A 72,089-nucleotide genomic window follows, 5' to 3' on the forward strand; every position below is an offset into this window, starting at 1 on the left:
TAAACACAGTCATCAGTCCAAATTCAAACACGAAACAAAAGCCAAAAAGACACTTGACAATTTCACAGAAAACAAACCAGAGAAACAAGACCAAGACAAAGCATCCTATAAGCAATTTCCACAGGTGCCTGGTACCTTCAGTACCTGGCCCAAACTGCAGCTTCACCTTAGATGCTTCTGGGATACCAAAACTAAAACAGAACACAAACAACAGACACCAACACGTCCAGAAAACCATAGTCAGGTCACAAAGAAGAAAAACAATTCCAACAGTCAAACAAGTAACAGACAGACGCGCCGCGAGGCTTCGGTACCAAACTGAAACCAAAAATTCAGACGGAGTCACCGAGGGTCTTGGATCCTCTACTCCAATAAAATTCAGACGGAGTCATCGAGGGTCCGGATCCCTCCGAAAATGGACGGAGGCGCCACGGATCCGGACCTCCCTCTCCTCCAACCATCCTTGGAACGTCTTCCAGGGCTGCGGGGGAGAAGTCTGAGCTCGTCAGCTCCTTCTCTGGCCCACCCAGATAGTCCCCAGATCTGAGCCTATTGATCAATTGTTCACAGGACAAGATGGGACAGACAAGACAAACGCCAGCCAGCTTACCTCCCGGTGGGTGGTCGATGATCTCTGGGCAGAGGATCTCCGAATCCCGGACGAGCCTCCAAATGAAAGATCTCCCGAGAGGACCTTTCCCTCAGGAGGAGCCCCAAGCGCCCAATGACCGAGCCGAGGCCACTCGGATGCAATCAGCAAGAGGGTTTATTGGAAAACACAGGTACCTGCGGGCACACAGTCTCTTCAGAGGACTAGCGCGCCCAGCAGCTCCAGCATGGGGCTTTTATAGGGTTTGGGGAAGCAGAAGCGGGTGTACAGAAGCAGATGCATAGTTACGGGGATTGGTGGATTCAAACGAGACACATAGACATGTTCACATATGATTGGCTATTTCACATGATGAGGTAATAAGGTAAAGCTACACACATTGGCAGGTTCATGCTCTCTCATCGCTCTCACATTTGTTCTTACATTAGGTCTGTCATTTACTCTCTCATTCACTTCCTCATGCTCTCTCTCATTTACTCTTCACATGTTCTGTAGCCTTTCTCTTGCCCCACTCCTTTATTAATAATCCAAAAGCGGGTAGGAAAAAGACATTTCTAATCATTGCCAAATCAAATGCAAAGAATGACTACATCTCACCAAGAACTAAGAATTACACTGTTCTCCAAAGTTTCAGGCTTCCCCTGTACCCAGGCCTGTGGCCAATATAATGATAATAATTGTAAACTTATCGTTATTTAAACTTTAACTCTTTACTTTTATACTTCAGAGACCAAAGCTCCGAGGTCAGCTACCTGCACTTTCCTGTGAAGCTCTAATGATAAACGACATAGGCAAAACTGCCAGGCAGCGGCCAGAAAGAATCAAGGTAACTCTTAGCTCAGTAATTCAGCTAGCTTTCTGTTCCTTGCACACAATGACTCTCATAAGAGTTCCAGTAGCTTGACTTAGTTTACTAGTATATTATTTTATATATTCTATACTTCCATATCCAGGAACCAGTCTGAAATATTATGGAAAATTTATATCCTAACTTCAATAACTTTTCCCTTTCTTAGGGTCCCAATGTTGTCTCTAATTTTCTCTTATTTTCTTCAAGCTATCTTTGCAAGTCAAACCTTATTCTGGAACTACAATTGTGCAGTTATTACATTTTTTCCAAGATGAGAATACACAGTATGCAACTGGGCCTCTAGGGCTATGCTGTGCTGTGCCCCTATGCATCAATTTCCAATTTTCTAAAATCATAACATCAAGGAACATCTAGTTTCACAGAATTCACCAGAGCAGAAGGAGAAAGAAGTAGGAAAGTCAGATATAATACAATAATTGTGCACATCAAGGCCTACTGATAGGCAGTCACACACAAATGAAATCTATACAGCCCTTGTCCAGTGATAAGGTTAGGGAAATGGAAACAACCAGTTTTTACAAAGAGCTACTGTGGGCTACTGAGATGTCTCCATCCCGGACTACTGTAGGCAGCCTCTTATTTCACATGGTGGGCCCCTGGTGGGATGTGTCTCCTGATACTCAGGGTTCCAGAAGCCACCCTACTTTACAAGGAGCTGCTGCAGGCTTCTGAGATGTCTCCATCCCGGCCTACTGCTGGCAGTCCCTGTCATTGTATGTTGTCCCCAGCATTAGCCAAAGCAATCAGACAAAAAGAGGAGGTCAAAGGGATACAGATTGGAGAGGAAGAAGAAAATTATCACTATTGAGGACGATAGGACAGTATAATTGAGACACACAAAAAGTTACACCAGAGAAATCCTAAGACTGATAAACAACTTCGGCAATGTGCCTGGGTATAAAATTAACTCAAACAATCAGTAGCCTTCCTCTACTCAAAAGATAAACAAGTTCAGAAAGAAATTCGGGAAATGACACCATTCATAGTAGTCCCAAATAACATAAAAATACCTCAGTGTGAATTTATCAAACAAGTGAAAGATGTGTGTGAAAAGAACTTCATGTATATGAAGAAAGAAATTGAAGAAGATATCAGAAAATGGAAAGATCTCCCATGCTCGTGGGTTGACAGGATGAAGAGGGTAAAAAATGTCCATTTTTCCCAAAGTGACCTACAGATTCAGTGCAATCCCCATCAAAATTCCAATACAATTCTTCATAGGTTTAGAAGGAATAATTTGCAAATTCATCTGGAATAACAAAAAACCCAGGATAGCTAAAAGTATCCTCAACAATAAAAGGACTTCAGGGGGAATCACTATCCCAGAACTCAAGCAGTATTAGAGAGCACTTGTGGAAAACTGTATGGTATTGGTACAGAGAAAGGAAGATAGACCAGTGGAATAGAACTGCAGACCCAGAAATGAACCCACAAACCTACTGTCACTTGATTTTTGACAAAGGAGACAAAATCATCCCGTGGAAAAAAAGATAGCATTTTCAGCAAATGGTGCTGGTTCCACTGGAGGTCAGCATATGGAGGAGTACAAATCATCCTCTTCTTATTGCCCTGTAGAAAGCTTAAGTCCAGGTGGATCAAGAACCTCTACATCAAACCAGATACACTCAAACTAATAGAAGCAAAAGTGGGGAAGCATCTTGAACACAAGGACACTGGAAAAATTTCCTGAACAAAACACGAATGGCTTATGCTCTAAGATCAAGAGTAGTCAAATGGGACCTCATAAAGGTACAAAGCTTCTGTAAGACAAAGGACACTGTGGTTAGGACAAAACACCAATCAACAGATTGGGAAAAGACCTGTACTAATCCTACAACTGATAGAGGGCTAATATCCAAAATATACAAAGAACTCATGACGTTGCATTGTAGGGATACTAATAATCCTATTAAAAATTGCGGTTCAGAGCTGAACAAGAATTAACAGCTGAGGAATATGGAGTGGCTGAGAAGCACCAAAAGAAATGTTCAACATCTTTAGTTATAAAGGAAATACAAATCAAAACAACCCTGAGATTCCACCTCACACCAGTCTGAATGGCTAAGACAAAACACTCAGGCGACAGAAGACGCTTGCACGGATGTGAGAAAGAGGAACACTCCTCCATTGTTGGTGAGATTGCAGACTGGTACAACCATTCTGGATATCAGTCTGGAGGTTCCTCAGAAAATTTGACATTGCACTAACTGACGACCCAGCTATACCTCTCTTGCACATATACCCAAAAGCTGCTCCAACATACAACAAGGCACATGCTCCACCATGTTCTTAGCAGCTGTATTTATAATAGTCAGATATGAAAAGATCCCAGATGCCCTTCAACAGAGGAATGGAAACAGAAAGTGTGGTTCATCTACACAATGGAGTACTACAGAGGTATCAAAAGCAATGACTTCATGAAATTCATAGGCAAAGAGAATGAACTAATACATATCCTCCTGAGTGAGTAAACCCAGTCACAGAAACACACACATGGTATGCACTCATTGATAAGTGGATATTAGCCCAAATGCTCAAATTCCTCAAGATTCACAGACCAAATGAAATCCAGTGAGGATGACCAAAATGCTGATGCTTCACTCCTTCCTTTAAAGGAGAAGAAGAATCCCTACTGAAGGGATAGGGAGGCAAAGTTTAGAACAGAGCCTGGAGGAATGGCCATTCAGAGTCTACCCCACGAGTGGCCTATACATATACAGCCTTCAAACTAGATAAGGTGGATGGAGCTAAGAGGTGCAGGCTGACAGGAACTGGATATAGATGTCTCCTGAGAGGCACAGCCAGATCATGTCAAATATCTGGTGAATGCTAGCAGCAAACCATTGAACTGAGAACTGGACATCAGTTGGAGGAATTACAGAAAGATTGAAAGAGTTGAAGGGACTTGCAACCCCATAAGAACAACCATGCCTGCCAAGCAGAGTTCCCAGAGACTAAACCTCTACCCAAACACTATACAGGGACTGTGCCATGGCCCCATCTGCATGTGTATCAGAGGATGGTCTTCTTGGACACAAATGGAATGAGCAGCCCTTGGTCCTGCCTAGGCTGGGAAAGTGGATGGATGGTGAAGGGAATACCTTTATAGAAGAGGGGGAGGGCAATGGTATTCGGACTTATTTCTGGAAAACAAGGAAGGAATAACATTTGAATTCGAAATGAAAAATATCCAATTAAAATTCAACAACAACAAAATGGTGTTTAGAGCTTCAAATAACAAAAGCCACAATAAGGAAACAGAGAATTGTATGCCTCTGGTTTTCTTCAAATATGCTCAGGGCCCTATGCTCAGGGCCCGGGTCGGTACTGGGCTCAGGCTGGACCAAGCAGGTTCCTGCCGCTGACTGCTCCTCTATTCCTGTTTCCAGAGGCATCATGCAGATTAATATTGTGCCAGAGATGTGGGCAGAGCTGGGCAGAAGTGGCTTTGTTTCCTGTGGTCTCAGGATTATCTGCATTCCTGGGAGTTCAGCACTCTCCGCCATGGAATTTGGGTGCAGGATTCCCGATTGCTTTAAACTCCCTTATACCAGGTTTATATGTCCTGGGAGATGTTACAGAAAAATTAATGTTTATCCCATTAATTTGTTCAACACTCTCATCCACAGAGTATAATTTAGAGGTAACTATATATTTGACAGCAAGCATACACAGTGGGTAATATATGTATGATGAAGTTGAAATTCACAGAGTTGGAAACACAGTGAACTGTGTAATTGCCCTTGAATCTCAGTCTGACTGGGAAGTGATTTGATGCCCAGTGCCCATGAGAATTCAGAGATCCATCCCTCCCTGATCGCTGTGGGACTTCAGATGTTGACACTAATGATCAATAAAGAAGGTTCTTAAGAGTGAAGAGTTTGAAATTACTCCTTTATTCACCAGAATACATCCAATTTACTTGATAGTAACCAGATGCAGGTATTCAATATATACAGTCTATATCCTTATCAAAATAGAAAAGCAAATGAACAAAACAACAACAGATTAATAACAAATCTTCAAATGAATAGAAGGAAAACCAAATAACCAAATTAACCAAAACCGAAGCAAACTTTAAATAGAGGAATTGCACTAAGCATTCTTTTGCTGCTCCTTTTGCAGAATTGGCTTATAGCCTGTGGCTTGCCTTGGAGACATAGTAGACAAGCAGTTACTGATGGTAATAATATTTTCAAGAGAAGTGGAAGTAGGTCTGTTTTGTTGGAGTGGGGGTATTAAGGCAAAAGCCTACCAATACTGAGTATAAATGATATTACAGACTTTGTTTCATAGTCTTTCCAATGTTGTAAACTGATCTCCATGAAACTCTTCTGGATGACCCATCAGGACAAGTACAAATTTTCACGTGCACAGTCTTTCTGGATGACCAGCAGCTCTTGATTGATGTGCATCAGCACTTCTCTTGGTCCCTCTAAAAGTGCACACTTGCTGGAGAGAGCTGGGGTGAAAGTATGGCCTATTCAGTCCAAAGAAGTTAAACTAAAGGAGGAAAATGCAGTCCACAATTGCTATGGACATTACAGGTGAGATGCAATAGTGGTGTATTTGCTGTGCACACTTAGTTCTCCTCCTGTAGCACTTCTCTCCAAGGGAGATCTTGTCCTGGTCTGTGTCATGTTCGAGTTTCTGCTGGAGAATTTCAGACCTAGCAGAGCAAGGGAATAAAGGTTTAGTGAGTGGTTGTCAATTCAGCTCTCCCTCTTACATCAGCTCTATTCAGTTGGACAATCACCTGAGGTCAGTCCCTGCATCCCCAAGTGTCATAGAGTACCTGGGCTTGGATAAATATCTCAGCTTTTCAAACTGCTAGAATTTGAATTGTGGACTATGCACTGTACTGGAATTAAGAGAAAAATGAGCATATTTTGTCACTGGTCCAGGTTTATTATATTGAATAATAACATTGTAGCTGGGTCTGAATCTGAGTTCAAGAATGGCATGAGCAACCTAGAATACCATGTGGATTCCTTCTGGAGAACATGCACAGAATTGTGGTGAAAGTTCTGATTATGTTAGCACTGAAGGAACCTGCCTAGGTTCAATTTGTAACCACTGAATCTGCAAATACACAGAGAAGCCATCACACTTCAAATTCATGCTCACCGCACAGATCCTGTAATCACTGAGAATGTGCTCCATGCAAATCCTCACAGCATACACAAGGAACAGTAAAGTTTATGGTGATGGAGATACATAACAGCACCCCAGTAAGACTATGGTTATTGTAATGCAATTTGTGAGACAACAGAAGAGAAAATATCCTCAGATCTTATCATAGAGTTAACAGGAAGAAAGAAGTACAAAATACAAAGAAATCCTGAGGATTATACATATTGTGTCATGGACAAAATTGACATAAACTGTACCAGAACAATACTCTGGGTAGTTCTTTAGGTGACTGATGGGGAAAACCTTGTCAGTGGTCAGCCATCCAAAAAGGATAGTTATATAGAGACAGGAAATCCAATTGGCTTCTTCCAGTCTGTGTTTCTACCTGATCTCAAAAATATCAGAATGCTTCTACAATGTTCCTCCCAAGCCACTTTCCTGGGTGATCGGTTCTTTCTGCTTCAGAATGTCCTGCATTCTTTCCTCTAATACTTCCTTATCCTGGTCATCAGATGAGTGTACTGTCAATGGAAGCATGCATGCATGTGTGCACACACAAACAGACACACAGACACACAGACACACTAATACAAACTCGTAAACACACAAGCCATTTGTGCTTACACAATATAAACATAGTACATTGCAGTGTTTACTTTCCCTTTTAATGCTTAAAACAATGATTCCCCAGGATACTCTGCAGGCCTAAAAACAAATGTTGAGTGGGATATGTACATAGTGGTCATAGCCTACAGACAGCTCAGTCAGTGATGTGGTGTCCTCCAATAAGCCGACATAGAATCCGTGTTCTTTCCCTATTACCAATCTGGCTTAGCAAGTTCCCAAGCCTGAGTAGAGCAGTATTGTTTCCCAGCAAAGGATCATATGTTGGTGGTGGACTAGACTCCTGTTCTTGTTCACTGTTTCAGACTGTCCCCATAGTGTGCAGCTTCTTCTAATAGGAGCTCTCTTTAGCATACCCTGAGTGACTTCATGCCCAAAGCTATGACCCCAGAATCTTATGAAATCTCCATAACCAGGATCCATATGAACAATGTTTCTACCTATAATGTGATTGTGTCACAGATATTTGGAGTAAATATAGAAATGCTTACATGGATTATCTCACACTGAGTCATAACCCATTGAAGGGCTCCAACCTCTCATACAGTTTCCCTCCTTGGACCACTACAACCCAGATGTGCTCTAGTTGCTCTAGTTGGACACCTATTCTTTTCTCTGGGATCTCTGGGTCAACTAACACTTCTGTTCCACTTAAAGAACATGGCTTCTCACAGGCCTTTCTGATCGTCCACTAACAGACCCGTCTGAATTTCATCATTTCTCCTGACTCCATTGAGGCTGAAATTAACTGAGAGAAAATGATGTTGATTGACAACACTTGCAGAATGCTACACAGATAACATAGGGGAGTGCTTTAGATTATCTGTGCACCTAAAGGGGCTCCTGAAACTGCCCTGTTCTTGCACCCCAGCATAGCTATGGGACTTTTGCTGGATGACGATACAATTCCAAGCAATTCAAATTCTCAATGAATAAAATCCAAGCCAAATTCCCAGGGGAAGCTGTAGTGTGCCAAGATAGCTGGAAAGAAGTGGTAGCAGGCAATGTGGAAAGCAACCTTGGAGAAGACACAGTGAGTGACACAACATTCCAGTGGGCTTTCACAATTCACAAAGAACAGAAAAGGATCATAAATCAATGGATTTTATAAAGAAGCCCCCCTTACCTCCATGTACTCCATTCCTTTGATGTGATCCAAAGGATTTCAATGCAGATGAGTCATTTTTCCCTAATCACTTGAAAATCTAACTTTAGAAGTGTTTTGGGTTCTTTTGCTGTACAGAGCTAGGTGGAGATTCCAAGTGCTTGGGGTTCTATATTTGATATTCATGGAGGCAAAGTGAACACTTAGATTCTTTTTCTCATGAAACATGGCAATAGAGACTCACCTGTGCAATTATGCACAGGGAAACACACACACACACACACATACACACACACACACACACACACACACACACACACACACACACACATACAAAAGAACCCATACTAGAAGCACTTGAAAAATCATCCAGAATTAAACCCACAACATGAGCATAAAGATGCTGAGCCACAGCTGGTACACACACACACACACACACACACACACACACACACACACACACACACATACACACACATACGCAAAAGAACCCATACTAGAAACACTTCAAAAATCATACAGAATTAAATCCACAACATGAGCATAAACATGCTGAGCTACAGCTGGTACACACACACAGGCACACACACACACAGAGTCACATGTACACACACTCACTAATACACACTCACACACACACACAAACACACACATACTCTATCACACACACATACAGACACACACACAAACAAGCACAAACAGACACACACACAAACAAGCACAAACAGACACACACACACACACACACACACACACACACACACACACACACACCCCAAAAATCGCAAGTCGGCAGAAAACAATGAAAATCCCATCATACTGGAGGAACAACATAATATAGACTATTCAAAGCAAGTATTTTAAGAGAGGATCACTACTCAGCCACTTTTCCCGAGAGGAACAAAAAGGCCTAGATAGCACTCTTCTTGATGAGAATGGGGGTAGATAACTCTGTTCTTGAAGTCTCAAATCTCTCATGCCAATTGTCAGGTTTTGAGAACACCTTTCCACATCCCTGCTTTTCCAAGCATCTACAGAGTATAAGGTCAAGATATGAACTCTCCAGCAACACTCGAACAAAACAGGACTGACATGCTGCTACTCATTCTCTGTCAGGTACCCATGATTTAGGAAGCATGAAGAGATGGTCTTGATATACAGGGAAAATGGTGGAGAAAGAACGAATCCACCAAAAGATGACAATGACAACCATTTCTTTGGCATTTCCACCAGGCTCTCCTCCTTCTAAACTATTTAGTTCCTGGAATCTCACAGGACCCCTGCAAAGAAAATGGGCTCTGGGCTTTTGCTTCATCCCTCAAAGCCCTGCTCTAGTCTAAAGAGGGGCACCCACATAGCACCCTCCACACATATGGCATGTAGTGCTGTGATGTGTGATCAACCCATCTCCCTTAATAAACTGCAGATTCTCGAAGAGCAGGAGCATTTGCTTTCCAAACACGCAGTTTCCTGAAGAGGGGCTATCTCCACAGAAAGCCATGTAAACCATCACATAAATGAACACTTGGATGAGACCTAGGTCAGGACATAGATCCGTCAATAAACAGTTACATTGGTTGACTATGTTTATGGTAAGACATGAGGACAGCCTGACCCTGAGTCCTAACCCTACCTGCTGTTGCTTGGCACTGGGGTCACAGATGATCATTCCGGCCTCTTCACAGAGCCTCTTTGCCTCCACAGAGGATGCTGGCAGTTCAGTCTGCTCCACCAGCAGTTTTCTCTTCTCATTCAGCAAAATCTGTATATTGTTCTTCAATTGAGTTTGTTCACGCAGGAACTGGGAGTGCCTGATGCTGAACCACAAACAAAAAATGGTAAATCCCAGCCAGCTTCTATTTGCCTGTCACTCTTGCAAGTACAATCATCCCTTTAAGGGTCCTCTTCCCCAGAAGTCCCCAGACTAGAGCCACACTATACAAGTTAGCACCAATTAGAGGAGGTCAAATCCAGAGGACACATTCCCTGTGAATGAAAGTACTTCTGAAAATCCTGACACTAAGACGGTTTATATAAATCAAGGTAGAAGAAATGGTCCATAAGGGAGCTCATATGTCCATAGTATGCTGAAATCATCTGCAAGTAGAGGTCAAATCCCCTCTGAGGGAGGATAGAAGACCCAATAGCTATATAGTCTTTCCATGTGTTTCTCATGGATCACAGGTCTTTAAACCTCCTGTTAGAGTCCTAGAGATTCAGAGTTGATTGATATTCCCATCATGGTGCAAACCTTTTCTATCTAGAGGATCCTTATTGGGGAAAATAACAATTGGAGGGTCTTCTACACCCTTCACATGTAGGACAACTGAGTCCAAGAGCTACAAATCTAAGACCCTTGCCAGGAGGCAGGCTTCTTGTTAAGAGTCAGACACCATGGAACCAGAGCCCTGACTTTTGTTCAAAGTCATACAGGACAGAAGCATTCCCTGCCTAGTGCTGGGTTCTCATCTCTGTCAGCGACTTACCGGTAGGAACTGTTCACTTGTATGAGCTCCTTGTACCTCTCCATGGCATCACTTATTGAGTTGGTCATCATTTGCATAGCCATCATTCTCATCTCATGTTCGGACTGAAGTACTGGCAATTCGACATCCAGCCTGGGTTAGGTCATGGCCAAAGGAACAAATAACGTTTTGAACTCACGATTTCAGAATTAGGAGAAATGTAAATAAAAATATATAATAAAAATTTCAAATTCAAGGAATGGTGGAAGGGAAGAAATTGGCAAATTCAAAAACCAGACCAAAACCCAACAGTGTGACTCAATCCACAGAAAATATTTCCATGTAAATAAGCAAATTTTGTTTTGAAATAAGGACTCCTTAAAAGCCTGGGGAGATATGGTTCTGCAAAGACTTACTATATAGGAGTGGGCAGAGCCTGAGACCTGCCTGTTTGGAATAACAACTGTCAAGAATTTATTCCCACAGTGACCCTTTCTAGGTCACAATAAACCATCACTGGATAGTTAAAAAAATAAAAAACTAACGATCAAAGCAGGTAAAAAAAATTAGGTGAAATCAGACTGTTCTCTCAATTACTTAAACCCAGTATATAACACATACTTGCTCCTTTGAAGTAGTTGTACTGATTAAACTTATTATCCTGGGCACAGGAGAACTGAGCCACGGTACCAATTGGAGGGACCTGACCTTCAAGAGCTGGCCAGGTGAGCATGATGGAATTGACTAGTTCAGGAAGAAGATTGCTCCAGTCTGTGCCACAGCTTTGGGCCCAGCGAAAGCTGTGATGACATTTCTCTTGTTTTGAAAGCAGGTATACTCAATCCTTGGTTTCTATTGTTACATGAATTCTCAGAGTGCATAACTAAGTTTGACAGGGAAGAGGATTTATAGCACCTCCTACCCTCAGGAGAGTCCTGGGTGCCACCAAGGTATACAGAAGGAGCAAAGTGCTCTGTTGATCAGTGTGGGCCTCCACGTACTCATCACTTTCATGACCTGCAGTTGTTGATCAAACAAATCCTCAGACCCCATCAAAGGTCCCAGACGTCCTGATCCTGAGTAAAACACCACATATACTTCCACATACATACATACCAACCCATATCCAAACACATTTAGAATGCCAACTACATCCATGGAGGTGCCATAGAATCAGTGTATAATGAACAAATCCAGAGGAAAGAGTGATGCCGTGCAGGCATTTCATTCACACACACAGTTGCAGCAAGTGTGACCAGGTCCTTCCAGCTGCTGACAGAACCAATGCCTCTCCAACCACCTCAGGCTAAACTACAAAAAAGGTTAACCCTAAACACACAGCACCTAGCTTATCTCACAAGGTAATGCCTGCCAAGGCTCCTTAAAATCCAGCATGAGAGGTGAAACTCTCTCGTGCTATGAGGAAATCTCGGGTTAGCAGAAAGAGAGCACAAGACAGTGAACAGGTTACTGGGCATAATGACTACCTGTGGTCCCACTCATCATAGATATAAAGGTCCAGGATTTGAGAAAGTTCATCCCTCTCAAATTGACACTTCTTGATTTGAAATTTGAGCTCCTCCAGTTCCTTTAGAAGCTCCTCTTGCTTACTGATGACACTTTGGGATGATGCCTTCCTACCAAAACCTATAGAAAGATAAACCCAAGTGAATTTGTATATTTGATGGACCACAGGCAGAAAAGATCCTTCTGAATCCCAAGAGGAGGTTGAGGAAGGGAAAATGGTAGAGACTGGGTGAATCCCTAAAAGAGCAGAAAAGCTTTCTTAAAGGTGGATTTTTAAGCTATGTCCCTCTTCCCAACCTCTAATGCCATACACGTGCCACACTCACTATTACTGGACCCCTCACCCTGAAAAGTATAACCTGACTGATACATAAACATCTGGGACAATGTTATCTCATATCAGATGTGGTGCAGTCAATCCTGGAGTTCATAATGCTTAGCACCATCAAGCTCTAACCAAGTGTGGTCCAGCCCAAAGTGTTTAAGAACTCAATTCAAGACTAGGGGTGCATCCTTCCTTGTTCTTGCCATCAGAGACTTATGTAACCTACAGTAATCTAGAGGATGAAGTGCTTAAACTCCCAACCATGGATAGTCACATTGTTAATCTCACAGTGCCTCCTCCTGCCATTCATTGACACTCACATTTAAAAAGCTTCAAGAAAAGACACTGAAGGCACCATTTTCTGGCTTTCTCTCAAATTAAAGATTAGGAAATCTTGACTCTTGGTTTGCCTTTGAGAAATCCCAAGGCTCCTGCTTGTAAGGCCTAGTCTTAGAAGGCACATCTCAAACCTACCTCCTTGAGGATATTCCCCAACTCTGCCTAGGACTCACCAAGCCTTCCCCAGCATGATTTCCTCCTTCTTGTTTCACTAGAGAGGGGGTCAGCTTCCCTCTGACCTGGTGGGGTCTCTCCTTGATCTCCCCTTTCCTTCTGAAATAGCCTGAGCAGCTGGCGAAACATGCCTGCTTGTGAACCCAAAGGGAACTGAAGGAATATCTCAAAGGCAGTTGGTGTCACCACAACACTGGTGACATCACAGAAGATTCTAGGGATCTCTTAGATACAAAAGATTGTCCAGTGAAGGGCTTACTGATGAAGACAATAGAAAGTTCTATGGCCTACCTACTAACCAACTCTCTCCAAAGTGATGAATTTCTGTGGAGACCCTTTCCTCCAGTCTCTCATGTGTCACTGGGAATACCATTTGGCAACCTCTATTTCAAAGCTAGATGTTTCTCTCTGCTTCATAAAAAGTCAACAATGCTTTTGCTGGGGAGAGTTGCTTACAACCCTCAATTGGAGAACAGATTTTTCTTAGCACCCAAATCTCTAGGGGCCAAGGGGGAGGCAGTTTTTTCTTAAAAGTAAATCTACTACCTGAGAAAATGCATGTGACACACATTTCGATTCCTAAGCTTTTCCCTTTTTCTGGAGGCCAATGTGTTTCTTCTATACCTCTGAATATATGAAACCGAGAAATAGTTGATTAGTGTGCAGTCCTTGACAGCTGACATTGTTTCCAATTACATAGCCATGTATTTCACAAAATCAATGGTATATAATCCTATTTTTTTTGCAATAAAAACTCCTTTTTCTTGGGAACATAGGGACCAACTACAGGGCATATATAAAATAATAAATTTCTCTCCCTTTTATATATAAAGTAGGGCATCCTCCCTTTCTCAAATATAACAAGACAATTAAATTGGATATCAGTGAGCAAATGTCAACTTGGAGCTTGTGTTACTACATTGTAACCACATAGCCATCACTTCTCCAATATCATTCTTCCTGAATAGGCAAATCTAGGCATGAGAATATTGGGGGCTGCACCATGATCCTTTACTCCTACCAAACATAAGAATCAGGAGGATGGGAAGGGAGTGGAATGGCCTCAGTTCAGGTTGAACCTCAATTTTAATGGGTCCATAAGTTGAGGAGGGAGTCCATTTGGCATTGTGATATATGGATTCTGTCTTCTTATCCTTGGTGCTATAATTCCACCTGAATGTGTGCTATAATGCCACCCCACCTCACAGATGTAAGAGTGAAAATCATGTTTGACCTTTCTGGGAAGAGCTCTGCCTTTTACTACCATCTAGAGTTATACAACATCACTTTACAAAGCTCAGAAGAGAGGGGTGCAGATGTGCACCCCTTAGAAGTTGAGGATCTTTTCTTCTAATTAAGGCACTAGTTTTTTCTATGTAATTTTTCCCTTGCTCTTTTACTAATGGTGGCTGACTTCTTTCCTGGCCTGAGGTAAACTGGAGTCCAATCTTTTGGATTACTGAACATTCTATTTTTGAGATGACAGGCCCACCAAGGGTCCTACTGCATACAGAAGGTATGAATAAGTCTCATGGGCTGGAGTAAGTTAAAAACGTCTGTGACAACAAAGAACTGATTAAGAAAAGAAGAGACCAGCTGCTCATCAAGATCACAGTTGTATGATAGTAAGAAAATGTGAATAGGCATCAGGTGAAAAGATAAATTAATTAGGAGGTCATAGACCTAGAAGGGTTATCCTTTGCTCTCAGTGGAGCTGCCATTCTTTCTGCCATTCCTCACCCTCTACCACAGGACCAGAGACTTCCCCAAACAACTGGCTGGCCTTGCCAAAGACATGGCAGGGCTTCTCCCTGTAGAATAGGACACGTAGAGTCCTTGAGGACTCACCAAGAGATCTCCTCCACACAGGTTCCTTGTTGTCAAAGGGAAATGTTCCTGCAGAATCCTGCCATGGCAGCAGGAATTTCAACCTGGCTGCTCTTGGTCCAGCTCACTGGATGCAGGCCTGAGGCCCAGGGGTATCTGGGGAAAGAAGCAGTAGGCACTACCTCACAGCTCTCTTTGTTGGATGCAACTGCTAGGACTGTGATGGGATTTTTGTTTCTTTGTGTGTTTATTAGAAATACCTACAAAGCTGATTAAAGTTGTAACATGCCTTCATACCCAGCGTGCAGAATGTTTTTAAATCGTTGTTGTTCCTGTTTTATGTTTGGATTTTGTTTTTTAATCCCCTCAGGAAATTTGCCTGTGCTTAGAATGTTAAGCATGTGCTCGGGAGGGATCGATTATTCAAGTTAGGCAAAGCTTTTGTTCTCACCATCCACTCCACAGATGATGCCATTACTTACTTTGAAATAAGAAAACAGTTATAGAGAAGTAAATTAATCTGTAAGCTATCACAGAAGAAACACATCATGATTGTGGAATGGCACCCCAGTATTTTGTATTTCCTAAGTTATTTTTATTTTAAACTTTTATATTGGACTTTTTGGGAACATTTCATTTTTTTTAAATCCTTAAAGGTATCTTTTATTCCTCTCCTGACATTTACAAGGTGGAATTTCACCTGTAATTGTTAGTCCAGATAGTTTGGTCAATGGCTTAGATATCACCCTGGCCTAGTTTCCTTGGCATAAGCTGTGTTAGAAGCAGACTCAAAGGTTCAGGACTCAACAAATAATGAATTCCACTACATCTGGATCCCTAGCCTCACAGCCAGGAAGGGACTGTATTTCCATTCACTATTTAAAAAAAAGATGCAGTTCATTAACATGTAAAAAATTTCTCACGTATATTAAAGTGTTTACCATGGTCATACAGTTTTTCAAATACCTGGCATTCATCTTTTTCCAAATCCTAAAATTTCTTTCTTATTCACATTTTCTTTTTTTGATTATCTAAGTATTATTATCATTTTTTAAAATTTTAGTTTTTTTAATAGATATATATTTTTTATTCAAACTTTATTCTCTTTCCCAGCTTTTGGTCCATAAGCCCCCCTGCCGTGCCCTCTCCCATATCTATGGTCCCCCAATCCATGCCACTTAGAAACCCCTTCCTGGACATTCCCCTGCACTGAGGGTCCCACCTTGTTAAGAACAAGGGCTTCCCCTTCCACAGGGGCCCCAACAAGGCTATTCTCTCCTACATATGCAGTTGGACCCCTGGGTCAGTCCATATATAGTCTTTAGCTAGTGGTTTATTTGGTTGGCATGACTGTTCTTATGGGGTTGCAAGTCCTTCAGCTCTTTGAATCCTTCTTTTAATTCCCATAAAGGGTGTCGTGTTCTCAGTTCAGTAGTTTACTGCTAGCACTGACGTCTTTATTTGACATGCTCTGGATGTGTCTCTCAGGGGAGATGTATATCCGGTCCCTTTCAGTAAGCACTTTTTAGCTTCATCAATCTTACCTATTTTTGGTGGTTGTATATATATGGGCCACATGTGCGCAGGCTCTGAATGGCTGTTCCTTCAGTCTCTGCTTTAGATTTAGCCTCCATATCCCCTCCTATGGATATTTTTATTCCCCATTTTAAGAAGGAGTGGGAGCATCTGCACTTTGGTCATCCTTCTTCTTGAGCTTCCTGAGATCTGTTGCATCTTCGGTAATTCAAGGTTTTGGTCAATATCCACCTATCAATGAGTGCATACTGTCAATGAGGGGTGCTGAGAATCTGGAAGAGAATGGGGGACAAGAGACGTGACGAAGGACTCCAAGACAAGAGTCTGATCAAGGCGACAATTTTATTTTTCCCCAAGGCTGAATTTGTACCATAAAATGGGTAACAGAGAGAGGAGAGAAGTAAGAAACATTTACCCACGCCAAGGACACAATATTCATGTGGTCAGGGATTCGGCTGATGTTGACAGGTTGTCAGAAAGGTCGTAGGTTTTTCATATCTATTAGTCAACAGGATGTTGGTTTTTCAGAAAGGTTACAGGTCATGACATTGGGTATCTTAACGTCACACGTTATCATATGATTATTCATCTTGACCACCACATTTTTATTAGTCTTCTGCAGCTGGCTGGGGATTTTCCATGAACCCAGTCATACTTAATGCTAACCATAATAATAACATCAATAATGGAGGGCTTCAAGGCCATCACTCCCAACAGCATACCAAGTGTGTTTTTCTGTGATTGGATTACCTCACTGTGGATGAGATTTTCTATTTCTTTCCATTTGCCTATGAATTGAACGTAGTCATTGTTTTTGATAGCTGAGTGGTACTCCATTGTGTAGATGTACCACATTTTTCAAATCCATTCCTCTGTTGAAAGGCATCTGGGTTCATTCCAGCTTCTGGCTATTATGAATAAGGCTGTTATGAACATATTGGAGCATGTGTGTTTGTTGTATGTTGGAGAATCTTTTGGGTATATGCCCAGGACAGTTATAGCTCGGTCCTCAGGTAGTGGAATATTCTATTTTCTGAGGAACCTTCAGACTGATTTCCAGAGTGCTTGAACCAGTTTGCCATCCCACCAACAATGGAGAAGTGTTCCTCTTTCTCCACATTCTTGCCAGCATCTGTTGTCACCTGAGTTTTTGATCTTAGCCATCCTGACTGGTGTGAGGTGGATTCTTAGGCTTGTTTTGATTGGCATTTCCGTGATGACTAAGGATGGTGAGCATTTCTTTAGGTGCTTTTCAGCTGTTCGATATTCCTCAGCTGAGTATGTTTTCTTTAGCTCTGAACCCCATTTATTAACAGGGGTGTTTGGCCCACCGTATTCTAAATTCTTGTGTTTTGTGTATACTTTGGATATTTCCTCCATCAGAAGCAGGATTGGTAAAGATTCTTTCCCAATCTGTTGGTTGCCTTTTTGTCCGAATGACACTCTCCTTTGCCTTACAGAAGCTTTTCAGTTTTATGAGGTCCCATTTGTCGATTCTTGATCTTAAAGCATAAGCCATTGGTATTTTGTTCAGGAAATTTTCCTTAGTGCTCATGTTTTCGAGACTCTTCCCTACTTTTTTTCTATTAATTTTAGTGTATCTGGTTTGATGTGGAGGCCCTTGATCCACTTGGACTTAAGCTTTGTACAGGGTAATAAGAATGGGTCAACTTGCATGCTTCTACATGTTGACCTCAGGTGAACCAGCAACATTTGTTAAAAATACTATCTTTCTTCCATTGGATGTTTTAACTCCTTTGTCAAAGATCAAATGATCATAGGTGTGTGGGTTCTTTTCTGTGTCTTCAATTATGTTCCACTGATCTGCCTGTCTGTATGCCAATACCATACAAACTATTGCTCTGTAATACTGCTTGAGGTCAGAGATGGTGATTCCCCCAGTTCTTTTATTGTTGAGTATAGTTTTTGCTATCCTGAGTTTTATGTTATACCAAATGACGGCAAATTACCATATTCATCCTGCCAATCTCTGAGCATGGGAGATCTTTCCATCTTCTGAGATCTTCAATTTCTTCAGAGATTTGAAGTTCTTGTCATACAGATTTTTTACTTGCTTGGTTCTAGTAACAGCAAGTTATTTTATAGTATTTGGGACTATTCTGAAGGGTGTCATTTCCCTCATTTCTCTCTTAGCCTGTTTACCCTTTGAGTAGAGGAAGGCTACTGAATTGTTTGAGTTAATTTTATACTCGGACATTTTGCTGAAGTTGTTGATCAGGTTAAGTAGTTCTCTGGTAGAATTTTGGTGGTGCTTATGTATACTATCTTATCATCTTCAAATATTAGTGTTTTGATTTCATCCCTTCTAATTTTTACCCTTTGACCTACTTTCATTGTTTGATTTCTATGGCTAGGAATTTAAGTACCATATTGAAAAAGTAGGGAAAGAGTGGGCAGCCTTGTCTAGTCCCTGATTTTAGTGGGATTCCTTCAATTTTCTCAGTTTCGTTTGATATTAGCTACTGGTTGGATGTATTTTGCATTTTCCTATATTTAGATATGGGCCTTTAATTCCTGATCTTTCCAGGAATTTATTAATAAAATGGTACTGAATTTTGTCAAATGATTTCTCAGCATCTAATGAAATGATCATGTGGGTTTTTTTCCTTTCAGTTTGTTTATATGGTAAATTTCGTTGATGGATTTCTGTATATTAAACCATCCCTACATCCTTGCCATGAGGCCTACTTGATCATGATGGATGATTGGTTGGATCTGTTCTTGGATTCAGTTTGCAAGAATTTTATTGAGCATTTTTGCATCAATATTCATAAAGGAAATTGGTCTGAATTTCTCTATCTTTGTTGTATCTTTGTATGGTTCAGGTATAAGAGTAATTGTGGCTTCATGGAAGGAATTTGGTAGTGCTCTGTCTGTTTGAATTTTGCGGAGTATTTTGGACAGTATTGGTATGAACTCTTCTATGAAGGTCTGATAGAATTCTGCACTAAATCCATCTGGTCCTGGGCTCTTTTTGGATGGGAGATGTTTAATAACAGTTTCTATTTCTTTATGAGTTATGGGGTTGTTTAGATGGTTCATTTGTTCCTGATTTAACTGTGGTACCTGGTATCTGTATAGAAAATTGTCCATTTCCTCCACATTTTCCAGTTTTGTTGAATATATGTTTTGTAGTAGGATCTGATGATCTTTTTAATTTCTTCAGATTTTGTTGTTATGTCTCCCTTTTATTTCTGATTTTATTAATTTGTATACACTCTCTGTGACCTCTGGTTATTATGGCTAAGTGTTTATTTATCTTGTTGATTTTCACAAAGAACCAGCTCCTGGGTTTGCTGATTCTTTTGATTCTCGGTTTTGTTTCTTCTTGTTTGATTTCAGCCCTGAGTTTGATTATATCCTGCCTTCTACTCAATTTTTTTTCTAGAGCTTTTAGGTGTGCTGTCAAGCTGCTGACATATGCTCTCTCCTGTTTCTTTTTGCAGACACTCAGAGCTGTGAGTTTTCCTCTTAGCGTTGCTTTTATTGTGTCCTATAAGATTGGGTATGTTGTACCTTCATTTTCATTAAATTCTAAGAAATCTTTAATTTCTTTCTTATGTCTCCAATGACCAAGCTGTCATTGACTTCAACTTCCATGTATATGTGGGCTTTCTGTACTTTTTGTTGTTATTGATCAGCAGCCTTCGTGCGTGGTTTTTTGAAAGGATGCATGGGATTATTTCTATCTTCCTGTACCTGTTGAGGCCTGTTTTGTGACCGATTATATGGTCAATTTTGGAGAAGGTACCATGAGATGCTGAGAAGAAGGTATATCCTTTGGTTTTAGGGTGGAATGTTCTATAAATATATGTTAAATCCATTTGTTTCATAACTTCTCTTAGTCTTTCTATGTCTCTGTTTAATTTCTGTTTCCCTGATCTGTCCACTGATGAAAGTGGGGTGTTTAAATCTCCTACTATTATTGTTTGGTGCAATGTATGATTTTTTGAGCTTTAGAAAGGTTTCTCATTGTTTAGGGACACAACTGCTATATACTTGACAAATATAGCAATAACCCAGAACATCCGCAAGAAGCCTGTGACCGTTGGCCACATGAGGATGACTGTCTTTCAAAATTCATCATGATTTTTGATAAGATCTTCCACATAATTGGTGGCTTGGCTTCCCACAAACATGTTCCATTTGTCTAGAATCTCCTCCTTGGACAGTATCTCATGCTTGATTTGTCTGACTCATACACCAGATGCTGGGCCTCAGCCTGTGCATGGTCATAGTCCTGAGGGAGGATCCAGTGGTGAATCTCATCCTAGTCCAGCTTCCCATCCTTGTTCAGATCTGGCAAATCATTGAACTGCTCCCCAGACAAAACCCAGTCTGTCTCAGGGCAATTGTCCTCATGGGAAAAAGATGTCCACAATGTACTCATCCTGGTCCACAAAACCATCCCCGTTCTTGTCGATATCCTCCAGGGTTTCCAGAACTACAATCTCCTCATATGTTCTAAATCCTCTTAGTGTAGAAAAGCAATGAACCCGACCTGAGTAGCTGTCAGGTCACCGTCAAGGCCTTAAACCTCCTCTCATCTCGTGGAGGCATCTTTTTAAAGTTGTGATGATCAGAGCTATCTTGGAATTCAGCAAGGTTAACCAGGTAGTAGCCATAGGTGGCCTGCTTGTATTCTTCCCAGGAGATCTTTTCGTTTATGTCCCTGTCATAATCCTTCCAGAGTTTAGCCACATTATGGTAGATGTATCTTTTCTGTACATGTTTGATCCAAACTTTCAGGTCTTCAGTAGTAACAAGGCCACCTCCATCATTGTCAATTGGATCAACAATTTTCCCCAGCCTCTCCTGCTCTCGTCCAGGATTAGCTATCAAAGGTCTTGGAGTCCTCCTTGCCCAGGAAGACCTCATGATCGTACAGGAAGCTGTGCTTGTCCTCTGGTGGCCACTGGCCCTGCTCTGAATCGGGACAAACCATGTGCTCCTTGCTCATCATGCTCTTGGCCCTGAACGCCAGGACCAGTGCCAGCAGCATCCCATGGAGTGTCCCAGGCTGACAACATGCACCACAGTCGCGATCAAAGGGAGGCAGCAGGGAAGTAGGGACTCAGAGCACCTTAGCCTCTGTCCATCCAGAGAGGGCTTTTGTTACATTTCCAATGTTATCCCTTTTACTGGTTTCCCATCCAAAAAACCCCTTATAACACGCCTCCACCTTCTACTATGAAGGTCTTACCACACCCACCCAAATATCCAGGTCTACCTGCCTCCCTGTTCTGGTTTCCCCTACACTGGGGCATCAAGCCTTGACAAGACCAAGGGCTTCTCCTCCCATTTGTGCCCAAGAAGGCCATCCTCTTCTACATGTGCAGCTGTAGCCATGGGTCTGTCCATGTGTACTCTTTCGATGGTGGTTTTGGCCCTGGGAGCTCTGGGTATTTCTTAGTGTTGTTCTTATGGGGCTGTAAACCCCTTCAGCTCCCTCAATCCTTTCTCTTACTCCTCCATTGGGGACCCTGCTCTCAGCTGAATGGTTGGCCTCAAGCATCTGCCTCTGTATTTGTCATGCTCTTTACCCCACTCTTTTGAGCAGATCACCACAGAGCAACGAAGATGTATTGTCTTGGAGTGATGATGTATAGACAAATAGATGATTTCTTAATTCCTAATGATGGTTCTATAAGAATTCTTAAAATTAGATTAGTAATTTTAAGCTTTTATATTAGGACTGCTATTATGTTCTTTCTGATAATCAAAATTGCATTGAGAACCCTGCCATTCTTAAAGTGTCATGAGTGAATTGCTTCTGCAATACCAAGCAGGCATCTACAAATTAGAGCTCATTCTAAGAGGGTATTAACCAATTAACCAAGGTTCATAAAAAGAGAACCAATGATTTACTAGAGGTGAAAGGACTGAACATAAATAATTGACTGGATTTGCCTATAAGTAATTTCACTTATTCTTTTCTCATAAAAATTACAGCTTTTACTCTCCATGAACGTGCAGAGCCAGTAACAGATGGTGACAGTTTATCCTGATGATTACTCTTCACAGATATGCATGTAAACATTCTCTGTCGTAAACTGATTATCCAACTTATGATTTGAATTCCTGTGCAAACTTGTGGTGAACTTTTCACCATGTGATGCTGTGTTCAGAAAGATATACAAATGCTGCGGACAAAGAGAGAGAAAGCTTTTTAGACAGAACTGAACAGAACAGAACAGAACTGAAGAAGAACTTAGAAATAAAGGCATAGCGTTGAGAGTAAGGCATTGAGAGTAAGGAAATCATTGTGTGATAAGAGCAAGAGGAAAGGAGATAAGAAGAGAGCAAGGAGAACCTTTAAAGCTAAACTTTATGGAGGCAAACTTTTGTAGATATTTTAGGAAAACTGAAGAACTTAGAAATAAAGGTTAAAATCACTGCTCTTCAGCCTTCAGCCTGGCTCACTGGCTAGCCTCTGCTCTTCAGTCAGGCTCACTGGCTAGACTCTGCTCGTCATTCAGGCTCACTGGCTAGCCTCTGCTCTTCAGTCAGGCTCACTGGCTAGCCTCTCCTCTTCAGCTGGGCTCACTGGCTAGCCTCTGCTCTTCAGTGAGGTTCACTGGCTAGCCTCTGCTCTTCAGCCTGGCTCAGTGGCTTGCCTCTGCTCTTCAGTCAGGCTCACTGGCTAGCCTCTGCTCTTCAGACTGGCTCACTGGCTAGCCTCTGCTCTTCAGTCAGGCTCACTGGCTAGCCTCTGCTCTTCAGTCAGGCTCACTGTCTAGCCTGTCCTCTTCAGCTTGGCTCATTGGCCTATGGGGCCCTAGCACATCGCTTAACCATCTGCTCAGGACTGCCTGACCACAATGACAACCTGACTGCCCTGACTTCTTAAAGTCGTCCTCTAGAAAGAGCACAAGAAACCAAAGAGAAAAACTACAGGGACCTTTTCCAATGGGCTTTTTTCAACCTTAAGTACTTTTGTTATTTCTTTAAAAAAGTGAAATATAATTTCTGTAATTCATATGGCCAAGAGAGCTGTGCAGTAGTCATTGCTTTATGGAATTTGGTGCTAAATCAAAAGATTCCTTTATTCTATTACGACGTTATCTGTATGTTGTAAGATGTATCTTTGGAAAACACAACACCAAATTCCTAAAATCTAGATGTTTTAAGACGTCAGCTCATGGACAAACATAACTGCTTACCTATCTAGACTGGCCTTTTTTGCTATACTGCAGGTACAATCAATTTTCCACATTACTTCCATGATTTTCAAGAATGATTAAGAGAAAAATAAGTTGAACATAATGGCCAGAAAGGGGATTCTGTCAAGTTGTCTTGTGTGGGACCAGATACCAAGCTATGACTGGTAAGCCTAAAATCACCTGTTCCCGAAACTGACAGAACTTACAGAAAATACATACTTTCTTATCATTCCTCTGCCCCGATGGTCAGAGATTTATTGAGCACCTACTACGATCCTAGCACTGTGCATCTAAGGGTGTAATGGTTAATCAAAAACTTAATAAAAAGCTTAATTAAGGAATAAAGAAAAATGAACCATAATTTTGAAACTCAGAATTCAATATAGGCAAAACCACCATTTCTAGTTTTTTTATTTATTAACTTGAGTATTTTTTATATACATTTCGAGTGTTATTCCCTTTCCCGGTTTCCGGGCAAACTTCCCCCTCCCCCATCCCCTTCTTAATGGGTGTTCCCCTCCCCATCCTCCCCCCTTGCTGCCCTCCCCCCAACAATCTAGTTCACTGGTGGTTCAGTCTTAGCAGGACCCAGGGCTTCCCCTTCCACTGGTGCTCTTACTAGATTATTCATTGCTACCTATGAGGTCAGTGTCCAGGGTCAGTCCATGTATATAGTCTTTAGGTAGTGGCTTAGTCCCTGGAAGCTCTGGTTGCTTGGCATTGTTGTACATATGGGGTCTCGAGCCCCTTCAAGCTCTTCCACTTCTTTCTCCGATTCCTTCAACGGGCGTACTATTCTCAATTCAGTGGTTTGCTGCTGGCATACGCCTCTGTGTTTGCTGTATTCTGGCTGTGTCTCTCGGGAGAGATCTACATCCTGCTCCTGTCGGCCTGCACTTCTTTGCTTCATCCATCTTGTCTAATTGGATGGCTGTATATGCATGGGCCACATGTGGGGCAGGCTCTGAATGGGTGTTCCTTCTGTGTCTGTTTTAATCTTTGCCTCTCTATTCCCTGCCAAGGGTATTCTTGTTCCCCTTTTAAAGAAGTAGTGAAGCATTCACATTTTGATCATCCGTCTTCAGTTTCATTTGTTCTAGGCATCTAGGGTAACTCGAGCATTTGGGCTAATAGCCACTTATCAATGAGTGCATACCATGTGTGTTTTTCTGTGATTGGGTTACCTCACTCAGGATGATATTTTCCAGTTCCGAACATTTGCCTACGAATTTCATAAAGTCATTGTTTTTGATAGCTGAGTAATATTCCATTGTGTAGATGTACCACATTTTCTGTATCCATTCCTCTGTTGAAGGGCATCTGGGTTCTTTCCAGCTTCTGGCTATTATAAATAAGGCTGCTATGAACATAGTGGAGCATGTGACTTTTTTATATGTTGGGGCATCTTGTGGGTATATGCCCAAGAGAGGTATAGCTGGATCCTCAGGCAGTTCAATGTCCAATTTTCTGAGGAACCTCCAGACTGATTTCCAGAATGGTTGTACCAGTCTGCAATCCCACCAACAATGGAGGAGTTTTCCTCTTTCTCTGCATCCTCGCCAGCATCTGCTGTCACCTGAGTTTTTGATCTTAGCTATTCTCACTGGTGTGAGGTGAAATCTCAGGGTTGTTTTGATTTGCATTTCCCTTATGACTAAAAATGTTGAACATTTCTTTCGGTGTTTCTCAGCCATTCGGCATTCCTCAGCTGTGAATTTTTGTTTAGCTCTGAACCTTCTGCAGGCTTTTGAGATGTCTCCATCCGGGCCCTCTGCTGGCAGTCCCTGTCATTGTATGTTGTCCCCAGCATTAGCCAGAGCAATCAGACAACAAGAGGAAGTCAAAGGGATACAGATTGGAAAGGAGGAAGTCAAAATATAACTATTGCAGAGGATAGGATAGTATACATGAGACACCCCAAAAGTTACACCAGAGAACTCCTAAGTCTGATAAACAACTTCAGCAAAGTGGCTGGGTATAAAATTAACTCAAACAAATCAGTAGACTTCCTCTAAAAAGATAAACAAGCTGAGAAAGAAATTAGGGAAATGACACCTTTCATAATAGTCTCAAATTATATAAAAATACCTCAGTGTGACTTTTATGAAGCAAGTGAAAGATCTGTGTGACAAGAACTTCCAGTATCTGAAGAAAGAAATTGAAGGTCTCAGAAGATGGAAAGATCTCCCATGCCCATGGCTTGACAGGATGAAGATAGTAAAAATGGCCATTTTTCCAAAAGTGACCTACAGATTGAAAGCAACCCCCATCAAAATGCCAAATCAATTGTTCATAGGGTTAGAAAAAATAATTTGCAAATTCATTTGGAATAACAAGTAAGGCAGGATAGCTAAAACTATCCTCAACAATAGAGGACTTCCCTGGGAATCACCATCCATGAACTCAAGCAGTTTACAGAGCATTAGTGATAAAAACTGTATGGTATTGGTACAGAGACAGGATGATAGACCAGTGGAATAGAACTGCAGACACAGAAATGAACCAGCACACCTATGGTCACTTGGTTTTCGACAAAGGAGACAAAAGCATCCAGTAGAAAAAAGATAGCATTTTCAGCAAATGGTGCTGGTTCCACTGGAGGTCAGCATATGGAAGAGTCCAAATCATCCCCTTCTTATTGCCCTGGACAAAGCTTAAGTCCAGGTGGATCAAGGACCTCTACATCAAACCAGATACACTCAATCTATAGAAGCAAAAGTGGGGAAGCATCTTGAACACAAGGACACTGGAAAAAATTTCCTGAGCAAAACATGAATGGCTTTGGTCTACGATCAAGAGTAGTCAAATGGGACCTCATAAAGGTACAAAGCTTCTGTAATGCAAAGGACACTGTGGTTAGGACAAAACACAAACCAACAGATTGAGAAAAGACCTTTACCAATCCTACAACTGATCGAGGGTTAATATCCAAAATTTAGAAAGAACTCATGAAGTTGGACAGTTGGACTGTAGGGAGACTAATAACCCTATTAAAAATTGTGGTTCAGAGCTGAACAAAGAATTCACAGCTGAGGAATATGGAGTCGCTGAGAAGCACCAAAAGAAATGTTTAACATCTTTAGTTATAAGGGAAATGGAAATCTAAAAAACCCCGAAATTCCTCCTCACACCAGTCTGAATGGCTAAGATAAAACACTCAGGTGACAGAAGATACTTGCAGGGATTTGAGAAGGAGGAACACTCCTCCATTGTTGGTGAGATTGCAGACTGGTACAACCATTCTGGATATCAGTCTGGAGGTTCTTCAGAAAATTAGACATTGCACTAGCTGAGGCCCAGCTATACCTCTCTTGCACATATACCCAAAAGATGCTCCAACATACGACAACGCACACCCTCCACTATGTTCATAGCAGCCTTATTAATAATAGTCATAAAATGAAAAGATCCCAGATGCCCTTCAACAGAGGAATGGAAACAGAAAGTGTGGTATATCTACACAATGGAGTACTACAGAGGTATCAAAAACAATGACTTCATGAATTTCATAGGCAAATACAATGAACTAAAACATATCATCCTGAGTGAGTTAATCCAATCACAGAAACACACACATGGTATGCACTCATTGATAAGTGGATATTAACCCAAATGCTCGAATTCCCCAAGATTCACAGACCAAATGAAATTCAGGAAGGATGACCAAAATGCTGATTCTTCACTCCTTCCTTTAAAGGAGAAGAAGAATCGCTATTGATGGGGTAGGGAGGCAAAGTTTAGAACAGAGCCTAGAGGAATGGCCATTCAGAGTCTACCCCACGAGTGGCCTATACACATACAGCCTTCAAACTAGATAAGGTGGATGAAGCTAAGAGGTGCAGGTTGACAGGAACTGGATATAGATGTCTCCTGAGAGGCACAGCCAGATCATGTCAAATACAGTGGCGAATGCTAGCAGCAAACCATTGAACTGAGAACTGGACCTCAGTTGGAGGAATTACAGAAAGATTGAAAGAGCTGAAGGGACTTGCAACCCCATAAGGACAACCATGCCTGCCAAGCAGAGTTCCCAGAGACTAAACCACTACCCAATCACTATACAGGGACTGTGCCATGGCTCCATCTGCATGTGTATCAGAGGATGGTCTTCTTGGGCACAAATGGAATGAGCAGCCCTTGGTCCTGCCTAGGCTGGGAAAGTGGATGGCTGGTGAAGGGAATACTTTTATAGCAGAGGGGGAGGGCGATGGTATTAGGACTTATTTCTGGGAAAAAGGAAAGAATAACATTTGAATTCAAAAAGAAAGATATCCAATTAAAATTCAACAACAAAATGGTGTTTAGAGCTTCAAATAAAAAAAAAAAACCACAATCAGGAAACAGAGAATTGTATGCCTCTAGTTTTCTTCAAATATGCTCAGGGCCCAGGTAGGTTCTGGGCCCAGGCTGAACCAAGCAGGTTCCTGCCGCTGACTGCTCCTCTATTCCTGTTTCCAGAGGCATCATGCAGATTAATATGGGGCCAGAGATATGGGAAGAGCTGGTCAGAAGTGGCTTTCTTTCCTGTGGTCTCAGGATTATCTGCATTCCTGGGTGTTCAACACCCTCTGCCCCGGGATTTGGGTGCAGGAATTCCGATTGCTTTAAAATCCCTTATACCATGTTTATATGTCCTAGGAGATATTACAGAAAAATTAATGTTTATCCCATTAATTTGTTCAACATGCTCATCCACAGAGTATAATTTAGAGGTAACTATATATTTGACAGCAAGCATACACAGTGGGTACGAGATGCATGATGAACTGGAAATTCACAGAGTTGGAAACACAGTGAACAGTGACTGTATAATTGCCTTTGAATCTCCGTAAGACTGATGCACAGTGCCCATGAGAATGCAGAGATCGATCCCTCCCTGATAGCTGTGGGACTTCAGATGTTGACACTAATGATCAATAAAGAAGGTTCTTAAGCGTGAAGAGTTTGAGATTACTCCTTTATTTACCAGAATACATCCAATTTACTTGATAGTAACCAGATGCAGGTAGTCAATATATACAGTCTATATCCTTATCAAAATAGAAAACAAAATGAACAAAACAACAACAACACATAAATAACAAATCTTCAAATGAATAGAAGGAAAACCAAATAACAAAATAATCAAAACTCAAGCAAACTTTAAATAGAGGAATTGCACTAAGCATTCTTTTGCTGCTCCTTTTGCAGAATTGGCTTATAGCCTGTGGCTTGCCTTGGAGACATAGTAGACAAGCAGTTACTGATGGTAATAATATTTTCAAGAGAAGTGAAAGTAGGTCTGTTTTGTTGGAGTGGGGGTATTAAGGAAAAAGCCTACCAATACTGAGTATAAATGATATTACAGACTTTGTTTCATAGTCTGTCCAATGTTGTGAACTGATCTCCATGAAACTCTTCTGGATGACCCATCAGGACAAGTACAAATTTTCACGTGCACAATCTTTCTGGATGACCAGCAGCTCTTGATTGATGTGCATCAACACTTCTCTGACTTCCTCCAAAAGTATACACTTGCTGGAGAGAGCTGAGGTGAAAGTAAGGCCTATTCAATCCAAAGAAGTTAAACTAAAGGAGGAAAATGCAGTCCACAATTGTGATGGACATTACAGATGAGATACAATAGTGGTGTATTTGCTGTGCACACTTAGTTCTCCTCCTGTAGCTCTTCTCTCCAAGAAAGATCTTGTCCTGGTCTGTGTCATGTTCGAGTTTCTGCTGGAGAACTTCAGACCTAGCAGAGCAAGGGAAAAAGGTTTAGTGAGTGGTTGTCAATTCAGCTCTCCCTCTTACATCAGCTCTGTTCAGTTGGACAATCCAGCATGACCTGTCAGCTGAGGTCAGTCCCTGCATCCCCAAGTGTCATAGAGTACCTGGGCTTGGATTTATATCTCGGCTTTTCAAACTGCTAGAATTTGAACTGTGGAATATGCACTGTACTGCGGTTAAGAGAAAAATGAGCATATTTTGTCACTGGTCCAGGTTAATTATATTGAATAATAACATTGTAGCTGGGTCTGAATCTGAGTTCAAGAATGGTATGAGCAACCTAGAATACCATGTGGATTCCTTCTGGAGAACATGTCCAGAAATGTGGTGAAAGTTCTGATTATGTTAGCACTGAAGGAACCTGCGTAGGTTCAATTTGTAACCACTGAATCTGCAAATACACAGAGAAGCCATCTCACTTCAAATCCATTCTCACTGAACAGATCCTGTAATCACTGAGAATGTGCTCACAGCAAATCCTCACAGCATACACAAGGAACAGTAAAGTTTATTGTGATGGAGATACATAACAGCACCCCTGTAAGACTATGCTTATTGTAATGCAATTTGTGAGACGACAGAAGAGAAAATGTTCTCAGATCTTATCAGAGAGTTAACAGGAAGAAAGAAGTACAAAATACAAAGAAATCCTGAGGATTATACATATCCTGTCATGGACAAAATTGACATAAACTGTACCAGAACAATACTCTGGGTAGTTCTTTAGGTGACCGAAGGTGAAAACCTTGTCAGTGATCAGCCATCCAAAAAGGATAGTTATATAGGGACAGGAAATCCAATTGGCTTCTGCCAGTCTGTGTTCCTGCCTGATCTCAAAAATATCAGAATGCTTCTACAATGTTCCTCCCAAGCCACTTTCCTGGTTGATCGGTTCTTTCTGCTTCAGAATGTCCTGCATTCTTTCATCTAATCCTTCCTTATTCTGGTCATCAGATGAGTGTACTGTCAGTGGAAGCATGCATGCATGTGTGCACACACAAACACATACACAGACACACAGACACACTAATACTAACTCGCAAACACACAAGCCATTTGTGTTTACACAATATAAACATAGTACATTGCAGTGTTTACTTTCCCTTTTAATGCTTAATATAATGATTCCCCAGGATACTCTGCAGGCCTAAAAACAAATGTTGAGTGGGTTATGAACATAGTGGTCATAGCCTATAGACAGCTCAGTCAGTGATGTGCTGTCCTCCCATAAACCGACATAGAATCAGGGTTCTTTCCCTATTACCAATCTGGCTTAGCAAGTTTCCAAGGCTGTGCAGAGCAGTCTTGTTTCCCAGCACATGATCATATGTTGGTGGTGGACTAGACTCCTGTTCTTGTTCACTGTTTCAGACTTTCCCCATAGTGTGCAGCTTCTTCTAATAGGAGCTCTCTTTACCATACCCTGAGTGACTTCATGCCCAAAGCTATGCCCCCAGAATCATAGGAAATCTCCATAACCAGGATCCATATGAACAATGTTTCTACCTATTATGTGATTGTGTCACAGATATTTGGGGTAAATAAATAAATGCTTACATGGATTATCTCACACTGAGTCATAATCCATTGAAAGGCTCCAACCTCTCATACAGTTTCCCTCCTTGGACCACTACAACCCAGATGTGCTCTAGTTGCACACCTATTCTTTTCTCTGGGATCTCTGGGTCAACTAAGACTTCTGTTCCACTTAAAGAACATGGCTTCTCACAGGCCTTTCTGATCGTCCACTAACAGACCCGTCTGAATTTCATCATTTCTCCTAACTCCATTAAGGCTGAAATTAACTGAGAGAAAATGATGTTGATTGACAGCACTTGCAGAATGCTACACAGATAACATAGGGGAGTGCTTTAGATTATCTGTGCACCTAAAGGGGCTCCTGAAACTGCCCTGTTCTTGCACCACAGCATAGGTATGGGGCTTTTGCTGGATGATGATACAACTCCAAGCAACTCAAATTCTCAATGAATAAAATCCAAGCCAAACTCCCAGCGGAAACTGTAGTGTGCCAAGGTAGCTGGAAAGAAATGGTAGCAGGCAATGTGGAAAGCAACCTTGGAGAAGACACAGTGAGTGACACAACCTTCCAGTGGGCTTTCACCATTCACAAAGGACAGAGAAGGACCATAAATCAATGGATTTTATAAAGCAGCCCCCCTTACCTCCATGTACTCCATTCCTTTGATGTGCTTCAAAGGATTTTGATGCAGACCAGTCATTTTTCCCTAATCACTTGAAAATCTAACTTTACACGTGTTTTGGGTTCTTTTGCTGTACAGAGCTAGGTGGAGATTCCAAGTGATTGGGGTGCTATATTTGATATTCATGAAGGCAAAGTGAACTCTTAGATTCTTTTTCTCATGAAACAGGGCAATAGAGACTCACCTGTGCAATTATGCACAGGGAAACACACACACACACACACATACATACATACACACACACATACACACACACACACACACACACACACACACACACACACACACACACACACAAAAGAACCCATACTAGAAACACTTGGAAAATCATCCAGAATTAAACCCAAAACATGAGCATAAACATGCTGAGCCACAGCTGGTACACACAAACAGACACACACACACACACACACACACACACATACACACACTCACACAAACAGAGAGTCACATATACACACCCTAACACACACTCACAGACACACTCACACACACTCACAAACACATACACACATACACACACTCACACACACATACACACACTCACACACACATACTCTATCACACACCCATACAGACACACACACAAACAAGCACAAACAGACACACACACACACACACACACACACACACACACACACACACCCCAAAAATCGCAAGTCGGCAGAAAACAATGAAGATCCCATCATACTGGAGGAACAACATAATATAGACTATTCAAAGCAGGTATTTTAAGAGAGAATCACTACTCAGCCATTTTTCCTGAGAGGAACAAAAAGGCCTAGATAGCACTCTTCTTGATGAGAATGGGGGTAGATAACTCTGTTCTTGAAGTCTCAAATCTCTCATGCCAATTGTCAGGTTTTGAGAACACCTTTCCACATCCCTGCTTTTCCAAGCATCTACAGAGTATAACGTCAAGATATGAACCCTCCAGCAACACTCGAACAAAACAGGACTGACATGCTGCTACTCTTTCTCTGTCAGGTACCATGATTTAGGAAGCATGAAGAGATGGTCTTGATATACAGGGAAAATGGTGGAGAAAGAACAAATCCACCAAAAGATGACAATGACAACCATTTCTTTGGCATTTCCACCAGGCTCTCCTCCTTCTAAACTATTTAGTTCCTGGAATCTCACAGGACCCCTGCAAAGAAAATGGGCTCTGGGCTTTTGCTTCATCCCTCAAAGCCCTGCTCTAGTCTAAAGAGGGGCTCCCACATAGCACCCTCCACACATATGGCATGTAGTGCTGTGATGTGTGATCAACCCATCTCCCTTAATAAACTGCAGATTCTCGAAGAGCAGGAGCATTTGCTTTCCAAACACGCAGTTTCTTGAAGAGGGGCTATCTCCACAGAAAGCCTTGTAAACCATCACATAAATGAACACTTGGATGAGACCTAGGTCAGGACATAGATCCCTCAATAGACAGCTACATTGGTTGTCTATGTTTATGGTAAGACATGAGGACAGCCTGACCCTGAGTCCTAACCCTACCTGCTGTTGCTTGGCACTGGGGTCACAGATGTTCATTCCGGCCTCTTCACAGAGCCTCTTTGCCTCCACAGAGGATGCTGGCAGTTCAGTCTGCTCCACCAGCAGTTTTCTCTTCTCATTCAGCAAAATCTGTATATTGTTCCTCAATTGAGCTTGTTCACGCAGGAGCTGGGAGTGCCTCACACTGAACCACAAACAAAAAATGGTAAATGCCTGCCAGCTTCTATTCGCCTGACACTCTTGCAAGTACAATCATCCCTTTAAGGGTCCTCATCCCCAGAAGTTTCTAGACTAGAGCCACAGTATACAAGTTAGCACCAATTAGAGGAGGTCAAATCCAGAGGACACATTCCCTGTGAATGAAAGTACTTCTGAAAATCCTGACACTAAGACAGTTTATATAAATCAAGGTAGAAGAAACGGTCCATAAGGGAGCTCATATGTCCATAGTATGCTGAAACCATCTGCAAGTAGAGGTCAAATCCCCTCTGAGGGAGGATAGAAGACCCAATAGCTATATAGTCTTTCCATGTGTTTCTCATGGATCACAGATCTTTAAATCTCCTGTCAGAGTCCTAGAAATTCAGAGTTCATTGATATTCCCATCATGGTGCAAACCTTTTCTATCTAGAGGATCCTTATTGGGGAAAATAACAATTGGAGGTTCTTCTACACCCTTCACATGTAGGACAACTGAGTCCAAGAGCTACAAATCTAAGACCCTTGCCAGGAGGCAGGCTTCTTGTTAAGAGTCAGACACCATGGAACCAGAGCCCTGACTTTTGTTCAAAGTCATACAGGACAGAAGCATTCCCTGCCTAGTGCTGGGTTCTCATCTCTGTCAGCGACTCACCGGTAAGAACTGTTCACTTGTATGAGCTCCTTGTACCTCTCCATGGCATCACTTATTGAGTTGGTCATCATTTGCATAGCCATCATTCTCATCTCATGTTTGGATTGAAGTACTGGCAATTCGACATCCAGTCTGGGTTAGGTCATGGTCAAAGGAACAAATAATGTTTTGAACTCACGATTTCAGAATTAGGAGAAATGTAAATAAAAAATATATAATAAAAAAGTTCAAATTCAAGGAATGGTAGAAGGGAAGAAATTGGCAAATTCAAAAACCAGACCAAAACCCAACAGTGAGACTCAATCCACAGAAAATATTTCCATGTAAATAAGCAAATTTTGTTTTGAAATAAGGACTCCTTAAAAGCCTGGGGAGATATGGTTCTGCAAAGACTTACTATATAGGAGTGGGCAGAGCCTGAGACCTGCTTGTTTGGAATAACAACTGTCAAGAATTTATTCCCACAGTGACCCTTTCTAGGTCACAATAAACCATCACTGGATAGTTAAAAAAATAAAAAATTAACGATCAAAGCAGGTAAAAAAAATTAGGTGAAATCAGACTGTTCTCTCAATTACTTAAACCCAGTATATAGCACAAACTTGCTCCTTTGAAGTAGTTGTACTGATTAAACTTATTATCCTGGGCACAGGAGAACAGAGCCACGGTACCAGTTGGAGGGACCTGACCTTCAAGAGCTGGCCAGGTGAGCATGATGGAATTGACTAGTTCAGGAAGAAGATTCCTCCAGTCTGTGCCACAGCTTTAGGCCCAAGAGAAAGCTGTGATGACATTTCTCTTGTTTTGAAAGCAGGTATACTCAATCCTTGGTTTCTATCGTTACATGAATTCTCAGAGGGCATAACTATGTTTGACAGGGTAGAGGATTTATAGCACCTCCTCCCCTCAGGAGAGTCCTGGGTGCCACCAAGGTATACAGAAGGAGCAAAGTGCTCTGTTGATCAGTGTGGGCCTCCACGTACTCATCACTATCATGACCTGCAAACTGTTGATCAAACAAATCCTCAGACCCCATCAAAGGTCCCAGACCTCCTGATCCTGAGTAAAACACCACATATACGTCCACATACACACATAGCAACCCATATCCAAACACATTTAGAATGCCAACTACATCCATGGAGGTGCCATAGAATCAGTGTATAATGAACAAATTCAGAGGAAAGAGTGATGACGTGCAGGCATTTCATTCACACACACAGTTGCAGCAAGTGTGACCAGGTCCTTCCAGCTGCTGACAGAACCAACGCTAATCCAAGGAGCTCAGGGTCAAGTACAAAAAGGCTGACCCTAAACACACAGCACCTAGCTCATCTCAAAGGTAATGCCTGCCAAGGCTCCTTCAAATCCAGCATGAGAGGTGAAACTCTCTCGTGCTATGAGGAAATCTCGGGTTAGCAGAAAGAGAGCACAAGAATGTGAACAGGTTACTGGGCATAATGACTACCTGTGGTCCCAATCATCATAGATATAAAGGTCCAGGATTTGGTAAAGTTCATCCCTCTCGAATTGACACTTCTGGATTTCAAATTTGAGTTCCTCCAGTTCCTTTAGAAGCTCCTCTTGCTTGCTGATGACACTTTGGGATGATGCCTTCCTACCAAAACCTGTAGATAGATAAACCCTAGTGAATTTGCATATTTGATGGCCCACAGGCAGAAAAGATCATTCTGAATCCCAAAAGGAGGTTCAGGAAGGGGAAATAGTAGCGACTGGGTGAATCCCTGGAAGAGGAGAAAAGCTTTCTTAAAGGTGGATTTTTAAGCTATGTCCCTCTTCCCAACCTCTAATGCCATACACGTGCCACACTCACTATTACTGGACCCCTCACCCTGAACAGTATAACCTGACTGATACATAAACATCTGGGACATTGTTGTCTCATATCAGATGTGGTGCAGTTAATCCTGGAGTTCATAATGCTTAGCACCATCAAGCTCTAATCATCTGTGTTGCAGCTCAAAGTGTCTGAGAACTCAATTCATGACTAGGGGTGCATCCTTCCTTGTTCTCGCCATCAGACACTTATGTAACCTACAGTAATCTAGAGGATGAAGTGCTTCAACTCCCAACCATGGATGGTCACATTGTTAATCTCACAGTGCCTCCTCCTGCCATTCATTGACACTCACATTTAAAAAGCTTCAAGAAAAGACACTGAAGGCTTACCACTTCCTGGCTTTCTCTCAAATTAAAGTTTGGAACTCCTGACTCTTGGTTTGCCTTTGAGAAATCCCAAGGCTCCTGCTTGTAAGGCCTAGTCTTAGAAGGCACATCTCAAACCTACCTCCTTGAGGATGTTCCCCAACTCTGCCCAGGACTCACCAAGCCTTCCGCAGAATGATTTCCTCCTTCCTGTTTCACTAGAGAGGGGGTCAGCTTCCCTCTGACCTGGTGTGGTCTCTCCTTGATCTCCCCTTTCCTTCCGAAATAGCCTGAGCAGCTGGCGAAACATGCCTGCTTGTGAACCCAAAGGGAACTGAAGTAATATCCCAAAGGCAGTTGGTGTCACCACAACACTGGTGACATCACTGAAGATTCTAGGGATCTCTTAGATACAATAGAGTGTCCAGTGAAGGGCTTACTGATGATGTCACTGGAAAGTTCTATGGCCTACCTACTAACCAGCTCTCCACAAAGTGATGAATTTCTCGGGGACCCTTTCCTCCAGTCTCCCATGTGTCACTGGGAATACCATTTGGCAACCTCTATTTCAAAGCTAGATATGTCTCTCTGCTTCATTAGAAGTCAACAATGCTTTTGCTGGGGAGAGTTGCTTACAACCCTGAATTGGAGAACAGATTTTTCTTAGCACCCAAATCTCTAGGGGCCAAGGAGGGGGCAGTTTTTTCTTAAAAGTAAATCTACTAGCCGAGACAATGCATGTGACATACATTTCGATTCTTAAGCTTTTCCCTTTTTGTGGAGGCCAATATGTTTCTTCTATACCTCTGAGTGTATAAAACCGAGAAATAGTTGATTAGTGTGCAGTCCTTGACAGCTGACATTGTTTCCAATTACATATCCATGTATTTCACAAAATCAATGGTCTATAATCCTATTTTTTTTTGCAATAAAAACTCCTTTTTCTTGGGAACATAGAGACCAACTACAGGGCATATATAAAATAATAAATTTCTTTCCCTTTTATATATTAAGTAGGGCATTCTCCCTTTCTCAAATATAACAAGACAATTAAATTGGATATCAGTGAGCAAATGTCAACTTGGAGCTTGTGTTACTACATTGTAACTATATAGCCATCACTTCTCCAATATCATTCGTCCTGAATAGGCAAGTCTAGTCATGAGAATATTGGGGGCTGCACCATGATCCTTTACTCCTACTAAACATAAGAATCAGGAGGATGGGAAGGGAGTGGAATGGCCTCAGTTCAGGTTGAACCTCAATCTTAATGGGTCCATAAGTTGAGGAGGGAGTCCATTTGGCATTGTGATATATGGATTCTGTCTTCTTATCATAGGTGTTATAATTCTACCTGAATGTGTGCTATAATGCCACCCCACCTCACAGATGTAAGAGTGAAAATCATGTTTGACCTTTCTGGGAAGAGCTCTGCCTTTTACTACCATCTAGAGTTATACAACATCACTTTACAAAGCTCAGAAGAGAGGGGTGCAGATGTGCACCCCTTAGATGTTGAGGATCTTTTCTTCTAATTAAGGCACTTGTTTTTCCTATGTAATTCTTCCCTTGCTATTTTACTAATGGTGGCTGACTTCTTTCCTGGCCTGAGGTAAACTGGAGTCCAATCTTTTGGATTACTGAACCTTCTATTTTTGAGATGACAGGCCCACCAAGGGTCCTACTGCATACAGAAGGTGTGAATAAGTCTCATGGGTTGGAGTAAGTTAAAAACGTCTGTGACAACAAAGAACTGATTAAGAAAACAAGAGACCAGCTGCTCATCAAGATCACAGTTGTATGATAGTAAGAAAATGTGAATAGGGCATCAGGTGAAAAGATAAATTAATTAGGAGTTCACAGGCCTAGAAGGGTTAACCTTTCAGTGGAGCTGCCATTCTTTCTGCCATTCCTCGCCCTCTGCCACAGGACCAGAGACTTACCCAAACAACTGGCTGGCCTTGCCAAAGACCTGGCAGGGCTTCTCCCTGTAGAATAGGAAATGCAGAGTCCATGAGGACTCACCAAGAGGTCTCCTCCACACAGGTTCCTTGTTGTCAAAGGGAAATGTTCCTGCAGAATCCTGCCATGGCAGCAGGAATTTCAACCTGGCTGCTCTTAGGTCCAGGTCACTGGATGCAGGCCTGAGGCCCAGGGGTATCTGGGGAAAGAAGCAGCAGGCACTACCTCACAGCTCTCTCTTTGTTGGATGCAACTGCTAGGACTGTGATGGGATTTTTGTTTCTTGGGATGTTTATTAGAAATACCTACAAAGCTGATTAAAGTTGTAACATGTCTTCATACCGAGCATGCAGAATGTTTTTACATCGTTGTTGTTCCTGTTTTATGTTTAGATTTTGTTCTTTAAACCCCTCAGGAAATTTCCCTGTGCTTAGAATGTTAAGCACATGCTCAGGAGGGATCGATTATTCAAGTTAGGCAAAGCTTTTGTTCTCCCCATCCACTCCACAGATGATGCCATTACTTACTTTCAAATAAGAAAACAGTCATAGAGAAGTAAATTAACCTGTAAGCTATCACAGAAGAAACACATCATGATTGTGGAATGGCACCGCAGTATTTTGAATTTCCTAAGTTATTTTTATTTGAAACTTTTTTATTGGATTTTTTGGGTACATTTCATTTTTTTAAATCCTTAAAGGTATCTTTTATTCCGCTCGTCCCATTTAAAAGGTGGAATTTCACCTGTGATTGTTAGTCCAGATAGTTTGGTAAATGGCTTAGATATCACCTTCGCCTAGTTTCCTTGGCATAAGCTGTGTTAGAAGCAGGCTCAAAGGTTCAGGACTCAACAAATAATGAATTCCACTACATCTGGATACCTAGCCTCACACACAGGAAGGGACTGTATTTCCATTCACTATTTAAAAAAAAGATGCAATTCAGTAACATGTAAAAAATTTCTCACATATATTAAAGTGTTTACCATGGTCATACAGTTTTTCAAATACCTGGCATTCAACTTTTTCCAAGTCCTAAAATTTCTTTCTTATTCACATTTTCTTTTTTTCTTGATTATTTCTTACTATTATTATCATTTTTTAAAATTTTGGTTTTTAATAGATATATACTTTTTATTTACATTTCAAACCTTATTCCCTTTCCCAGTTTTTGGTCCATAAGCCCCCCTCCCGGGACCCTTCTCCATATGTATGGTCCCACAATCCACGCCCCTTGAAACCCTTCCCGGACATTCCCCTGCACTGAGGGTCCAACCTTGTTAAGAACAAGGGCTTCCCCTTCCACAGGTGCCCCAACAAGTCTATTCTCTCCTACATATGCAGTTGGACCCCTGGGTCAGTCCATGTATAGTCTTTTGCTAGTGGTTTATTTGGTTGGCATTGCTGTTCTTATGGGGTTGCAAGCCCTTCAGCTCTTTGAATCCTTCCTCTAATTCCCATAAAGGGGGTCCTGTTCTCAGTTCAGTAGTTTACTGCAAGCACTGACCTCTTTATTTGACATGCCCTGGATGTGTCTCTCAGGGGAGATGCATATCCAGTCCCTTTCAGTAAGCACTTTTTAGCTTCATCAATCTTACCTAGTTTTGGTGGCTGTATATATATGGGCCACATGTGGGGCAGACTCTGAATGGCTTTTCCTTCAGTCTCTGCTTTAGATTTGGCCTCCATATCTCCTTAGTGCTCATGTCTTCGAGACTCTTCCCTACTTTTTATCTATTACTTTCAGTGTATCTGGTTTGATGTGGAGGTCCTTGATCCACTTGGACTTAAGCTTTGTACAGGGTAATAAGAATGGGTCAACTTGCATTCTTCTACATGTTGACCTCCAGTTGAATCAGCACCATTTGTTAAAAATACTATCTTTCTTCCATTGGATGTTTTACCTCCTTTGTCAAAGATCAAATGACCATAGGTGTGTGTTCATTTCTGTGTCTTCAATTATGTTCCCCTGATCTGCCTGTCTGTATGCCAATACCATACAAACTATTGCTCTGTAATACTGCTTGAGGTCAGAGATGGTGATTCCCCCAGAAGGTCTTTTATTGTTGAGTATAGTTTTGCTATCCTGGGTTTTATGTTATACCAAATGACGGCAAATTGCACTTTCTACCTTTATAAAGAATTAAGTAGGAATATTGTTGGTGATGGCATTGAATGTGTAGATTGCCTTTGGCAAAATGGCCATTTTTTACCATATTCATCCTGCCAATCTTTGAGCATGGGAGATCTTTCCATCTTCTGAGATCTTCTTCAGTTTCTTAGGAGATTTGAAGTTCTTGTCATACAGATTTTTTACTTGCTTGGTTCAAGTAACAGCAAGTTATTTTATATTATTTGGGACTATTGTGAAGGGTGTCATTTCCCTAATTTCTTTCTCAGCCTGTTTACCCTGTGAGTAGAGGAAGGCTACTGAATTGTTTGAGTTAATTTTATACCCGGACAGTTTGCTGAAATTGTTGATCAGGTTAAGTAGTTCTCTGGTGGAATTTTGGTGTTGCTTAAGTAGACTATCATATCATCTTCAAATATTAGTGTTTTGACTTCATCCCTTCTAATTTTTATCCCTTTGACCTACTTTCATTGTTTGATTGCTATGGCTAGGACTTTAAGTACCATATTGTACTTAAGTAGGGAAAGAGTGGACAGCCTTGTCTAGTCCCTGATTTTAGTGGGATTCCTTCAATTTTCTCAGTTTAGTTTGATATTAGCTACTGGTTGGATGTATTTTGCCTTTTCCTATCTTTAGATATGGGCCTTGAATTCCTGATCTTTCCAGGACTTTATTAATGAAAGGTTACTGAATTTTGTCAAATGATTTCTCAGCATCTAATGAAATGATCATGTGGGTTTTTTTCCTATGAGTTTGTTTATATGGTGAATTTTGTTGATGGATTTCTGTATATTAAACCATCCCTGCATCCTTGCCATGAGGCCAACTTGATCATGATGGATGATTGTTTGGATGTGTTCTTGGACTCAGTTTGCAAGAATTTTATTGAGCATTTTTTTCATCAATATTCATAAATCAAATTGGTCTGAATTACTCTATCTTTGTTGTTTCTTTGTGTTGTTTAGGTATAAGAGTAATTGTGGCTTTATAGAAGGAATTTGGTAGTGCTCTGTCTGTTTCTATTTTGCGGAATAATTTGGGCAGTATTGGTATGAAGTCTTCTATGAAGTTCTGATAGAATTCTGCACTAAATCCATCTGGTTCTGGGCTCCTTTTGGATGGGAGATGTTTAATAACAGTTTCTATTTCTTTATGAGTTATGGGGTTGTTTAGATGGTTTATTTGTTCCTGATTTCACTGTGGTACCTGGTATCTGTATAGAAAATTGTCCATTTCCTCCACATTTTCCAGTTTTGTTGAATATATGTTTTTGTAGTAGGATCTGATGATCTTTTTAATTTCTTCAGAATTTGTTGTTATGTCTCCCTTTTATTTCTGATTTTATTAATTTGGATATATTCTCTGTGACCTCTGGTTAGTATGGCTAAGTGTTTATTTATCTTGTTGATTTTCTCAAAGAACCAGTTCCTGGGTTTGCTGATTCTTTTGATCCTCGGTTTTGTTTCTTCTTGTTTGATTTCAGCCCTGAGTTTGATTATTTCCTGCCTTCTACTCCTCTAGGGTTTATTTAATTGTTTTCTAGAGCTTTGAGGTGTGCTGTCAAGCTGCTTAGATATGCTCTCTCTTGTTTCTTTTTGCAGGCACTCAGAGCTATGAGTTTTCCTCTTAGCGCTGCTTTTATTGTGTCCCATAAGTTTGGGTATGTTGTATCTTCATTTTCATTAAATTCTAAGAAATCTTTAATTTCTTTCTTATGTCTCCAATGACCAAGTTGTCATTGACTTCAACTTCCACGTATATGTGGGCTTTCTGTCCTATTTGTTGTTATTGATCAGCAGCCTTAGTCCGTGGTTTTTTGAAAGGATGCATGGGATTATTTCTATCTTCCTGTACATGTTGAGGCTTCTTTTGTGACCGATAATATGGTCAATTTTGGAGAAGGTACCATGAGATGCAGAGAAGAAGGTATATCCTTTGGTTTTAGGGTGGAATGTTCTATAAATATATGTTAAATTCATTTGTTTCATAACTTCTGTTAGTCTTTCTATGTCTCTGTTTAATTTCCATTTCCCTGATCTGTCCATTGATGAAAGTAGGGTGTTTAAATCTCCTACTATTATTGTTTGGTGCAATTTATGATTTTTTTAGAAAGGTTTCTCATTGTTTAGGGACACAACTGCTATATACTTGACAAATACAGCAATAACCCAGAACATCCGCAGGAAGCCTGTGACCATTGGCCACATGAGGATGACTGTCTTTCAAAATTCATCATGATTTTTGGTAAGATCTTCCATGTCAGTGGCTTGGCTTCCCACAAACATGGTCCAGTTGTCTAGAATCTACTCCATGGACAGCATCTCATGCTTGTTTTTGTCTGACTCATACACCAGATGCCGGGCTTCAGCCTTTGCATGGTCATAGTCCTGAGGAAGGATCCAATGGTGAATCTCATCCTAGTCCAGCTTCCCATCCTTGTTCAGATCTGGCAAATCATTGAACTGCTCCCCAGACAAAACCCAGTCTGTCTCAGGGCAATTGTCCTCGTGAGAAAAAGATGTCCACAATGTACTCATCCTGGTCCACAAAACCATCCCCGTTCTTGTCGATATCCTCCAGGGTTTCCAGAACTACAATCTCCTTCATATGTTCTAAATCCTCTTAGTGCAGAAAAGCAATGAACCAGTCCTGAGTAGCTGTCAGGTCACCTTCAAGGCCTTAAACCTCCTCTCATCTCGTGGAGGCACCTTTTTAAAGTTGTGATCATCACAGCCGTCTTGGAAATCAACAAGGTGTCCCAGGGAGTAGCCATAGGTGGCCTGCTTGTATTTTTCCCAGGATATTTTACAACTATGTCCCTATCATAATCCTTCCAGGGTTTAGCCACATTATGGTAGATGTATCTTTTTTGTACCTGTTTGATCCAAACTTTCAGGTCTTCAGTAGTAACAAGGCCACGTCCATCACTGTCAATTGGGTCAACAATTTTCCCCAGCCTCTCCTGCTCTCGTCCAGGCTTAGCTATCAAAGGTCTTGGAGTCCTCCTTGCCCAGGAAGACCTCATGATCGTACATGATGCTGTGCTTGTCATCTGGTGGCCACTGGCCCAGCTCTGAATCCGGACAAACCATGTGCTCCTTGCTCATCATGCTCTTGGCCCTGAACGCCAAGTCCAGTGCCAGGAGCAGCCCATGGAGAGTCCCAGGCTGACACCATGCACCACTGTCTGGATCAAAGGGAGGCAGCAGGGAAGTAGGGGCTCAGAGCAGCTTATCCGCTGTCCCTTCCCCAGAGAGGGCTTTTGTTACATTTCAAATGTTATCCCTTTTCCTGGTTTCCCATCCACAAAACCCCTTATTAATACCTCCTCCCCCTTCTACTATGAGGGTGTTACCACCCACCCAACCACCCAGGCCTACCTGCCTCCCTGTTCTGATTTCCCCTACACTGGGGCATCAAGCCTTGACAAGACCAAGGGCTTCTCCTCCCATTTGTGCCCAAGAAGGCCATCCTCTTCTACATATGCAGCTGTAGCCATGGGTCTGTCTGTCCATGTGTACACATTGGATGGTGGTCTCAGTCCTGGGAGCTCTGGGTGTTTCTTATTGTTGTTCTTATGGGGCTGTACACCCCTTCAGCTCCCTCAATCCTTTCTCTTACTCCTCCATTGGGGACCCTGCTCTCAGCCAAATGGTTGGCTGCAAGCATCTGCCTCTGTATTTGTCAAGCTCTTTACCCCACTCTTTTGAGCAGATCACCACAGAACAATGAAGATGTATTGTCTTGGCGTGATGATGTACAGACACATAGATGATTTCTTAATTCTTAATGATGGTTCTATAAGAATTCCTAAAATTAGATTAGTATTTTAAGTTTTTAAAATAGGACTGCTATTATGTTTCTCTGGTAATCAAAATTGCATTGAGAACCCTGCCATTCTTAAAGTGTCATGAGTGAATCGCTTCTGCAATACCAAGCAGGCATCTACAAATTATAGCCCATCCTAAGAGGGTATAAACCAATTAACCAAAGTTCATAAAAAGAGAACTAATGATTTACTATAGGTGCAAGGACTGAACATAAATAATTGACGGGATTTGCCTATAGGTAATGTTCCTTATTCTTTTCTCATAAAAATTACAGCTTTTAACTCTCCATGAATTTGCAGAGCTAGTGACAGCTGGTGATGGTTTATCCTGATGATTACTCTTCATGGATATGCATGTAAACATTCTCTGTCGTAAACTGATTATCCAACTTATGATTTGAATTCCTGTGCAAACTTGTGGTGAACTTTTCACCATGTGATGCTGTGTTCAGAAAGATATACAAATGCTGCAGACAAAGAGAGAGAAAGCTTTTTAGACAGAACTGAGCTGAAGAGAACAGAACTCAAGAAGAACTTAGAAGTAAAGGCATAGCGTTGAGAGTAAGGCATTGAGAGTAAGGAAATTATTGTGTCATAAGAGCAAGAGGAAAGGAGATAAGAAGAAGAGAGCAAGGAGAACTTTTTAAGCCATACTTTATGGAGGCAAACTTTTGTCTTTTAGGAAAACTGAAGAACTTAGAAATAAAGGTTAAAATCACTGCTCTTCAGCCTTCAGCCTGGCTCACTGGCTAGCCTCTGCTCTTCAGTCAGGCTCAGTGGCTAGCCTCTGCTCTTCAGTCAGGCTCACTGGCTAGCCTCTGCTCTTCAGTCAGGCTCACTGGCTAGCCTCTGCTCTTCAGTCAGGTTCACTGTCTAGCCTCTGCTCTCAGTCAGGCTCACTGGCTAGCCTCTGCTCTTCAGTCCAGCTCACTGGCTAGCCTCTGCTCTTCAGTCAGGCTCACTGGCTAGCCTCTGCTCTTCAGCTGGGCTCACTGGCTAGCCTCTGTTCTTCAGTCAGGCTCACTGGCTAGCCTCTGCTCTTCAGTCAGGCTCACTGGCTAGCCTCTGCTCTTCAGTCAGGTTCACTGTCTAGCCTCTGCTCTTCAGTCAGGCTCACTGGCTAGCCTCTGCTCTTCAGTCCAGCTCACTGGCTAGCCTCTGCTCTTCAGTCAGGCTCACTGGCTAGCCTCTGCTCTTCAGCTGGGCTCACTGGCTAGCCTCTGTTCTTCAGTCAGGCTCACTGGCTAGCCTCTGCTCTTCAGTCAGGCTCACTGGCTAGCCTCTGCTCTTCAGACTAGCTCACTGGCTAGCCTCTGCTCTTCAGTCAGGCTCACTGGCTAGCCTCTGCTCTTCAGACTGGCTCACTGGCTAGCCTCTGCTCTTCAGTCAGGCTCACTGGCTAGCCTCTGCTCTTCAGTCAGGCTCACTGGCTAGCCTCCGTTCTTCAGACTGGCTCACTGGCTAGCCTCTGCTCTTCAGTGAGGCTCACTGGCCTATGGGGCCCTAGCACATCGCTTAACCATCTGCTCATGACTGCCTGACCACACTGACCACCTGACCGCCCTGACTTCTTAAAGTTGTCCTCTAGAAAGAGGACAAGAAACCAAAGAGAAACACCACAGGGACCTTTTCCAATGGGCTTTTTTCAACCTTTAGTACTTTCGTTATTTCTTTAAAAAAGTGAAATATAATTTCTGCTATTCATATGGCCAAGAGAGCTGTGCAGTAGTCATTGCTTTATGGAATTTGGTGCTAAATCAAAAGATTCCTTTATTCTATTACGATGTTATCTGTTTGCTGTACGATGTATGTTTAGAAAACACAACACTAAATTCCTAAATCTAGATGTTTTAAGACATCGGCTCATGGACAAACATAATTGCTTACCTATCTAGACTGGCCTTTTTTGCTATACTGCAGGTACAATCAATTTTCCACACTACTTCCATGATTTTCAAGAATGATTAAGAGTAAAATAAGTTGAACATAATGGCCAGAAAGGGGGTTCTGTCAAGTTGTCTTATATTGGACAAGATACCAAACTTTGACTGGTAAGCCTAAAACCACCTGTTCCCAAAACTAACAGAACTTACAGAAAATACATACTTTCTTATCATTCCTCCTCCCCAATGGTCAGTGATTTATTGAGCACCTACTACAATCCTAGCCCTGTGCATCTAAGGGTGTAATGGTGAATAAAAACTTAATAAAAAGCCTCAGTAAGGAATAAAGAAAAATGAAACATAACTTTGAAACTCAGAATTCAATATAAGCAAAACCACCATTTCTTTAACTGGTGATATCTGAAAACTTCATCATTTTTTCCATGGGCTTCTACAGTAATGATACTCAGTCTTGATTTTGTAAGTCACAAAAAGCAAGTCACACTTCTTTCTTGGCTCCCACAACTGTCAAAGAGTACAGAACTGTCACTGTCCATTTTGCTTCCCTATCAATCCTGCTATGGATGGTAATGAATTCCAGACTTTTCAATGTGAAAACAGGCCACCACTTGAGGGCAAAGGTTATTAAAATTACCCAAACCGGTATATTCTCTAAAATTTTCACATAGCATTTTACTGATATCACAATGCAAATTCACCACAAATATTTAACCAATGAAAATATTGAATAGCTCTGCAAATAGGAGCGATAATCATATATACTTGAAAACAACTATTATGGAAACAAAGGACGTACTAGGAGAAAAGATACATCACTAAAAGCTACACAAGCAGCAAAAAAAGACACTACATTTCTTGGTTTGAAAGTTAGGTGATACACTTGATCTTTAAAGACAGGCAATGTATTTGATCTTTAAGCCCTTCAACTGTGCCCTGTCCACATAGAAACTGCAGTAGATGACAATCTTTTGTAAGATTTATTTATTTATATGTGAGACAATGCAGCTGTCTTCAGACACACCAGAAGAGGGCATCAGTACTCATTACAGATGGTTGTGAGCCACCATGTGGTTGCTGGGATTTGAACTCAGGACCTCTGGAAGAATACTTGGTGCTCTTACCCACTGAGCCATCTCTCCAGCCCTCACAATGGCCTCTTACACAGCATCACTTGGTCTATTTCACTAGATGGCTCCAGGGTGATAACAGAGAAACTTTCACAGTTCCTGAGCACTTCTGAGTTCAAATACCACCAGTGCCCACTCTGTGCTGTTGGCACATTCTGACCTTCTCCTAAGGGTTGTCAGCCACAAATGGGACAGGTTAGCCCCAGACAGCATTCACTGCCCAATCCTAAAAACCCCCTCGATTCTGAAAAAGCCACATTCCATGCTTGCTCCATATTTGTGGAAGCCAAATGGTTGATCTGGCTCAAGGCTCTACTTTTCTTAGCTCATCAACTTTCTTTTTCCACTTCTTGTCACAAGAAGTATTTTTTTTATGCTGCAACTACACTGCAATGTGTGAAGGAAACCACCATCAACTCTGGGTGCCACCTCTTGAAATTTAAAATTCACAAAACAATTCGTGGCTTTCTAATCAGCACCATGGAAAATAAACAAAAACAAGCAAAACCATTCCAAAGGAACTTGCTGATCTGGAGACCTGCTCATAGCAGGTAGGAAAGAATTAAATTATGCAGAAGTGTAAGCTCTCAGAGCTTTGGAGGCTAAAAAAGAAGAAATCCCTGTTTATGTTCCCTTTCTCCAAGTAATTGAAGGAGGGTCTTTTACATCCTCCAAATACAATCTCTTGCAAGGGGCAACCAATTACAAAGTAGATCAGAAGAAATCTATTAAATAATACATTCATTGCCTGAGGTTTTAAGAAAATATTTTCCAACGATCCCCGTCCTTTAACAGCACACTCCAGATTACCTCTCCATTCTTTCCCAATGCCATGGGCTTTCCAACCCCTAATTCAGCTCTCCATACATCCCTGAACCCTCCTTTCCCCTACCAAATGGGCTCACTTTGCATTGCCTCCTTCTGCCACTGCTTTCCCAGGGCGGGGGAGGGGGGCCAGAAGGAGCCTAAGGACGGACGCGGGTCTCCTACCTACCTTGATTCTGCTGCTCTGGTGGTGCAGCCCGCCCTGCTTGCTGCTTGCTGTCCCTGGGGTCCAGACCCGAGGTCGGGCAATGGGTCCACGCAAGCGGCAGGCCTCGAGGTCCCCTGGCAGGGCTGGCCTGGGCTTTGTCCTTGGACACTGGGAGGCTGCAGTCTCCGTTGGAAACGCCGCCGCTATCATAACGCGCCCTCCCGTGGCGGAGGTGACCCCCAACGCAGCTAAGGCCCCCTTCCCTGGCCGCCTCTTCTGCTTTTTCTTTTCTTTTTTTCTTTCTCTTTTTGTTCGCGATGTGGCGCGGGAAGAACTCGCCTCCAGCAAGGAGGACATCATGCAGGCAGAATCACCTCTGGGCCCTGCCGGGGTCGGAGAGGGAGAGAGAGGAGTCAGCTTGGGCGGCGGCGCCCTGGCTGCCGGCACCTGCGGAAGGAAAACTAGCCCAGGCACGAGCGCTGCTGCCGGCACCGAATATAATGATAGAAATATTCTATATCTGCGGTGTTTCTGGCTATGGATTCTGGCTGGCTGTTTGCCTCCTGGTTTGCCTGCTGTGACTAAAGAGGCAGATTTTAGTTCTAAGTTTAGTTCAACTCAAATAGCCATGTGTGACCAGTGGGTGCCATTTGGACAGTGTAGCCACAGAAAACTGAAGCAGTGTAACCAAAGACTCACCTAGGAGTCAGTTGACCTCCTAGAAGGTGACTTGGGAAAATGTTGGCAATGATAGCCTCTTGGGGAGCTCACCTTCACCAAAAGCAAACTGTGAATCCTTTACTCTTCTGCAATAGTCATAATGCAACTGGTCTCACACCCACCCCAACCCTCACCAAAGACACTAGAGAGGGAGCTAAACCCACTGTGTGCTTTAGATTTCAGTGTAGAAAGCACTTCCTTCAAAGTGGAGCAGACTGAGATTGCCAAGTCCTTTGTGTGGCTCCAGGGACTTGGGCCTGTCATGGGTGAGGAGGAAATAAAGAATGACATTGGACACACATACATGGGGAAGGCTGGGTCCGTGGGCTGGAGAAAATGCAGCATCCCAGAAGCTCAGCATGTTTATTATATAGAGTTGGCCAGGAAGCAGGGCTGTTGCACAGGGCAGCAAGGAGGTGGGCATTACATGCAGATAAACAAGGAGGGGAGGACTATGCATATGTAACTGACAAGGGGCAGATTTAGCTAATCTCAGTAGGAGCAGTCTCTGCAGGGAGCAGTCTTCAGGCTGTAAATATCCAGATGGGGCCAGGGAGAAAGGTAGAGTAGACTTTTTCTGCACACACTATCAACACCATCCTGAGAAGGCTTTGTCATGTCTCTGAGGCTCAAGGGGCATGGGGGCCTTTCCCTTTTCCCCATGGATAAATGGCTTTGGGTCCTTGGCATGGTCATATCATGTTTACAGCACACATCCACTCAGGGCTGCACTTCCTCAGGGCTTCCTCTGTTCCCACAGTGAGATCTCAAAAGAAAAACAGAAACCAAACAAACAAAAAATGTGCTTAGTAAACTGGCTAATTCCCTAAACTGTACATATCCAGTGTCCTAAGTATAGGACTTCCTCAAAGGCTACAGAAAATCCTATGGACCTAAAATAAGCAAAAAACAAACAAACAAAAGAACCCAAAAAAAAACAAAAACCAAACAAAGACCCTTGCCCCCCACAAAAAATGAATAGGAGAAAAAATTATTAAAGGTTTTCATAGAAAATTGTTTAAGAAAACCACATGGGAATTGTACTTATAGAGTTAGTGTGCTGAGATGTGAGGCCCACTCACAGCATGCAGCATTTGGAAGTCTCAGACAACTTAACAGAAGAGCACACCTAATTATTCTTTGTGACCACTCTCCACATACTACTCACAGCTTAATACTAACCTTCATAATTGAGTTGGGGACAGTATTCACCATAGCAGATAATTGAAGCATTAGTGCACACAGACACAGACACAGACACATACACACTCATACACACAGTCACACACACACACACACACACACAAAACACACACACTCACATGCATACACACACACTCACACATACAAGCACACACTCACACACATGCACACATAGACACACAGACACACACACAAGCACACACACATACACACACACATACACACAAAACACATACAAACACACTCAGTAGCACACAAAAGAGAAATGTATATTCTATGAAGTTTCTTGGCATATTTTTATTTGTAATACTCAATGCTGGAGTATTTTTGGTTTTGCAAAAAGTGGGGGGAAAAGTCAGGCTTCATTTTCCCCCTTTTGAAATGACAGATATCTGTGTGTTAAACATACTCTGATGGCTGTCCAGGCTGCCTCGGCCTATTTGACACCATCCAGGTCACCTTGGTCAGGACAGTGTTTGCTCTTCTTATTGGCAGCTGGTTTGCATCACAAGAGATTTTCACATCCTTACCAATGTTAGAAGTTTTGTGACACAAGCAGCTTGACAAACAGTAAAATTATTGTGGTTTTGCCATTCTGGAGGACATTAAAATTTACAAGTTTTGCATATGGCTTTTTTTCTTAGCATTTAGTCCTGCTTTAGTGCTGTTCAAATGTGGCCATGCAGCCAGCATCCCTTTGCTCCAGGCTCTCAGCACCCCATTCCTGTCACTGATCTGATACATACTTGGTCCCAGAGATGGGCAGCAGAGGTATTTGACACACAGCGTCCACTCTGCTCCACTGCTTTGCTTTTTGTAAATTCTTTACAATGGCTATTTCATGATTTATTATTACTACAAACTTGACTTGACTTGATATTTTGAGATAGGATCTTATTACGCAGCCCAGGGTGGCCTTGATTTCCCAATTCTCTGGCCTTAGTCTTCCACCATTCCCTGATTCTCAGTTTGTTATTAGAGGTAGTTGAATGGCCCCATTTCCAAATCAAATGTTCTTCTGGCTTTATTATTTTGCCCTTTCCACAGACTTTTATTAATTATGCAAAGTAGATGGTGTTTCATGTTTAAATACTAGATATATTGACTCATCAGTCCCAAAGACAACTCTGTGAATTAAACACTCCTTATCATCCTCACTGTGCAGATAAGGGAATTGAGTCACACAAAGGTAAAATAACTTCTCCACAGTTGACCATCCAATGGGTGTGAGAGCCAAGCTTTGAGTCCAACTACAAAGTAGATCGGCCTATAATGAGTCTACTGCTGCTGTATATTCAAATGCTAAATTCTGTACCTTAAGGTCTGGTTGCTCCAAGACAAGGAGATCCTCATGTATACCAGATTTTCTTTTCTTTTTTTTTTTTTGCCTCCTAAGTTATCCCTGATTGGTTAATAAAATCCTTACAACAAGGGCTGGGCAGAAGAGAGGGGACAGAGCAAAGTTTCCCTGGGCCTGGGGACTCAGGCAGGGTCCACAAGGAGAGGGAAAAGACATGGAGGAGAAGGAAGGAGACAGCACCCCATAGGGTAGGTGGATCCTGAGTGTATTGCCATGAGGGCCAGCCTGTCAGAACAGGAGTGGCCCAGGCAGAGCATGGCAAGCAATACCTCGGGGTTATTGACAGGGAAGCAGAAAAAATAGCACAGAAGGTTGATGTCTGCCCAGCTCTAATACTTTAAGGCTTATTATAAATCTAAAAGTTTTGTGTCTTTTATTTGGGAACTAAATGATCTATGGTGGGGGAGAAACCCCCTAATAATATTTACTGTAGCAATGGCCACTCAATTATTGTGGTATTTTAAATATAACACACATTGAATTTCACAATTCAGATGCAAGGCTTTTTATATTTCCAATGTGACTGTACACCTGAGGTCATGTCTAGGTATAGAGACATAACATGGCAGAAATACCTAGTTCATTATAAGGTCATCACACTGACCACATGAAAGCCACAGGCTATACAGACTATGATGGATGAGGAGAAGGCTTAGTGCTCTCTGGAGTCCCCTTCCCTAGTCTTGGGATAAGACTTCCAGTAAGCCAAGACCATATTCCTCTTTCATTTCTCAAGGAGCCAGGGGTAGACCCACATATATCATTTCTTTCCCTGCAGTAGTTTTTTTTCCAAGCACTGCCCTGTTTGAGGACTTGGCAAAGGTAAGCACCATCAGAGGAAGGCCAGCATATGAATTCTGTATAACTCTGCTCTGACAGCATATAGCACAATCCTATCAAGTACTGGAAGCCTTGCTGGAAATTTTAATCAACCTCTAGGATCAAAAGGAAACAACCCGAGGGCCATATGGCTGTAAATCAAGTCTGAAACCATAGCCCAGTATGGAAGTTCAGCCTTGGATCTTACATCAAACAGCGTTAGCATCCAAAAGAAAAACGAAAATGAAATGTCAAGGTGACTGGTAATGACCTCATGGCAAGGATATCTAAGTCATGTGGAAAGATCCCAGTGCAAAGACACATGTCCAGGATGCTTTCACCAAGAATCCCTATTCTGTGTTCTACAACATTATATATATACACACACACAAAGAATACTCATTTATGGTCAGCTATGGGGATTGATTCTCTGGGAATCTGACTTTGAGATTGACATAGATGTATAAAGGTGTTTGACAAGTGCTCTTGGGGACCATGGCTGTGACAAAGAGGAGAGAAGAGGACAGGGTGGAGAGCACTCTGGCTCTAATGCAGTCACAAGGGTATGCAGGCAGCCGTGTGTGGGGCTCAGGAGCTGGCCTGACCCTCAAGTCTTAGCCTGCACTGGAACAAGCAGGAGGGCCGGCTTTAAAGTCCCCATTGGCTAAGATCGAGGTTCCTGGTCAGAACCTGAAAGAATAAAAAAATGCAGCTAAGAAGTCAGAAGTTTAAAAAAGCCCTAATTACCTCAAATTCCAAACCCTGCCCTCTACATGTACTAGGTGACCATAAAGTTAGATTAAAATCTCAGAGAATAATCTTGAGAAGCAGGAAGCTTATCCTTGTGATTTTTCACTGGTATTCTTGACATTTTCCAATGACGCCCTCCCTACCCGCTGGGGTTGAGGTTTCTTCCTTTAAATTCGCCCTGTGTTAGTTACTGGGCGTCGAACTCCACTGCCCCTGCGTGGGATACAAGTCTTGACCCCAGTGCACTGGTTCCTATCAATAAACCTCATGTTTATTACAGCAAGGACGGTTTCATGTGAGTTCTTGGGGGGTCGCATCATCCCGAGACTTGAGTGAGGGTCTCCCTGCTCTGGGGGTCTTTCAAACCTAGATACCACATTGTAACCACATTGCCATCCCTTCTCCAATATAGTTCTGTAGAACTAGAGTTTTTAAAAAGGTTACTCATTGTCAGAGTCCGGATGTGCAGGGCCGGACGTGCCTGAGGGAGAGCCAGAGATAGGACTTGCCAAACCAGCTATCAGCCCCAAGGACATTGACCATCTGTAGCCACCCCCTCCCCTTCCTTCACCCCCCTGAGTGAGATGAGCCACCCTACCTGCCTGCCAAGCTGCTAGAGAGCACGTACTCCTTGCCGATGTAATTTTGCGCCCAAAAGTAACTGTGCACCATTTGAATTGACCAATCATGTGTCACCGCGTGAATGCTCCTATATAAACCACCAAGTTTGGAAGCTCGGGGTCGATTCCTCTGTCTCCTGTGTGAGATACGTGTCGACCTAGGATCTCGCTAAGACACGGGATCTCGTTAATAAAGCTACCTCTTGCTGTTACATCAAGAATGGCTACTCGTGATTCCTGGGGGCACCCCACCCCGCGATCGGAGCAAGAGACACGGCTCTCCGTTTTTGGGGTATACTCTTTCAGTTCTTCCTGAATTTCCATCAAATCATGAGGATATTTGGGGCTACACTCTGATCTTTTACTCAGAGCAAACATAGAAATCAGGCGGATGGGCAGGGAGTGGAATGGCCTAAGGTTAGGCTAAACCTCAATTTTAATGGGTCCATACGTTCAGGAGGGAGTCCATTTGGCATTGTCATCTGTGGCTTCTGTGTCCTTATCCCGGGTGTGCTGACTCTGTGAAACGATGCCACCTGACCTCACATATGTCAGGGTAAAAATCATGTATGACTTTTCTGGGAAGAACTCTGCCTTTTCCTACCATCTGGAGTTATACAACATCAATATGCAAAGCTCAGAAGAGAGGGGTGGAGATTGTGGAGGCCTTAGAAACTGAGGATCTTTTCTGATTAAGGCACATATTTTTTCCTATGTAATTTTCCCCTTGCTCTTTCCCTAATGATGGTTGACTTCATTCCTGGCCTGAAGTAAACTGGATTCCAAGGTTTTGGATTAGGGAATCCCCTCTTTTTGAGATGACAGGTCCAGCAAGGGATCCCACTGCATACAGGTTCCTATTTCCAAGGAAGTTGTTGCTGCAGAATCACAGCATGGGGCCAGCAGCACAGGATATCTCCCAGCTTTCTCTCCTGCACTTGCAGCACTTTTAATAAGGCTGTTTGTTTGTTTGCTTGCTTTTTATTGGAAATGCCTACAAAGCTCGTCAAAATTAATACAAGCCTTAAATTCCAACACCCACAAACTATTGTTGTTTTTGCTTTTGTTTATGTTTTATTTCATTTCATTATTTCTGTAATTGTTGTTAGGATTCTTATTGTTTTCTTTGGTAATTCCCTCTACCTATTAAATTTGCAAGTAGAATGTAAAGCCAGGCTCTGCATGGTCCTCTTATTCATGTTAAGGATTTTATTCTTACCACCAAGACCACAGATGAGCACAATATTTACTTTCAAATCAGGAAAACAGGCAGAAAGAAGAGAGCTATGTTGTTTGGTCTCAGGTAACCAAACAATGAGGAGTGTAGGATGGCTTCCCAATGTTTTGGATTAGATAAGATTCTGTTATTGAGATGAAAGGCCTCTGCTGGAGCCTCCAGTTGAGTAACAGAGAGCCTGAAAAGGCTGAAAGAGTGGTTGTACCTTGAAGGTGAAGGCTGGCCCTTCAGTGCCTCTGCAGCCTGAGGCAGAGTTCTACTGGGAACAGAAGAGCACTTGGCCAGAGATCATAGGGGACAGCATTTTGGTTGAACCATGAGACCTGGATGAGCAGAGGCCTCCACAGTTGTGACAAAGGGAAGCAGAGTCACATAGATGAGAGGGAACAATGGATCTTTGATCTGCCTGTTCTCTGCTACATTAATCTTTGCTGTATACATAGTATATGTAAATGACAAGGGCATTCTACTTTATCACATCTAGTCTCTCTAGATGTTAACGCATGTGCAAGTGTAAACAGAGTAGAGTTAGTTCAGCAATACATTGTGTTCCATTTTGTTAAAGACTTTTATTTTATTTCCATTTATATATTTTTTTCTTTTTCTTCACTACTGATACCTAATTACTCTCCCACAATCCTTCCCCAATTCTCCTGGCACAGTCTTCTCTGAGTGTATGAGGGCCAACTGTCTCAGTATCTCCCTACTTTTACCAAAGCCTTTTCTGGTGGCATTGGTGAGGATGCTGGTTTTGAATGCCTTGGACTTGGCTTTCTTGGTGCTCCAGTTTGCTGGCTTTGGAAAGTTGGTGAATAACTGTCTGTGAACTTGGTACTTTATCCAGATGGTACACAAGAGGCAATGGTTTGTTAATATTCTTGAGAGTATATTAAATCAAACCTTTCCTACTAATATCCTAACAATAACAAAGGTAATAGGAGGCTATACATCTATTCCATTAGTTTTCAGTTCTTCTCAGATCTGCAATGTAGAAGCCCACAAAGCTGGCAAAGTGAAGTGAGGTCACGCAGGGTTCCTAAGAGCACAGTCCTACTTTCTTAGAGTAACTCCTACGGACTTACCATATCCATACACCCGTAGCTCCATATGCACTGGACCCCAGTGAAGTGCTCAACATTCATTGCTTTTGTCACTCAGTTTGCCACAAATGTTAGAAATCTGAAAAGTTCAGGAAACTTGAAGGTGTGAATAAGTCCCAGTGACTGGAGTAAGCTCAAACAGTCTGTGACAACAAAGAACTGATTGAGCATCCAAGAGACAAGACGCTCACCGGGACCACAGTTGTATCCCAGTAAGAAAATTTTAACATTAAGGCTTCAGGTGAAAAGATAAATTAGGAGTTCTAGGCCGAAAACTTTTATCCTCTGGCTTCAGGGTTGCAGCCATTCTTTCAGACTTTCCTGGCCTCTCACAGGATCAGAGTTCTCACCTGGAAGCAGGAATATCTGGAAGGTGCACAATACCTATCCACAGACTCCTCTTGGGTACAAACTGATAGGCAATTTCAAGGCTTAAGTCATTCTCTCTGTCTCTTTCTCTGTCTGTCTGTCTCTCTCTCTCTTTCTTTCTCTCTCTCTCTCAGTTTGCTGCTGCACACACACTGCATTCTTTTGTGCACTCTGCCTTTTTTATTGCAGTTTTCTCTTTTCAAACTCCCACAATCATGCACACGTCTGTTCATTACCCTTTCACTCACACACACAATCTTCATACACAGCTCATACATATCTCACACACACCACATGCACTCTCCTGTCACGCACACACACAATCTTCATACACACCTCATACATATCTCACACACACCACATGCACTCTCCTGTCACGCACACACACAGTCTTCATACATACCTCATACATATCTCACACACACCACATGCACTCTCCTGTCACGCACACACACAGTCTTCATACACACCTCACACATATCTCACACACACCACATGCACTCTCCTGTCACGCACACACAAAATCTTCACACACACCTCACATTCTCTCCTCACTCATTCTCACATGCTCTCCTCATGCTCTCTCCCTGGCTCTCACATTTGTTCTCAGACTCGCTCTCTCATTAGCTCCCTCATTCACTCTCCACATTCTCTCTCCACTCACTCTTCACATGCTCTTCTCATGCTCTCTCATTTGCTCTCACATTTGTTCTTACATTTGCTCTGTCATTTACTCTCTCATTCACTCCCTCATGCTCTCTCTCATTTACTCTTCACATGTTCTGTAGCCTTTCTCTTGCCCCAGTCCTTTATTCATGATGCAAAAGTGGGTAGAAAAATGACATTTTTTATTCATTGCCAAATCAGATGCAAAGAATGACTACATCTCACCAAGAACTTAGAACTACAACTGTTCCCCAAAGTTTCAGGCTTCCCCTATACCCAGGCCTGTGGCCAATATAATAATAATTGTAAACTTATCATTATTTAAACTTTAATTCTTTACTTTTATACTTCAGAGTCCAAAGCTACGAGGTCAGCTAATTGCATTTTCCTGAGACTCTCTAATGATAAATGACATAGGCAAAACTGCCAGGCAGTGGCCAGAAAGAATCAAGGTAACCCATAGCACAGTAATTCCACTAGCTTTCTGTTCCTTGCACACAATGACTCTCATAAGGGTTCCAGTAGTTAGACTTAGTTTACTAGTATATAATTTTATATATTCTATACTTCCTTAACTAGTCTGTAATGTTATATAAGACTTATTTCCCAACTTCAATAACTTTTTCCTTTCCTAGTGCCCGATTGTTGACTCTAATTCATTTTCTCTTATTTTCTTCAAGCCGTCTTTGCAAGTCAAACCTTAATCTGGAACTTCAATTGTGCAGTTATTACATTTTTTTCCAAGATAAGAATACACAATATGCACCTGGGCCGTTAGGGCTATGCTGTGCTGTGCCCCTATTCATCAATTTCCAATTGTCTAAGAATCATAACCTCAAGGAACATCTAGTTTCACAGAATTCACCAGAAAGACGTAGGAAAGTCAGACATAATAGAATAATTGTACACACCAAGGCCACCTGATAGGCAGTCACACACAAATGAAATCTATACAGCCGTTGTCCAGGGCTAAGGTTTGGAGAAATGGAAACAACCAGTTTTTAAAAAGAGCTACTGCGGGCTACTGAGATGTCTCCATCCCGAACTGCTGCAGGCAGCCTCTTATTTCAGATGGTGGGTTCATGGAGAGATGTGTCTCCTGCTTCTCAGGTTTCCAGAAGCCACCCTACTTTACAAGGAGCGGCTGCAGGCTTCTGAGATGTTTCCATACCGGCCTACTGCCTGCAGTCCCAGTCATTGTATGTTGTCCCCAGCATTAGCCAGAGCAATCAGACAAAAAAGAGGAGATCAAAGGGATACAGATTGGAAAGGAGGAAGTCAAAATATCACTATTGCAGACGAGTACAGAAGAGTACACTTGATTCACCCCAAAAGTTACACCAGAGAACTCCTAAGCCTGATAAACAACTTCAGCAAGTGCCTGGGTGTAAAATTAACTCAAACAAAGAAGTAGCCTTCCTCTACACAAAAGATAAAGAAGCTGCGAAAGAAATTAGGGAAATGACACCTTTCATAACAGTCCCAAATAATATAAAAATACCTCATTGTGACTTTTATCGAACAAGTGAAAGATCTGTGTGACAAGAACTTCATGATCTGAAGAATGAAATTGAAGAAGATATCAGAAAATGGAAAGATCTTCTATGCTCATGGCTTGGCAGGATGAAGATAGTAAAAATGGCCATTTTACCCAAAGTGACCTACAGATTCAATGCAATCCCCATCAAAATTCCAATCCAATTCTTCATAGGGTTAGACAGAACAATTTGCAAATTCACTTGGAATAACAAAAGAACCCAGGATCGCTAAAACTATCCCCAACAATAAAGGACTTCCCTGGGAATCACCATCCCTGAACTCAAGCAGTATTACAGAGCATTAGTGATAAAAACTGTATGGTATTGGTACAGAGACAGACAGATAGACCAGTGGAATAGAACTGCAGACCCAGAAATGAACCCACACACCTATCTATGGGCACTTGATTTTTGACAAAGGAGACAAAACAATCCAGTGGAAAAAATATACTTTTTCAGCAAATGGTGCTGGTTCAACTGGAGGTCAGCATATGGAAGAGGACAAATCATCCCCTTCTTATTTCCCTGGACAAAGCTTAAGTCCAAGTGGATCAAGGACCTCTACATAAAACCAGATACACTCAAACGAAGAGAAGCAAAAGTGGGGAAGAATCTTGAACACGAGGACACTGGAAAAAATTTCCTTAACAAATATAAATGGCTTATGCTCTAAGATCAAGAGTAGACAAATGGGATCTCATAAAACTGCAAAGCTTCTGTAAGGCAAAGGACACTGTGGTTAGGACAAAACACCAATCAACAGATTGGGAAAAGACCTTTACTAATCCTACAACTGATAAAGGGCTAATATCCAAAATATACAAAGAACTCATGAAGTTGGACTGCAGGGAGACTAATAAACCTATTAAAAATTGAGGTTCAGAGCTGAACAAGAATTCATAGCTGAGGAATAGGGAATGGCTGAGAAGCACCAAAAGAAATGTTCAACATCTTTAGTTATAAGGGAAATGCAAATCAAAACAACCCTGAGATTTCACCTCACACCAGTCTGAAGGCCTAAGATCAAACACTCAGTTGACAGAAGATGCTTGTGTAGATGTGAGAAAGAGGAACACTCCTCCATTGTTGGTGAGATTGCAGACTGGTACAACCATTCTGGATATCAGTCTGGAGGTTCCTCAGAAAATTAGACATTGCACTAGCTGAGGACCCAGCTGTACCTCTCTTGCACATATACCCAAAAGATGCTCCAACATACAACAAGGCACATGCTCCACCATGTTCATAGCAGCCTTATTTATAATAGTCAGAAAATGAAAAGATCCCAGATGCCATTCAACAGAGGAATGGAAACAGAAAGTGTGGTACATCTACACAATGGAGTACTACAGTGATATCAAAAACAATGACTTCATGAAATTCATAGGCAAATAGAATGAACTAGAAAATATCATCCTGAGTGTGTTAACACAATATAAAACACACACATGGTATGCACTCATTGACAAGTGGATATTACCCCAAATGCTCGAATTCCCCAAGATTCACAGACCAAATCAAATTCAGGAAGGATGACCAAAGTGTTGATGCTTCACTCCTTCCTTTAAAGGAGAAGAAGAATCACTATTGAAGGGATGGGGAGGCAAAGTTTACCACAGAGCCTGGAGGAATGGCCATTCAGAGTCTACCCTACATATGACCTATACATATACAGCCTTCAAACTAGATAACGTGGATGAAGCTAAGAGGTGTAGGCTGATAGGAACTAGATATAGATGTCTCCTGAGAGGCACAGCCAGAGCATGTCAAATACAGTGGCGAATGCTAGCAGCAAACCATTGAACTGAGAACTGGACCTCAGTTGGAGGAATTACAGAAAGATTGAAAGAGCTGAAGGGACTTGCAACCCCATAAGGACAACCATGCCTGCCAAGCAGAGATCCCAGAGACTAAACCACTACCCAATCACTATACAGGGACTGTGCCATGGCTCCATCTGCATGTGTATCAGAGGATGGTCTTCTTGGGCACAAATGGAATGAGTAGCCCTTGGTCCTGCCTAGGCTGGGAAAGTGGATGGATGGTGAAGGGAATATCTTTATAGAAGAGGGGGAGGGCGATGGAATTCAGCCTTATTTCTGAAAAACAAGGAAGGAATAACATTTGAATTCAAAATGAAAAATATCCAATTAAAATTCAACAACAACAAAATGGTGTTTAGAGCTTCAAATAAAAAAAGCCACAATCAGGAAACAGAGAATTGTATGCCTCTGGTTTTCTTCAAATATGCTCAGGGCCCAGGTAGGTTCTGGGTCCAGGCTGGACCAAGCAGGTTCCTGCCACTGACTGCTCCTCTATTCCTCTTTCCAGAGGCAGCATGCAGATTAATATTGGGCCAGAGATGTGGGCAGAGCTGGGCAGAAGTGGCTTTCTGTTCTGTGGCATCAGGATTATCTGCATTCCTGGGTGTTCAGCATTTTCTGCTCCGGGATTTGGGTGCAGGCTTCCCGATTGCTTCAAACTCCCTTATGCCACGTTTATATGTCCTGTGAGATATTACAGAAAATTAATGTTTATCCCATTAATTTGTTCAACACTCTCATCGACAGAGTATAATTTAGAGGTAACTATATATTTGACAGCAAGCATACACAGTGGGTAATATATGCAATATGAAGTTGAAATTCACAGAGTTTGGAACACAGTGAACAGTGACTGTATAATTGCCTTTGAATCTCAGTCTGACTGGGAAAGTGATTTGATGCCCAGTCCCCATGAGAATACAGAGATCCATCCCTCCCTGATGGCTGTGGGACTTCAGATGTTGACACTAGTGATCAATAAAGAAGGTTCTTAAGAGTGAAGAGTTTGAGATTACTCTTTTTTTCACCAGGATACATCCAATTTACTTGATAGTAACCAGATGCAGGTAGTCAATATATACAGTCTATATCCTTATCAAAATAGAAAACCAAATGAACAAAACAACAATGCATAAATAACAAAACTTCAAATGAATGGGAGGAAAACCAAATAACCAAAATAATCAAAACTCAGCCACACTTAAATAGAGGAGCTGCGCTAAGCATTTTTTGCTGCTCCTTTTGCAGAAGAGATTTACAGCCTGTGTCTTTCCTTGGAGACATAGTAGACAAGCAGTTACTGATGGTAATAATGTTTTCAAGAGGAGTGGAAGTAGGTCTGTTTTGTTGGAGTGGGGGTATTAAGGACAAAGCCATCCAATACTGAGTAGAAATGATATTACAGACTTTGTCTCAAAGTCTTTCCAATGTTGTGAACTGATCTCCATGAAAATCTTCTGCATGACCCATCAGGACAAGTACAAATTTACACATCCACAGTCTTTCTGGATGACCAGCAGCTCTTGATTGATGTGCATCAACACTTATCTGAGTCCCTCCAAAAGTGTACACTTGCTGGAGGGAGGGGAGGTGAAAGTACGGCCTATTCAATCCAAAGAAATCAAACTAAAGGAGGAAAATGCAGTCCAGAATTGCTATGGACATTACAGATGAGACGCATAGTGGTGTATTTGCTGTGCACACTTAGTTCTCCTCCTGTAGCACTTCTCTCCAAGGGAGATCTTGCTCTGGTCTGTGTCTTGTTCGAGTTTCTCCTGGAGAATTTCAGACCTAGCAGAGCAAGGGAAAAAGGTTTAGTGAGGGGTTGTCAATTCAGCTCTCCCTCTTACATCAGCTCTATTCAGTTGGACAATCCAGCATGACCTGTCAGCTGAGGTCAGTCCCTGCATCCCCAGGTGTCATAGAGTACCTGGGCTTGGATATATACCTCAGCTTTTAAAACTGCTAGAATTTGAACTGTGGACCATACACTGTATTGGAATTTAGAGAAAAAATGAGCGTATTTTTCCACTGGTCCAGATATATTATGTTGAGTAATAACATTGTAGCTATGTCTGAATCTGAGTTCAAAAGAGGGATGAGCAACCTAGAATACCATGTGGATGCCTTCTGGAGAACATACCTAGAATTGAGGTAAAAGTTCTGATTATGTTTGCAGTGAAGGAACCTGCCTAGGTTCCATTTTAACCACTGTACCTGCAAATGCACAGAGAAGCCATCTCACATCAAATCCATGGGAATTGCATAGATCCTGTAATCACTGAGAATATGCTCCATGCAAATCTTCCCAGTGCACACACGGACATTAAAGGTGATTGTGATGTAGAAACAGAACAGCACCCCTGTAAGTCTATGGCTAGTGCAAGGCAGTTTGTGAGAGTACAGAAAAGAAAATGTCCTCAGATCTTTCCAGAGAGATCACAGGAAGAAAGGAGTAGAACATAGCAAGAAATCCAGAGGATCATATATATTGTTTCATGGGCAAAATTCACATGAACTGTACCAGAACAATACTCTGAGTAGCTCTTTAGCTGCCTGAGGCTGAAATCCATGTAGGTGGTCATTCACCCAAAACAGGTACTTATATAGGGAAAGGATATACAAATGGATTCTTCCAGCCTGTGTTCCTACCTGAACATTAATGCTTAATGTAAAGACTCCCCAGTATATGCTGGAGGCATAAAAACAAATGTTGAGTGGGATATGTACATAGTGAATAGAGCCTATAGATAGCTCAGTCAGTGATGTGCTGTCCTCTCATAAACTGACATAGACTCAGGGTTCTTTCCCTATTACCAATCTTGCTTTGCAAGTTCCCAAGGCTGTGTAGAGCAGTCTTGTTCCCCAGCAAAGGATCATATGTTGGTGGTAGACTAGACTCTTGTTCTTGTTCACTGTTTCAGACTTTCCCCAAAGTGTGCAGCTTCTTCTAATCTGAGCTGTCTTTACCATAGCCTGAGTGACTTCATGCCCAAAGCTAGAATCATAGGAAATCTCCATAACCAGGATCCAAATCAACAATTTTTCTCCCCGTAATGTGATTGTGCAACAGATATTTTGAGTAAGTACGTAAAAGCTTGCATGGATTTTCTCAGACTGAATCAGAATCTATGGAAGGGCTCCACCCTATGGTACACTTATACTCCTTGCCTGATGGACGTCTGGATAGATTCTCCTTCAGGGCTACTCTGGGACCACTACAACACTGATGTGCCCTAGTTGCAATGGCAATACCTCCTCCTTGTTGTGGAATCACTGGGTTAACTAAACCTTCTGTTCCACTTTCTGAACATGGCTTCTCATAGGGCTACCTGTTCTTACACTCCCAGACCCATCTGAATTTCATCATTTCTCCTAACTCCATTGAGGCTGAAATTAACTGAGAGAAAATGATGTTGATTGACAGCACTTGCAGAATGCTACACAGATAACATAGGGGAGAGCTTTAGATTATCTGTGCACCTAAAGGGGCTCCTGACACTGCCCTTTTCTTGCACCACAGCATAGCTATGGGACTTTTGCTGGATGACAATACAATTCCAAGCAACTCAAACTCTCAGTGAATATAATCCAAGCCAAACTCCCAGGGGAAGTTGTAGTGTGCCAAGGTAGCTGGAAAGAAATGGTAGCAGGCAATGTGGAAAGCAACCTTGGAGAAGACACAGTGAGTGACACATCCTTCCAGTGGGCTTTCACAATTCACAAAGAACAGAGAAGCCGCATAAACTCATGGATTTTATAGAGAAGCCTAGCACTTACCGCCCTGTACTCCTTTCCTTTGATGTGCTCCAAAGGATTTCAATGCAGATCAGTAGTTTTGCCCCTAATCACTTGAAAATCTAACTTTACAGGTGTTTTTGTGTCCTCTTTTTGGGGAGTTGCATTTCTACAGGACTTTATTTTCCTGCTTCTACACCATAACTAAAAGGGACCTGCAATCTCCAGGCCTGTACCATTTGTTACCACTGTGAAAAACGACTCACTTGAACATATTTCCCACTCCTCCCCCAGTCTTCACGAGATAATTCTGTTACGGTATTTTTGAAAACAGATTAAATTAATACCTTAAGTGTCCTTTTGCTGTACAGAGCTGGATGGAGATGCCAAATGACTGGGCAGCTGTATTTCATGTTTCATGGATGTAAATTGAGCTCTTTCGTAATGAGTACTTTTCTCATGAAACTTGGAAATAGAGGGAAACACATTCACTACTGCAAACACAAACACACACAAACACACAGAAATACACAGATACTCACTTGCACGCACAAATGAAAACTTTGATCTTGTGCAGCACATTTCCTGTTGAGTGAGGAATTAGTGGGAGCTATGCTGTGTACAAGTCTCTTAGACTCAAGCAGGCTGTGCTGCCCTGGCCTGTACTCGTTTCCACTTCAGGAAAACTTTCTATGCAGATACTTGCTGGTCCTACAAGTAAGTGACATGTTCTGCACAGATAGCCTAAACAACACAACATCAAATTCCCAAGAGAGAAATTTCTAGGAAAAGATACCATCAAGCGCTATGCTGACTCATCATAGACCCCTCACTAAAACTACCCTGTTTCCTTCATAGAAGACTTTGGAAGCATCAGAGAAGACAGTGTCTCATGGTCATTTACCAGGAACTTTTCATCACATTAGAGTTCATGTGATATTAAAACAACCTCAATGTCAGTCAGAAGGAGGCTAAAGAAATAACATACCCTGACTTTTCTGAAATGCAGCACTGTGTACAGTATTGAGAGGGAATCTATCCTGAAAGAATGCCATGCCCATGATATAGTCAGCAAAGCAATGTCAGCAGAGGGATGCACTCTAGGATTCCATGCAAGATCATGGTGAAGCCAATAAGACAATCCAGAATCTTCCCGGGGGATACCTCTGTTCAGGTAAAGTGAAGAAATCTAATCCTTATTTTGAAAATAGTTGAATGTTTTAAGAATGTGTTGAGACAAATAAGAGACAGGGCTGTACCTGGAACTGGACCGGTGATGCAAAGACTGCTGGCCAGCACAAAACAGGAAGCTTCATGTTTGTTGAGAGACCTAGGCTTAAAGGACGAAGTTGGATAATGACTGGACAAAATTGCTTGTCATTAACTGGCCTCCCCGCATGCTTCCTAAGAGGCAGATCAGCACAGCAATGCAACTTTCTTGGTGAGAATTGGGGGTATATACGGATAACTTTGTTCTTGAAGTCTCAAATCTCTCATGCCAACCCTCAGCCTTTGAGAAACCTTTTCCACATCCTCGGTCTTCTATCCAGCTTCAGATTGTAAGGCCCACATATGAACTCTCCAGGAGCACTCAAATAAGACAGGACTGACATGCTGCTCCTCAGGCTCTGTAGTTACCCAAGATCTATGAAGCATGAAGACACCATCTTCATATACAGGGAGAAGAGGGGAGGAAGAACAAAAGCCACCACAAATGACAATGAGAACCGGTTCTTTGCCATTTCCACCAGCCTCTCCTCCTTGAAAACTACTTACTTCCTGGAGTCTCACAAGATTTCTGTAAAGAAAATGAGCTCCAGGCTTTTGCTTCATCTCTCAAAGCCCTGTTCTAGTCTAAAGAGGGGCTCCCACATAACACCCTCCACACATAATGGCATGTAGTGCTGTGATGTGTGATCAACCTATCTCCCTTAATAAACTGCAGATTCTCGAAGAGCAAGAGCATTTGCTTTCCAAACATGCAGTTTCCTGAAGAGGGGCTATCTCCACAGAAAGCCTTGTAAACCATCACATGAATGAACACTTGGATGAGACAGAAGACAGTACATGGATCAGCCAATAGACAGTTTGTCTATGTTTATGGTAAGACATGAGGACAACCTGACCCTGAGGCCTAATCCTACCTGCTGTTGCTTTGCACTGGGGACACAGATGTTCATTCCGGCCTCTTCACAGAGCCTTTTTGCCTCCACAGAGGATGCTGGCAGTTCAGTCTGCTCCACCAGCAGTTCTCTCTTCTCATTCAGCAAAATCTGTATATTGTTCTTCAATTGAGCTTGTTCACGCAGGAGCTGGGATTGCCTGATGCTGAACCACAAACAAAAAATGGTAAACCCAGCCAGCTTCTATTTGCCTGTCACTCTTGCAAGTCCAATCATCCCTTCAAGGGTCCTCATCCGCAGACATCCCCAGAATAGAGCCATACTGTACAAGTTAGCACCAATTAGAGGAGGTCAAATCCAGAATCCACATTCAACATGAATCAAAGTACTTCTGAAAATCCTGACACTGAGACGGTTTATATAAATCCAGGAAGAAGAAATGGTCCATATGGGTGCTTATATGTCCATGATATGCTAAAACCATCTTCACGTAGTGGGTAAATCCCCTCTGAGGGGTAATAGAAGTCCCAATAGCTATACAATCTTTCCATGTGTTTCTCATGGATCACAGATCTTTAAATCTTCTGTCAGAGTCCTAGAGATTCAGAGTTGATTGATATTCCCATCACGGTACAAAACTTTCTATCTAGAGGATCCTTAATGGGGAAAATAACAATTGGAGGGTCTTCTACACCCTTCACATGTAGGACAACTGAGTCCAAGAGCTACAAATCTAAGACCCTTGCCAGGAGGCAGGCTTCGTGTTAAAAGTCAGACACTACAGAACCAGAGCCCTGACTTTGGTCAATGTCATACAGGACAGGAGCATTCCCTGGCTAGTGCTGGGTTCTCATCTCTGTCAGCGACTCACCGGTATGAACTGTTCACTTGTATGAGCTCCTTGTACCTCTCCATGGCCTCACTTATTGAACTGGTCATCATTTGCATAGCCATCATTCTCATCTCATGTTCGGATTGAAGTATTGGCAATTCGACATCCAGCCTGTTGTGGGGCATGGCCCAAGAAAAAAATAACCATCTGAACTCAGGATTTCAGAATTAAGTGAATTGTAAATTAAAAAAACCCAATAAAAAATTGAAATTTAAGAAATGTGGGGAGAGGGAAGAATGTGGCAAACACAAAGACCAGAGCAAAAACACAACTGTGAGACTCCAACAACAATTCTTTCAAGGAAATAGTTCTACGCAAATCAGCAAAGAGTTATTTTGAAATATGGACATTTCCTAAGACTGTGGAGATATGGTTCCCCCAAGACCATCTGTACTGCAGTGGCTTGGGTCTAACAGATAGTTGTGATGATATTTCTTTTGTTTTGAAAACAGGGATTCTCAAACCTTGTTTCCTATTGTTCCATGAATTCCCAGAGGGAATAACTACTTTGACAGTGTAGAGGATTTGTAACCCCTCCTTCCCTCAGGAGGGTCCTATCTACCACCTAAGTAAATACAGGGTGCAAAGTGCTCTGTTGATCCATGTGGGCATCCCCACTATCATGACCTGCAAACTGTCCATCAGACATATCCTAAGATCCCATGAAACTCCCCAGACTCCCTGACCGAGAGCTTAATACCCACAAACACTTTCACATACTTACATACCAATCAATATACAAACACAAGCAGAATCCCAACTACATGCATGGAGGTGCCATAGATTCAGTGTATAATGAAAAAAATAAGAGGAAAAGAGTGATGATGTGCAGGCATTTCATTCCCTCACTTACAGGCAGCAAGTGTGACCAGGTACTTTTAGCTGTTGACAGAAACAACGATAATCCAAGGAGCTCAGGGTCAAGTACAAAAGAGGTTGACCCTAAACACACAGGACCTAGCTTGTCTCACAAGCAAATGTCTTCCAAATCTCCTAAAATCCAGGATGAGAGGTAAACCTCTCTTGTGCTAAGAGGAAATCTTGGGTTAGCAGAGAGAGAGCACAAGACAGTGAACAGGTTACTGGCCATAATGACTACCTGTGGTCCCAATCATCATAGATATAAAGGTCCAGGATTTGATAAAGTTCATCCCTCTCGAATTGACACTTCTGCATTTCAAATTTGAGTTCTTCCAGTTCCTTTAGACGCTCCTCTTGCTTACTGACATTTTGGGATGGTGCCTTCCTACCAAAACCTGTAGATAGATAAACCCTAGTGAATTTGCATATTTGATGGCCCATGGGCAGAAAAGATCATTCTGAATGCCAAAAGGAGGTGAGGAAGGGGAAATGGTAGAGACTGGGTGAATCCCTTAAAGAGCAGAAAAGCTTTCTTAAAGGTGGATTCTTAAGCTATGTCCCTCTTCCCAACCTCTAATGCCATACACGTGCCACACTCACTATTACAGGACCCCTCACCCTGAATAGTATAACCTGACTGATACATAAACATCTGGGACGTTGTTATCTCATATCAGATGTGTTTCAGTTAATCCTGGAGTTCATACTGCTTAGCACCATCAGGCTCTAATCATGTGTGTTCCACCCAAAGTGTCTGAGAACTCAATTCAAGACTAGGGGTGCATCCTTCCTTGTTCTCACCATCAGAGACTTATGTAACCTACAGTAATCTAGAGGATGAAATGCTTCAACTCCCAACCATGGATGGTCACATTTTTAATCTACAGTGCCTCCTCCTGCCATTCATTGACACTCACAATTAAAAAGCTTCCAGAAAAGAAACTGAAGGCTTACCACTTTCTGGCTTTCTCTCAAATTAAAGATCAGGAACTCCTGACTCTTGGTTTGCCTTTGAGAAATCCCAAGGCTCCTGCCTGTAAGGCCTAATCTTAGAAGGCACATCTCAAACATACCTCCTTGAGGATGTTCCCCAACTCTGCCCAGGACTCACCAAGCCTTCCCCAGAATGATTTCCTTCCTTCCAAGGAAGATGAGAGGAGGTCATCTTCCTTCAGCCTTGGTGTGGTCTCTCCTTGATCAACACTTTCCTTCTGAAATAGCCTGAGCGGCTGGCGAAACATGCCTGTTTGTGAACCCAAAGGGAACTGAAGTAATATCCCAAAGGCAGTTGGTGTCACCACAACACTGGTGACATCACAGAAGATTCTAGGGATCTCTTAGATACAATAGATTGTCCAGTGAAGGGCTTACTGATGATGCCACTGGGAAGTTCTATGACCTACCTGCTGACTAGCTCTCCAAAAATTGATCAATTTCTGTGCGGACCCTTTCCTCCAGTCTCTCATACATCACTGGGAATAGCATTTGGCAACTTCTATTGCTAAGCTAAATGTTTCTCTGTGCATCATTAGAAGTCAACAATGCTTTTGCTGGGGAGGGTTGCTTACAACCTGAATGAGAGAACAGATTTTTCTTAGCACCCAAATCTCTAGGGACCAAGAAACAGGGAGTTTTTTCTTAAAAGTAAATCTACTACTCGAGACAATGCATGTGACACACATTTCGATTCCTAAGGTTTTCCTTTTTATGGAGGCCAATACGTTTCTTCTAGACCTCTGAGTATATAAAACCTGTAAATATTTGCTAACTGTGCAGTCCTTGACAGTTGACATTGTTTTTATTTACATATCCATGTATTTCACAAAATCAATGGTCTATTATCTTATTTTTTAGAATAAAAACATGTGGTGTGTGTGAGATATGTATGAGGTGTTTATGAAGATTGTGTGTGTGCGTAACAGGAGAGTGCATGTGGTGTGTGTGAGATATGTATGAGGTGTGTATGAAGACTGTGTGTGTGCGTGAAAGGAGAGTGCATGTGGTGTGTGTGAGATATGTATGAGGTGTGTATGAAGATTGTGTGTGTGCGTGACATGAGAGTGCATGTGATGTGTGTGAGATATGTGTGAGGTGTGTATGAAGAGTGTGTGTGTGCGTGACAGGAGAGTGCATGTGGTGTGTGTGAGATATGTGTGAGGTGTGTATGAAGACTGTGTGTGTGCGTGACAGGAGAGTGCATGTGGTGTCTGTCAGATATGTATGAGGTGTGTATGAAGAGTGTATGTGTGCGTGACAGGAGAGTGCATGTGGTGTGTGTGAGATATGTATGAGGTGTGTATGAAGACTGTGTATGTGTGCGTGACAGGAGAGTGCATGTGGTGTGTGTGAGATATGTATGAGGTGTGTATGAAGGGTGTGTGTGTGCGTGACAGGAGAGTGCATGTGATGTGTGTGAGATATGTATGAGGTGTGTATGAAGAGTGTGTGTGTGAGTGAAAGGAGAGTGCATGTGGTGTGTGTGAGATATGTATGAGGTGTGTATGAAGATTGTGTGTGAGAATGAAAGGGTAATGAGCAGACGTGTGCATGATTGTGGGAGTTTGAGAAAAGAAAACTGGAATAAAAAAGCAGAGTGCACAAAAGAATGCAGAGTCTGTGCAGCCTCAAGCTGAGAGAGAAGGAGAGAGAGAGAGAGAGAGAGAGAGAGAGAGAGAGAGAGAGAGAAAACAATATAGCTCTCTTGTTTATGCCTGTTTTCCTGATTTGAAAGTAAATATTGACACCGCCGGAACCTGAAGGAAACAGACCAGATAAACAGTTCTCTGCACCCAAATCCCGTGGGAGGGAGAGCTAAACCTTCAGAGAGGCAGACAAGCCTGGGAAACCAGAAGAGACTGCTCCCTGCACACACATCTCGGACGCCAGAGGAAAAAGCCAAAGACCATCTGGAACCCTGGTGCACTGAAGCTCCCGGAAGGGGCGGCACAGGTCTTCCTGGTTGCTGCCGCGGAAGAGAGCCCCTGGGCAGCACCCCACGAGCGAACTTGAGCCTCAGGACCACAGGTAAGACCAAATTTTCTGCTGCAAGAAAGCTGCCTGGTGAACTCAAGACACAGGCCCACAGGAACAGCTGAAGACCTGTAGAGAGGAAAAACTACACGCCCGAAAGCAGAACACTCTGTCCCCATAACTGACTGAAAGAGAGGAAAACAGGTCTACAGCACTCCTGACACACAGGCTTATAGGACAGTCTAGCCACTGTCAGAAATAGCAGAACAAAGTAACACTAGAGATAATCTGATGGCGAGAGGCAAGCACAGGAACCCAAGCAACAGAAACCAAGACTACATGGCACCATCAGAGCCCAATTCTCCCATCAAAACAAACATGGAATATCCAAACATACCAGAAAAGCAAGATCTAGTTTCAAAATCATTTTTGATCATGATGCTGGAGGACTTCAAGAAAGACGTGAAGAACTCCCTTAGAGAACAAGTAGAAGCCTACAGAGAGGAATCGCAAAAATGCCTGAAAGAATTCCAGGAAAACATAAATAAACAAGCAGAAGCCCATAGAGAGGAGACACAAAAATCCCTGAAAGAATTCCAGGAAAACACAATCAAACAGTTGAAGGAATTAGGGATGGAAATAGAAGGAATCAAGAAAGAACACAGGGAAACACCCCTGGATATAGAAAACCAAAAGAAGAGACAAGGAGCTGTAGATACAAGCTTCACCAACAGAATACAAGAGATGGAAGAGAGAATCTCAGGAACAGAAGATTCCATAGAGATCATTGACTCAACTGTCAAGGATAATGTAAAGCGGAAAAAGCTACTGGTCCAAAACATACAGGAAATCCAGGACTCAATGAGAAGATCAAACCTAAGGATGATAGGTATAGAAGAGAGTGAAGACTCCCAGCTCAAAGGACCAGTAAATATCTTCAACAAAATCATAGAAGAAAACTTCCCTAACCTAAAAAAAGAGATACCCATAGACATACAAGAAGCCTACAGAACTCCAAATAGATTGGACCACAAAAAAAAAACACCTCCCGTCACATAATTGTCAAAACACTAAAAGCACAAAATAAAGAAAGAATATTAAAAGCAGTAAGGGAAAAAGGTCAAGTAACATATAAAGGCAGA

At 42.1% G+C, this 72,089-nt stretch overlaps 3 protein-coding genes across 7 annotated transcripts; all 3 read right to left on the minus strand.

Moving 5' to 3' along the window:
• Positions 1-5,361: 5,361 nt before the first annotated feature.
• LOC148003381 (disks large homolog 5-like) lies at positions 5,362-13,354 on the minus strand. Its single transcript, XM_087568547.1, has 5 exons — positions 13,173-13,354; positions 12,296-12,455; positions 10,830-10,961; positions 9,977-10,160; positions 5,362-6,150 (listed from the first exon to the last, which is right to left on the minus strand). The coding sequence occupies exons 1-5, from the start codon at positions 13,300-13,302 to the stop codon at positions 6,145-6,147; spliced, it is 612 nt and encodes a 203-aa protein (XP_087424673.1). The 5' UTR covers positions 13,303-13,354; the 3' UTR covers positions 5,362-6,144.
• A 15,309-nt stretch (positions 13,355-28,663) lies between these two features.
• On the minus strand, positions 28,664-48,630 carry LOC134480486 (uncharacterized). 4 transcript variants are annotated; one of them, NM_001447290.1, is given in 5 exon segments: positions 28,664-29,454; positions 33,215-33,398; positions 34,068-34,199; positions 35,536-35,695; positions 48,180-48,630. In NM_001447290.1, coding segments are annotated over 3 exon segments (282 nt in total). In that variant the 5' UTR covers positions 34,160-34,199; positions 35,536-35,695; positions 48,180-48,630; the 3' UTR covers positions 28,664-29,448.
• A 12,484-nt stretch (positions 48,631-61,114) lies between these two features.
• Positions 61,115-69,282, minus strand: LOC134480326 (uncharacterized). 2 transcript variants are annotated; one of them, XM_087564538.1, is made up of 6 exons: positions 69,089-69,282; positions 68,216-68,372; positions 67,096-67,227; positions 66,246-66,429; positions 64,449-64,566; positions 61,115-62,154 (listed from the first exon to the last, which is right to left on the minus strand). In XM_087564538.1, the coding sequence occupies exons 1-5, from the start codon at positions 69,216-69,218 to the stop codon at positions 64,450-64,452; spliced, it is 720 nt and encodes a 239-aa protein (XP_087420664.1). In that variant the 5' UTR covers positions 69,219-69,282; the 3' UTR covers positions 61,115-62,154; position 64,449.
• Positions 69,283-72,089: the final 2,807 nt, after the last annotated feature.

Source organism: Rattus norvegicus, chromosome 9 (genome assembly GCF_021556685.1).
Source record: "Rattus norvegicus strain SHRSP/BbbUtx chromosome 9, alternate assembly SHRSP_T2T, whole genome shotgun sequence".
In the NCBI taxonomy this organism is placed as follows: domain Eukaryota; kingdom Metazoa; phylum Chordata; class Mammalia; order Rodentia; family Muridae; genus Rattus; species Rattus norvegicus.

Bases quoted from the DNA above. Each gene is read 5' to 3' on its own strand.
- LOC148003381 (XM_087568547.1), bottom strand. From the start codon at position 13,302: ATGTTTCGCCAGCTGCTCAGGCTATTTCAGAAGGAAAGGGGAGATCAA. The intron at 10,962-12,295 runs GTAGTCATTATG...GACCTAACCCAG, and splicing joins TATGATGAGTGGGACCACAG to GCTGGATGTCGAATTGCCAG. The intron at 10,161-10,829 runs GTAAGTCGCTGA...TTTGTGGTTCAG, and splicing joins CAAGTGAACAGTTCCTACCG to CATCAGGCACTCCCAGTTCC.
- LOC134480326 (XM_087564538.1), bottom strand. From the start codon at position 69,218: ATGTTTCGCCAGCCGCTCAGGCTATTTCAGAAGGAAAGTGTTGATCAA. The intron at 68,373-69,088 runs GTGAGTCCTGGG...ATCTATCTACAG, and splicing joins ATCATTCTGGGGAAGGCTTG to GTTTTGGTAGGAAGGCACCA. The intron at 66,430-67,095 runs GTGAGTCGCTGA...TTTGTGGTTCAG, and splicing joins CAAGTGAACAGTTCATACCG to CATCAGGCAATCCCAGCTCC.